The sequence below is a fragment of the Amblyomma maculatum genome, chromosome 5 (genome assembly GCF_055883805.1).
Source record: "Amblyomma maculatum isolate TAMU_Amacu chromosome 5, ASM5588380v1, whole genome shotgun sequence".
Taxonomy (NCBI): domain Eukaryota; kingdom Metazoa; phylum Arthropoda; class Arachnida; order Ixodida; family Ixodidae; genus Amblyomma; species Amblyomma maculatum.
In genome coordinates, this window is record NC_139348.1 from 19,651,199 (window position 1) to 19,723,287 (window position 72,089).

The 72,089-nt window shown below is 48.4% G+C and overlaps 1 pseudogene; it reads right to left on the bottom strand.

Moving 5' to 3' along the window:
• Positions 1-49,934: 49,934 nt before the first annotated feature.
• Positions 49,935-50,568, bottom strand: LOC146187837 (uncharacterized; annotated as a pseudogene).
• Positions 50,569-72,089: the final 21,521 nt, after the last annotated feature.

Below are 72,089 nucleotides of genomic sequence, written 5' to 3' on the forward strand. Positions count from 1 at the left end.
CGTGCACCAATCCGATATCTTGGAGACCGTGGAAAATCGCTTCGTGTTTAATTTTTGCCGAAAGCCTTTGTCAAGTCCAGGCCGAGAATCACTTTGGCGTCTCTAGAACACGAGTCGATTATGTCGTATTTTAGTCGGAGCATCACGTCCTGCGTGCTCAAAACCCGGTCGGAGGCCGACCGTCTCGGGAGGCCGCAGGTTTTTTTCTCCTTAAAGCGCGTCAGTCGTGTCTGTACTACATGTTCGATCAATTTCCCCATGCATAAGGTTAGAGAAATAGGTCTTAAAGTTTCTAGTTTTGGAATTTGCCAGGCTTTGGGATTAGAATTACGTTTGCCGACTTCTACTGACGAGGTAGGTGACCCTTAGTCCAAATTTCTTGTATATACTCATTAACAGCGCTGATGGAGTCATCATCCAGGTGTCTTAAAATTTTATTAGCTATCCCGTCAGCGCCCGGGGCCGATTTCATTTTTAGTCCTAATATTTCTGCCCTGACCTCCGCCTCCGTGATGGGTGCGTCCAGCTCCTCGTTGGAAGCTCCGTCATAATCTGGGAGGGGGGAACTATGAGTATCGCCAGTATACATGTTGATTAGACCATCCATAAATTCCGCGTCTGTACCCTTAAACGCCCCTTCATGGATCTCTGCCTTGTCGTGGCGGAGGGGCTTGCGAAACTCGACGAAGTCGTGAGCTCTGCTGTGTACGGCCACCCAAGATAGACAGGTCACGGCAGAGAGTTCTGACAAATTGTGATTCACTGCAGAAGGTAATGGCAACCCACTTCAGTATTTCCTGCCAAGAAAACCCTATGGCCAGTCACAATAGCATTATTGCTAATGTGCCGGAAGATGAGCCCCCCAGGTTGGAAGGCGTCCCACATGTTACTGGTGATGAACAAAGGGCGATTCCGAGTAGCTCCAGGACGAATGAAGCGGCTGGGCTAAAGCCAAAAGGATGCTCAGTTGTGGATGTGTCAGGAAGCGACCGGGAAGAAGAAAGAAAAAGAAAAGGGAGAGGGAGACGCGCGCCGCCACAGCCATCCGGTGAAATGACGGCCTACAACAGACAAACATTCGGTGGCAGGCTAGCACCTGCCGCAAGCGTCATTGACCTACCAGTCCCAGCCACGTAGGGCCAGGAACAGCCACCCCTCACCAGTCAGTTTATCGCGCTGTGAACAATCCCGTAAATCGACAGACTTGCAGGCCTTGCAAGGGAATGTAGTGTGCAATTCAGCAATATCGGACAACGTGAAAAGCTTGTCGGAATAAGATAAACAGCGCTACAATGACACATTGACGTCGTTGTTCACCCTGACCTATTTGCTAACATTGAGAAGTCCTCCAGACTCATGCGAGCGCTATTCCACCCTTGGGCATGGCAAACGTTGTGGTGTATTTGACTTTGTCCTCCGAGTTGCTTCACTGCAGAAACCGTCCAGGCATACAAGCCCCTCGAGGCATACAATTATTTCAAATCAGGTAGGGGCGCGCAAGCTCATCAGCGGGCACATATGCTAGCTAAATATTTTCATTTCATTTGTTTTCCCCGCGGTGTTGTTATGGATCTCATATATCGTTCAGCGCTTTCTGTGCGGTTTCCTCGTTTTATGTTGCTTCTTTCCGTACGGCGCAGACATTCAGCGTGTGCATTAACGTCAGAATATACAGCCTATCAAAACGTGCGCTTACGACTTTCTCACCACATGCATGTATCGCGACGTAACTACGTATGCATACAATTTAGTACTTACCACCTCTACTTAGCCACGATCGATGATTTCAAACCACAATGACGTCGTGCCCGTTATTTGTTTTATTCCTCTAAATGAACCGCGTCTTGACGGCATCATTTACTGCCTTACGCGGCTCGCGCGCGTCGCAAGCCCTTGCATTGTTTTTTACTTCCGCCATGCAACATGATGTCGGGGCATGGTACAAGACGTTCACCAAAAAGAAAAAGAAAGAAATCCTTTGGACGTCTCTTTGCCTAGACTTGGGTGTTGGTCTGGAAACGCGTCGCATATATTTTATCATAAATATGTTCTACAAAGATGTCAGACGCGAAATGTTGTTTCATACGTATATTCATGGTACTAAAATAGTGCACCAGCACTTAACAAACGACTGCTTTCGGAGAAGCGAAGTCAGCTTCTTTGCGAACCGTAGTTTACATATATTTTGCTTAGGCCGTAGACCCCCAATGCATTAACTCGGATTCTAGACAACGAGGGGTTTTAAAAGTAGATTGCCTCCGCAATAACGCAACAGACTTTGTCACACATTTCGTCAAAACGCTGGCCGATGTTTAACGATCGGCCACCACTACTGGTGCTCTGCGAAACGAGGAAAATGTTGCGGTATGTTTTGTTTGCATATGTCTCGATGTGCCGCCCTCCCAACTCACATCCCCATATGGTTCGGGGTGTTTTAAAATGACTTCGCCTCGGAAATGAGATTTCATGCTTTCACGATCTATTTTAGAATGTTCATGGTTGCTCTGTACCGAATAAAAACATCATAGGCGCCCCATGAAATTAGAAAACTACTTTGAAATGTTTCGGCTCCATGCATTCCTATGGGCGCTAAGCCTAGTTTTCACCCCCAGTCGGCCTAGCCTGGCGACAGCAGCACCACCGCATCGCGCTTACGTCATATATCGGTGTTGGTCTATATTTAGCACCACTGGTCATAGATGGACACATGCGGGTGGTGCCCAAACGATTCGTCTCGACGAGATCCATGCTAAACGAGGCTACAATGGACGATAACTCCATTAGATCAGGGAATGGTGACATCATTGCTCTCATTGTTGGCTCATTATTCGATGCCGAGTGTTGAAAATGACGATTGCAGTGTTTGAATGAAATTGCGCAATGGTATATTTAAGACAATGTAAAAATTTAGAGGGTTTCTTAGGTCATTTTAAGAGGAGAACGGCGAAAGCCCGTCATTATTTTCCTATCATTTGTCTCTCATCGTTTGCCTCTTTCCTTTATTTTCAGTCAGTGGCGGTCATTCATGTTCTCCCTTGACAGATTGGTCATTTCGTAGTCTTGTTCTGTCATGCCTAGTCATTGCAGTCATTAGCATTCATAGCGAAATATATTTACTAATTCTCAGTCAGTTGCGGCCATTACAAGTCGTCGTTTGACATACTGATCATTCCGTATACGTGCTGAGTCATGCCTAGTCACTGTAGGCATTAACACTCATAGATAAGCATATTTACTTATTTCCAGTCTGTTTCGATTTTTACAATTCGTCGTTTGACATATTGGTTGTTCCATAGGCATTCTGGTCATTCTATTAGTGACTTTTGGGGTTTAACATCCCAAAGTGGCTACGGCTATGAGATGCCGTAGTGGAGGACTCCAAAATTTTCGACCATCTAGGGTACTTTAACGTGTACTGACATCGCACATCACACGGGCGCCTTCCTTTCGCCCATCAGCATTATTCAATAACTATATCGATATCTACCGTGGTGCCAATCACCATCAATCGTTTTCATTTCTGATTTTTCGCCCCATGCATCCGTTATTAGCAAGCGACACATAAGCGCATATATATAATGCACAGATCCCGCGCACAACTCTCATGCACATCTCTCGCACACAAGATTTCTTTCCAATAACGAAAAAAGAAATGTCTTGTGTACACAGAGTTATGCTTTAAATCATGCTGTAATCTCTAAAAACCCATGAGCTAACGCTCTTGATTACTCCACCGCGGTGGTGCAATAGGTAAAATGCCCGACTGATGTGCCGAAGGACACGTGTTCGTCGTTGCATAGGCCTATTTCCGGCCAGGTAACATCATGGCAGAACCCTGCACCTGGCTCCCTGACCTTGAAAACGCAGCACGCCCCTATCCTATTCTTATCTTCAGAGATTTCAACGCATAGCACGGAGTCTTATGCTCATCTCAGTCTAATCAACGTGGTAAACACCTATATGACGCCCTCGATCAAACTCTTCTTACCCTATGCAACCAACCTAATACGCCGACCCGTATCGGTCTCCATCCCACTCATGCGCACACTACACTGGGCCTTACATTCTCATCACCGCGTCTTCTTCCGTGCTGGGAAGTCCTTTCTAAATCATGGGGTAGTGATCACTTGCCCATCTGTTTTTCAACTGGGACAAGTTCGGGCCAATACTACGACCCCCTTCCCGGATATTGGCTCCTTCCTGTCTATTCCGAGATTCCCGCACTCAAGCTCTCGAATATATCCCCTGTGACGATTCATTAGTTGGCACGGATGCTTGCTTACCTGGCTAACCTTTGGCGTCGCGCAGATCACCTCACGCAACGTTTTCGGACACGAAAAACGTCACAAAGATCTTGTACTTCTTCGACGACAATTCAAACTTATCCGGGCATGCCAGCTTCACCTAGAAAGTGGGGCTTGGCACTCTACATGCGACCGTCTTGGACAAGTACCGGGCCTATCACAACTTTGGCTCAACTTTAGTGGCCTAAGTGGCAAGGCACGCGGGGCCCCATCTCTCGTCGAGCTGCATCGCAATGGCAAGCCGGTTCGTGTTGAAGTTGAAGATATACGCACCTTTTTCCACACGCCAGCCTAACGCCTCCACCAGGAGTTTCCATTTTCCCAGTCAGAAACCCTGATCGCAACCTGTATCGCCCATCCTTTAAGGGAGAACTGCGAGCTCGTGTCGCATACGGGCAGGACCGAGTCAGTTGACAGGAGCTTCGGACTCGGCAGCCCAGGATGTCCTTTTCGCCATCATTAATTATTACTGGGAGAGCGGTGCGGTACCGGATTATCTCAAGCTTTCTGTTATTCTTCCTACCCTAAACCTGTAAAGAACCCTCGACTTTGTAGTAATCTGTGTTTTATGGCCCTGACGTCACATCTCTGGAAATTCATCGAGCGCCTTCTGCATACCCGAATTAGTCACTACATTGAATACGTCAGTCCTGGATTTCATCCAGCCCAAATTGGCTTCCGCCCTACCCTCGGGACTCATGATAACCTTTGGCTTTTGCGTAGACTTCTGAACAGAGCTCATTTTAAAGCCCTGCCTATCTCATGGCTGTCGATATACACAAAGCCTTTGGCAATGTTCGCCATGAGGTTATCCTGGAGGAACTCGCCAAACTCTTGCCTAGTACTCGTGCCCCAATCTGGATCCACAATGTTTTAACATCTAGACCTATTCAGCTACATGGCAAATCTCCGGGATGGGTGCCCAAAATCAATTACTTAGGGGCGAACCCCAGGGCCGCCTTCTCGGACCCATATAGTTCAACTTGGCCGACACGCGTCGCCGATAATCTGGAACTCTGCACAAGCGCAGAATTCGCAATATATGCCGATAAGATTGTTACGAGTGGAAATCACGCACCGATGGTTAACACCACTCTGAAATCGATGGGCACCGCTTAACCGCGCACCTCAAGACTGGGCGTCGTCTTCGTCCACACACCCAGACACTTCTTTCTTCACTTGCTAAATGCCAGCATGGTACACCCCATAACATTACCACCGCCGCAGAAGCACAGTCCCGGTGCGTTCTAGGTAAACGAGGCAGGGCGTGAATAATACGGCTATGGTCCTGTTATATGCACAATGTCGGAAGCTTGTAATGCAGAAGACTTCGGGTTCAAAGGTTCGATTTTGTATTTCGTATGTGACGTCGGTGACTCGGCGCAAGATAGGGTAGGGGCCTGTGTAGCGTGGTAGACGTTTTTCGCACAAGCCCACCCGGAGTGATGGGAGCCAGAGCAGAACGAGAGAGCCTGGGGCGTAGTGCACACCGCGATGGCGACTGTTATAACGGTATTGCTGGGAGCCTTGGGAGGCAAAGAGCCTGTCGCGAGCAATGTGGCGAGCATCTTTAGCGAGGGATATGTCATCACGAGCGTTAGTATACTAGTGGCGGCATCTGTAATGGGTAGCGATGTATCACAGGGGTGTAATGGGTGTGGGCCAAAGATGAGATAAAAGGGAGATTAGCCAGCGGTATCATGACGAGAAGAGTTATAGGCAAATGTTAAAAAGGCGTAGATTAATGTCCCAATCCCGACGGTCGCCGGAGACATACATTGATAACATATCTGTGAGCGTATGGTTGAGACGTTCTGTCAGGCCATTTGTCTGAGGATGATAGGCGGTGGCACATTTGTAGCGTACGGTGCACACACGAAGTAGCTCGTCAACAACTCTGGAGAGGAAGCAGCGACCACGATCCGTGAGTAGTTCCTAAGGGGCACCGTGTTGTAGTATCACGTCGTGGAGGAGGAAATCCGCGACGTCTGTAACGCAGCTAGTCGGGATCGCGCGGGTAATGGCGTAACGCGTAGCATAGTCGTTCGCTATGGCAATTCATTTGCTACCCGACGCAGAGACCGGGAAGGGTTCAAACAAATCAACACCAACACGGAAAAACGGGTCATGCGGGATGGATATTAGCTGCACGTGTCCTGATGGCAATACGGATGGTTTTTTCCGACGCTGTCACAGCTCACATGCGGCCACATAATGTTGAACTGAGCGATAGAGGCCCGGCCAGTTAAAACGTCGGCGCACGCTGGCATACGTGCGGGACAAGCCGAGATTTCCAGCGGTGGGAGCATCATGAAATTGTTCCAGGATGGTTGAGCGCAGATGTCTCGGAACGACGAGCAAGAGCTCAGCGCCATCAGGTCGCATATTGCGGTGGTATAGTCCGTCCCCTTGGAGTACGAACATGGCGAGGGCAGGAGTAGACTGGCCGGTAGTCAGACGGTCGATGATAGACCACAGCGCGGAGTCCAAGCGCTGTTCGTAGACTATGTGGGGAAAGGCCGATAAAGACAGGGCGCATGCGTTAATGTCACATGTCGTAGAGCTGGGAGGATCAACAGGGTGGCAGGACAAGCAGTCTGCATCTTGGTGAAGCCGACCAGACTTATAGACCACAGAAAAGGTGTATTCTTGTATCCTTAATGCCCAGCGTCCAAAACGTCCAGTAGGGTCTTTAAGGGAAGATAGCCAGCACAATGCATGGTGGTCCGTGATAACAGTAAAGGGTCGTCCAAATAAATAAGGGCGGAATTTCGCAATAGCCCAAACAAGAGCTGACACTCCCTTTAGGTGATAGAGTAATCTTGTTCTGCCCTAGATAGTAGGCGGCTGGCATATGCAATCACTCTAGTGCAGCCGTGGTGTCGCTGAGCGAGAATAGCTCCAATGCCGTGACCACTGGCGTTAGTGCGGAGTTCTGTAGTGGCCGAAGGGCTGAAGTGGGCCAAGACGGGTGGATTGGTGACAGCAGCGATAAGTTCGGAGAAAGCTGCAGCTTCGTCAGGGCCTCACGAGAAAGGTGCATCTTTTTTCAGTAGGGCGGTGAGAAGGCGAGCAAGAGCTGCGAAGTTCTCGACGAAACGACGGAAATAAGAACACAAGCCAAGAAAACTTCGAACATCACCAGATGAACGTGGAGTAGGAAAAGTACGAACGGCACGAATCTTATCGGGGTCAGGCTGGACACCAGCAACATTCACTAAGTGGCTAAGAACTTTGATTTGCCGATGGCTGAAACAACATTTCCTGGAGTTGAGTTGAAGGCCGGCGCGGCGGAATAGCTCGGGAATGGTATAAAGGCGAGAAAGGTGGCGATCAAAAGTGGACGTGAAAACAATGACGTCGTCTAAGTAACAAAGACAAGTCGTCCACTTGAAGCCACGCAGCAACGAGTCCATCATCGTTCTTAGGCCAAAAGGCATGCCTTTAAATTGGTAGAAGCCGTCGGGAGTGATAAATGCTGTTTTTCCGCGGTCTCGTTCATCGACGGAGATTTCTCAGTAGACAAAGCGAAGCTTGATGGAGGAAAAGTAGCTGGCTCCACGTAAGCAATCAAGTGCATCGTCGATGCGCGGAAGAGGGTAGACGTCTTTTCTAGTCAACTTGTTAAGGTGGCCATAGTCGACGCAGAATCTCCAGCTCCCATCGTTTCTCTGGAGTAGCACAACAGGTGACGCCCAGGGACTGTTTGAAGGCTCAATGATGTCGTCGGCAACCATCTTGTCAACTTCACGTTGAATCACTTGGCGCTTGGAAAGAGAGACACGGTATGGTCGCTTGTGAACAGGAGCAGCATCGCCGGTGTCAATGCGGTGGGCTACAACAGATGTTTGGCCAAGAGTTCGGGCCCCAAAATAAAAAATGTCGCTATATGAAAGCGACAGCTTGTAGAGCGTTTCGACCGAATCGGGTTGCAGGTCAGCCGCAATCATGCTGGAAAGAGGATCACAGTGTAAAGGAGACGACATAGGAGTGGTAGGGGCTGTGCAAGGTGCAGAGGGAGGGTCGGTAGTTAGGGCTGAAACTTCACAGTCGGTTACCGGGGACAGTTTTCCTAATGATATTCCATCGGGGAGGACTTGGGTCGACAAACTGAAGTTTATGCCCGGGAGAGTGGTGCGATTCTGAGATACGTGCATGATGAGGTGTGGGAGGATGACGTGACGCTGCAGGACGACGTCTGTAATTGGGCACGCCAGGTAGTCTCTATCGGTCACGGGCGGGAAAAGGCACATAGGAATATAAAAAAACAGCTTCCGGAGGGCGGCGGGAATATTTTGCTGAGCGGATTCGATGTGGCGTGGAGAGGTCTTCAGAGCAAAGGGGAAGGTCCAGGCGTAAAATGCCGGTTGAGCAGTCAATAAGGGCTGAGTGAGCGGTCAAGGATCAGGTCATGGGGCATTCCTGAAGCACGGTGAATAAGACTGGTGTGTGACGACCAGCAATGGTTACACGGGCGGTACACATACCAAGCACGACAGCAGGGCTGCCATTGGCGACACGAACGGTGGGCGAAACTGCTGGTGTCAGGAATTTCTTCAGGCGACGACGAAACGAGGACCTGAGGACAGAGAGTTGGGCACCAGTGTCAATAGGGCAGAGACAAGAACACCATCAACAACGACTTCGATGAGGTTAGATTGTGAGCAAAGGTCAACAGAGGTTTTTCAGTCCGGGTAACGAATGCAGCAATATTACTGTCTGGACTGAGGTAACGGAATACGTAGACAAATTATCTATGCAGACTGAATTTAAGGCTTCCCTTCTTTGTCTTGAAGATTGACTAACAGAAATGCGCCTCGACCTCGCTCCACATAAAACACAACTGATTAGTATCCACGAAAAACATAAAACCAACCCCAGTATACAGATCTATCTTCACTTCGGTGGCAACAGCATTACTTCCTCAAACGGGCAAATCCGCATTTTTGGCCTGCCCATCTCAAGCTGCAACTGTCCCCAGAAATGGGTTCATCAGCTACAGCGCCTTTGGTCAGCAATAGTACACACTATTTGTTGCCTCTCCAACCGGCACGGCGGTGCGCGCCAACATGTCTGCCGTGCGCTGGCCCGAGCAGCCGCGGTCGGAAAAATTCTCTATGGCACACCCGTCCTCCAACTGTCGAAGACGCACTTCGCTAAGTTTACCGGTCTACCTAAGCACATTCCTATAGCTGAATTTGAGCGTTTGGCTGCCATTCCACCGCTCGCTACCATCGTTACCGAGTCAGACACGACATCGAATACTTCTAGAGAGCACTGTCCAAGGGCGCCGCCTACTGGCCTGGGATGAACAGCGCAACGACAAAACACCAGCCACATATGCATCTCTTCCCCCTTGGAAGATGCCAGTGGTCACACGCCTCCATCGCCGACCTATAAATCGCGATTTTGTCATTCCCCGGGAGCGCCTCGCTGCCCATCACCGACAAGAGCGAATCGCTGATACGACTGACATATACACCAACGCCTCAATTACTAGCGAATTTGCATCTATGGGCTGGGTATGCGTAACAACCCTTCTCTTTCAGGCATTTATGTCTGCCACCCACCTCAAGGCACCCCTCTTAAAGCTGGACTCCTCGCAATTTGGGGAGATTTGACAGGAGTGCCTTGCACCGGAAGTGATTCAACACGTATTATTTCTGATTCCTATGAAGCCTACAAGGAAATCGCTACACTGGGTTCGCACGATGCAACTGCTACGTCCATACAGCGCCTTCTTAAATTTGACCAACTCGCGACCAGAATGGTCGTTATTCAGTGGATTCCAGGTCACTCGGACGAATCGGGGGGAAATGCGGTGGCGCACGCAGCGGCTGCCTTGGCACGTGGGATGTCCACATTTACTTCCTCAACCCCCCTTGCTGCATCCTTACTCGATCTTGGGCGGGCACACCCCTTCTCTTGCCCTTATACACTATACACGAACCAGTCTTCACAGCCTCAGTCAGCATCGCATGCAGTTGGCCACAGCAGACCCACCGTTACGCCAAAAACCCACCTCACCCAAAGTCAAGAAGTCTTCTTGAATAAGCTCATCGCCCATGCGGCTCATACGCCACGCCAGTATACAGAGGATATGATTACGTGCCCCCCACTCTACGACTCTAACGCACGGCGGCATATCTCATCTACTCTGGGATTGGCTTGCTTTTTCTATTTTATTGGAATTTATATTGGACGCTCCGAGATCGAACCCTACCGCCTGAACTACCGTTCCCTTGTAGGAGCTGATGTTAACACACAAATGATATTTGCCAAGTATGGCTCCCTTAGTGGCCTGACCAGAGCAATATGATTTGAGGGACGACCTGTACAAAAAATGATGATTCTGCCTACTCCCCTTTACCCCAATCTATGGCCATTAGGCTTCTTATTCAATAAAGGATATTCAATCAATCAATCAATCAACTCAGGCTCTGGGAGACGCCGTAGGGCTCCTGAAATTTCGACCGCTTGGAGTTCGTTAGCATTGACTGTCATCGCGCAACTGACGGTTGCCCTGCGTTTCGCCTACATCGAAAAGTGGCCGCCGCGGTCGAGATTCAATCCTGCATCCTTAGGCACAGTAATCGAGCGCTCTCACCACGGCGACTCTGCGGCGAAGTGATAAAAATAAAATAACTAAAATGATAGTTTATAGCTACTGACAGCATATGGTAATAACATTATGGAGATAGCAATAATGATTGTGGTAGTTAGGGATAGTAATAGTACGTATTGCTAGTTATGGTAACGATAGTGCCGATGGCGATAATACTGATAGTGCTAATGATGATAGTGGTAGATGATGGCGGGGGCGATATTTATAACTACTTTTGATAGCGATATTTGCTATTGATGATAATAGTGATACTTGCAGCCATTTCAGCAGTTAAACTGACATTAGTAAAATCCTGTAATTTTATAGCGCTGCGCGCTCAGGGCGAGATCGGTCTAGCAGATGCATGATGTGCCCGGTATCATCGCTGCAGGATAATTTACAGGTAAATACGAAAGCATAAGCCATTTAGTTGGTTAGCTGAAAGTCCAAAGATAGGGGATACAACCCACCTTTTTTTTTTGCCAAGTAGCCATAATAAACACCTCATACAGAGGAAAGGTCCCTTTGTGACTTCTGGGAAGAACGAGGTAGATTATTGGATCGACTTGGGCCACGCTAAGAAACGGTTACAAATCAATATGCTTAAAAGATAAGAAGGACGGGCACACGAAGAGTCCGTGCAGGGGTCATCTTTCGTCGTAATTGAAGAAGGCGACTCGGAAGAACAACTGCCTAACCTTACAACGGAGCACAGTAAAGGGATTGAAGGCACGCAGATCTCACCTGATCTCGAATACGAGAAGCAGAAAGAAATACGGAGTTTACTTGCAACGTATGATATCTTTTCTGTGATTCCTGGAAAGACTAATCTCGTGGAGTGCCAACTTAGGCTCACCACTTCAAAAGTTGTGGATACCCTATAATACCCTTTGCCGTTTGCCATGAATGACATGGTGGAAAAAGAGATCAGATGATCGAATTAGGGGTCATTGATAGTTAAAAAATCTTCCTACAAGAAAACCCCACATGAACACATATTACATTTTTTCGCAGTAGATGAAACATACAAGCAATATACAGCATTTTGTACTGATGGTTTTAAAACAAAACATGCGTTGGAAGTGCAGTAGTTAATGACAAATGGGAACAAACAGTGCAACTACCTGAATGTTCATAAATTTTCACTGCGGAATGTTATGCAGTCTCTGTTGAGGTTGAAAAAAATATGAAAGAAAACATGAAAAACAGAGTTATTTACTCTGACTCTAAGTGTAATTACAGCACTGCACCACAAAACTACAACGGAGCCCTTAATTAGATATCATCCACAATGTCGCAAAAGCCAATAAAAAAGGACAGATTATAAAAATGTGCTGGGTCCCCAGCCACGTGGGGATCAGGGGGAATGAAAAAGCGGACGAATGTGCATCACGCGCACATAACACTGAAATATATCACGTCAACATACCCCTTAAAGACTGCACTAAAGTTATGACTAAACTAAGAGCTAAATGGCAGGCTTCAGGGGATAATAAAACAAATAAGCTAAGCTTTGTAAAACCTATAGTTCGAGAATGGAAGTCATCGAGTCATAAAGAGCGCTTTTCGAAGTGATTTTGTGTCGCCTCCGCATTGGACATACACATCTCACACACAACTTCATACTACTCAGACAAAAAAACACCAACATATGAGACATGCAAAGAACTGAGATTAAACTACATTTTAATATCATGCACGAAATATCAGAAAATCAGAGGGAAACTTACTATGTGTTTCTATAATAAACACATTCCATCTCCTCCAAGTCTTTTGCTAGGAGAGATTGCCATTGTCAAAATCTCTTCAATTTTTGATTTTTAAAACAAGTAAAGCTAATAAACAAACTTTGAGGGACTTTTAACAAGAACAGCTTTACCCTGAGTTTGGCGCATTTGGCCTTAGTTGCCTAAGTGCCACAAAAAAAAAAAAACAACACAACAACAATTCTCCCCTCGTTTAGATAAAGAAGGAAGACAACGCCTATCGCATTTGTATTGACTTTAGACGTATCAATGATGTTTTTATGTCCGATGCAGAGCCCATTTCAAGAACTGATGAAATATTTACCGACATGGGAAATAAGGTATACTTTTCCAAATTTGACCTTGCTAAAGGCTACCGGCAAGTACCCTTGGAGGAAGATTCAAGACCGAAAACTAAGTTCTCGACCCAATCAAGTCATTATGACATCAGTTAGTCTACATGCCGTTCGACATTAAGGCAGCATCGGCTATCTCCACACGTCGCATGGGCAACCTGTTGCAGGACACAAAAAATGTCGTTCATTACTCGACGATGTCCTCGTAGCGAGCTCTTTCTGGAGAGAACATATTCGGACGTTTACAGGCTGTTGAACAGAGTGCACGAGGCTGGCCTCACAATCAAACCGCAGAAGAGTAAAATTAGGTCGTAAACATCTTTTTTCTTGTGCACTAGCTTGGAGAAGGGACAATCCAGCCGTTGGAAACAGTGGTAGGAAAGCTCGCCAATGTGCCGCTTCCGAAGAAGCAACTGCGTTAATTTTTAAGGCTCGCCCGATACTACCGTGATTTCATCCCTGGCTATGGCGACAAATTCCAACCGCTAGTGGAAATGAGATGCAAAAGATTGCCGACGATTACGTTACTTCCTAATGCGAACATTGAGAGCAGCTCAATAGTTTTTTTCTCAACCTTTTGATAGATTGAGGCAAATTCGAGCAAGACATGTATGCACAATTACAGACAACTATTTTTTTACATATGTTCCTTCTGCATGAAACATTCCACTAACAGTTCCTAATTTTCGTGAAAGATGCTTTGTGGTCGGAGAAATAGATGGGTATATGCTCAACTTCCGGCACCAATGCCTGGTTCTCAAAGACGAGGTGTAAGCAAGTATTTCGCGAGATTGAGGATGTCACTGCAGTAGGAGGTGTTACGAGCGAGAGGAAAGGGATGTTCTCCCGCGTAAGTGATAAGAAATTCCTGTTAGTCTTCGTATCTACATTAAAGTCCACCAGTACTAACATTGGTGTGGATATTTGTAGCCATTGGCTGTCGAAAGATCACGAATGTCACCCTTCCACACAGATTGCATGCACGGAGAACATAGCCTGAATTGACACACGCCCGCTTCAGGAAACGTTCGCTGGAGACTCACGGGATGTATCCGGAAGCGGTTTCACGTCATTTTTCATCCAGAGCCGATCACACACAGAACACACTTTTCCAAACGGATTGTCTCTAAATTGCCGCCGGAAGGCATTTGTTGCACCCTCATTCTTTGCGAGCATTTCTTCGCGTTTTACCTCGGCCTCAGCCGCTAAATGGTAGAGTCTTCCCGGCGGCGCGAACGGCAGGGTCCTCTCGGAGGCAACACCCAGTTTCTGCTTCAGCGTCGCTTACTCCTGTTTTCTCTCGGCCGCGCAAACGGTAGTCTTCTCAGTGCAGCGATGAGCTTCTGCTTCAGCCTCGCTTACTGTTGGTTGCTCTCGGCGCAAACGGCAGGGTCTTCTGGGCGGCGGCACTTAGAATCTGCATCAGCGACGCGCACTCCTTGACCATCTCGATGGCGGTGACAGTAAGCTTCTGCTTCTTGCACCTCTGTATTCTGGCGGCGACAGCGCTGGGCTTCTGTTCTGGCAGCTCGCTTAACAGCAGCGGCAGGCGAAGAACTGCCACCGGTTGCATCGCTATTGGCTAGGAAATAACTTGTAGGAATAACTATTTATATATAGACTAACCGGCCAAGAAGACGCACATAGGAAAAAACAGACAGAAAGAAAGAGGCTGAACTACCAAATGATTTATTTGCACGATAAGGGCTCAAATATATAGAGGCGCTCAGTCACAAGACCTTCTCACAATCGCCATCGGCCATCGCGACTTTCCGGTGTGGTAGCACAATTGTTGTCGCGCTGTCGCTCGCGGGTTTCGTGGTGAGTGCAGCCAGCCCCGAAATGAAAGGACACAGAAGGTAGATGCTGCAGCGGCATGTCGTCAACTACTACATATGTGAACAGAGACTTTATTATATTTACAGTGTCGCTCACTACCGCTACGCCACCGCGTAGCGGTAGAACATCCGCTTCGCATGCAAGAGGACTTGGGTTCAAATCCAGGTGCCGCGCTATTCTCCACCGGATGAAAAAAAAAAAAAAATCCGTGTGTCGATGGAATTGCATAAACAGGTTTGGGGTGCGACCTGATGCCGGTGAACACCTCCGGCAACGCACTCTCTCACCAGAACAGGAGTTGGCCACCCTGGTGCAGTAATTGGCCGCAACCTCCTATGATAAGCTCCATAAAACCCCGGCCCTCAGTCACCAGCGGCTGCGGAACAACTGACCACGGCGGCGGTCAGACCTGTGACGCAGCAGGGGGTGCAAAGAAATCCTGGCTCCGCTGGACAGGCCACCATTGGAAACTGACCCTGGCAACGTTTAATGCTAGAACCCTAGCTAGTGAAGCTAGTTGAGCAGTGCTGTTAGAGGAACTAGAGGGCATGAAATGGGATGTCATAGGGTTTAGTGAGGTTAGGAGGCCGAATGAGGCATATACTGTACTGAAAGATGGGCATGTACTGTGTTATCGAGGTTTACCAGAGAGGCGACAACTAGGAGTAGGTTTCCTTGTCAATAAGTATATAGCGGGTAATATAAATGAGTTCTATAGTATTAATGAGAGGGTTGCAGGCATCGTAATTAGGCTTAATAAGCGGTATAAACTGAAGGTTGTACAGGCCTATGCACCTACATGTAGTTATGATGTCCAGGCAGTTGAAAGCTTCTATGAAGATGTAGAATCGGCAATGCCAAAAGTAAGGACGCAGTATTTTGTACTAATGGGCGACTTCAATGCCAAGGTAGGGAAGAAACAGGCAGCAGACAAGGCAGTAGGTGACTATGGCATTGGTTCTAGGAATAGCAGGGGGGAGATACTAGTTGAGTTTGCAGAGCGCAATAACTTACGAATCATGAATACCTTCTTCAGCAAACGAAAGAGCCGGAAATGGACATGGAAAAGTCCTAACGGAGAGACTAAAAATGAAATGGACTTCATAACGTGTTCAACCCCCGCCATAGTGAAAGATGTAGAGGTAATCGGGAAAGTGCGATGCAGTCACCACAGAATGGTGAGGTCCCGAATTAGCCTAAATCTGAAGAAGGAACGCAACAGATTAGTAAGAAAGAAACCCATCCACGAATTAGTGGTGAGGGGGAGGGCAGAAGAGTTCAGGATCTCGCTACAGAATAGGTATTCAGCTCTAACCGAGGATGGCGACATTACCCTAGAAGCAAGGAACAATAACTTCAAAGATATCATTACTGAGTGCGCGGTAGAAGTAGGCGGTAGGACAGTTAGAGAGGATACCGGTAAGCTGTCTAAGGAGACGAAAGATTTGATTAAGAAACGCCAGAGAATGAAAGCTGCCAATCCAACAGACCAGATCGAATTGGCCGAGATATCAAAGCTAATCAGTAAGCACAAGGTGGCCGATATAAGGAAGTATAACATGGAGAAAATTGACCATACTGTGAAGAACGGGGGAAGCCTTAAAGCGGTAAAGAAGAAATTGGGCATAGGCAAAAACCTGATGTATGCGTTAAGGGACAAGGAGGGCAACGTCATCACGAATATGGACAAGATAGTCAAAGTAGCCGGGGGTTCTATACAGACCTCTACAGTAGCCAAAGTACTCAGGACGGTAATGAGATTGGCGGTAGAGAAAAACAGTCAGACGTTCCACCAGTGACGAAGGACGAGGTCAAGAAAGCACTAGAAACTATGAAAAGGGGGAAATCAGCTGGAGAGGATCAGATAACTACAGATTTGCTGAAGGACGGGGGGGATATCGTGCTAGAAAAACTGGCCACCCTGTATACGCAATGCCTGGTGTCATCGACTGTACCGGAACCATGGAAGAATGCAAACATTATCCTCATTCACAAGAAAGGGGACTCGAAGGACCTTAAAAATTACAGACCAATCAGCTTACTGTCTGTTACGTATAAGGTATTTACTAAGGTAATCGCTAATAGAATCAGGACAACCTTAGACTGCAATCAAGCAAAGAATCAAGCTGGGTTTCGGAAACGGTACTCTACTATCGATCATATCCATACCATCAATCAGGTGATAGAAAAATGCTCGGAATATAACCAGCCCCTATACATAGCATTCATTGATTACGAAAAAGCATTTGACTCAGTTGAAACCTCGGCGGTGATGCAGGCATTGCGAGATCAGGGGGTAGATGAGCCGTACGTGAAAGTGCTGGAAGATATATATAGTGGCTGCACAGCAACCATAGTTCTGCATAAAGAAAGTAAAATTCCCATAAAGAAAGGTGTTAGGCAAGGAGACACAATCTCCCCAGTACTATTCACTGCTTGTTTAGAGGAAGTATTCAGAGACTTGGGATGGGAGCAGTTAGGGATAAGGGTAGATGGAGAATACCTCAGTAATCCGCGATTTGCTGATGACATTGCCTTGCTAAGCAACTCGGGGGTGAACTGCAAATAATGATTGATGACCTAGACAGGAAAAGTAGAAAGGTAGGCTTGAAAATCAATATGCAAAAGACTAAGGTAATGTTCAACAGCCTCGAGAAGGAACAGCAGTTTAGATTTGGTAGCGAAATACTGGAAGTTGTAGGCGAATATGTCTACTTAGGACAGGTAGTAACCGCAGATCCGTACCATGAAAAGGAAATAACAAGAAGAATAAGATTGGGATGGAGCGCATTTGGCAAGCACTCGCAGATTATGACTAGCAGCTTACCGGTATCGCTCAAGAGGAAAGTATACAACAGTTGCATCTTGCCTGTACTCACCTATGGGGCTGAAACGTGGAGGCTAACCAAGAGAGTTCTACGTAAGTTGAGGACAACCCAGAGGGCTATGGAACGAAAAATTGTAGGGGTAACATTAAGAGATAGAAAGCGTGCAGAGTGGGTCAGAGAAATAACTCAAGTTACCGACATTCTAGTAGAAATTAAGAAGAAGAAATGGACATGGGCAGGACATGTAGTGCGAAGAGAGGATAACCGATGGTCGCTGAGGGTAACAAACTGGATTCCAAGGGAAGGAAAGTGTAGCAGGGGACGGCAGAAAGTTAGGTGGGCGGATGAGATTAAGAAGATCGCAGGGGTCATTTGGATGCAGCTAGCACAGAACCGGGTTAAGTGGAGAAATATGGGAGAGGCCTTCGCCCTGCAGTAGGTATAATAAGGCTGATGATGATGATGATGATGATGTCGCTCAGCAAACATTCGACAGGCACATGACATACATTGCGGCATGGTAGCTACTTTTGTCTATTTTAGTACCAATTTTTTCCAAGCCTGTACAAGAATTGGAATAAAATTTAAAAAAAACTGAATAAGCTGTGACCATATCGAAGCTTCTTCAAGGCTAACATGACCGCAACTCGTCTGCAACAGCAAAACCGTCTTTCAATGCTAGATGCGAAATTATCCATGTAGCACTGAAGATGATAATAATTTCATAAAATGTAATGTAATTTGCAAATGATTGCATGATATAAAGTATTAGTATAACATTCAAAGTAAACGTTCTAGAGTTGAGTTTTAAATGTTATTACAAGTCATATATTAGCCATTGTGTTTTAATATAAACATTATTTTAATTTTGCAAATAAACGTTGTTTTAATGAACTTTTTACATGATATTAAGCTTATTAGGAAAACAATCAAAATTGTTTGATATTTATAACACCACTTGTGCTGGAAGTGGCAAAAAGAGGCCAATAAATGATCAAGGTGATTGCAGTGACTTACAAATGAGTTTACCTGCTATATCGAAAGTACGCGGGAAACTTCTCAAGCGTTAAAGAAGGACACTCTCACTGAAGACACATTTCAAGCCCTATATAGCGACCCATTGAGGTTCTCTTCGGGAAAGTATAAGGCTAATGTGTGGAAGGCTACGACATATGCAAGATGCGAGGGCCGTAACACCTAGCGGCACTTGACTACATTGTCAAGGCGGACGTTTCATCTGGGAGCAAAATCACGGCACCTTGCGTCGATGGCAATAAAAAATCATTTGTGCCGTGCCGCAATCAGTAACCGAGGAACTGAAAGAAGTGATGGTATCCATTGCCATCCCATAGTCACATATACCGGTTTAGCTTACGTCGATGGATATATTGTCAATTTAATCAACTTCGGGTGTACGCTTGCGATATTCTTCTTGAAACTAGCGAACAATGCAGCCCCGTGTACTCACACTCTTCCAAGAGGACAATATTTTAGTGAACTGCATTATCCGAAACCAGAGCTTGTTGCCCTATAAGACAAGGTTTTTCTTTTTTTTTTTAAAGCTGCCGTGAACCTACTACACACAAATGTTCTCGAAGTACTTAAGTTTCCTGATCCAATCAGCACTTGAGAATTCAACACTGAGTTGCCCGAAACGAATTGACAACAGCCATGTTATTAGGTCCGCTTCTTTGATATTTGAAAATTTTCTCAGAATTCTTCTTCACAATTAATTATACCAGTAAAGTGACAGAGAAGAACGCGAGGCCAACTCCTGATGTGCACAAGCCGTGCAGGAAGGTTTTGAGACTGAATTTTCTAGACGCAGGTCGCATTTTGATGAATTGACGAATATGTAGTGCAATTGTAACTTTGAAGGATAATGTTATAATTGTTTGCCGCTCTTTCCAATTCTGCTTAACTGTTTATGCCCATTTCCTTTTATTAAAAGTAGTCGCAAGACCACTTATACATCTGCCTCTCAACTTTTGTTTTGAATGAAGCTAGAATAGCCCACTCCACTAGACAAGTGAATTTTACTATATGAGTAAATATTTGTTCTTTACTCTGAATCTGAGACGCGCCAGGAATTTTCGCCGGCACCTCTTTCGATCTAAACTAAAACGGTAGCGGCTGACAGAATCTCCACCGAACAGTTCAGAATGCACTCACGTCAGGTCGCGCTACACCTGCTTGCAACATTCAAAGGCACATTGCGTAACTTGGTAAATATATTTTTGTACAAAACTTAGGGGCAAAAAATGATGAAGTATACCCGAAGCTTCATTCGACCGTGCACGGCCGCACTGACGAAGGCGGGCACGCGCGTGAGCGGATTGTGGACTGTATATTATTCCTCGTATACGATAAATGTTCGATGCTGATCACTGCCTTTGTATAAACCATAAAGGGCGAATTGTCAGGACCTACCGGTTGCAACTGACGCGGGCGGAGCTAGGAGCGAGCGCGCGTTTTCCTTGCGCGTGAACGGCTGTAGCGATGGAGCAGCAGGGTGGCGGTGGCGACCCCACCGAGGCGCTGCGGGCGGTGGAAACAGGCCCCGTTTGAGAGGCCGTAATAGGAGAGAAGCGCGCTCTCCCTCGAGACCGGTCGTGCTACAGCATGCATTCAGAAAGAAGATGCATGGTGTAGTGACTGTTATGTTGCCTTGCGAAGTAAGGAAATCATGTTGATTGAATGTTTTGAGCGTCTCTTTTATTGTCTCTTCTCCATTTTTTTTTCTCGGCGCCTACTCACTATATACGCAGGTAGCCGTTCGTGAAGTACAAGCAAGGGATATGAAAAATAGCGGTTGTGTGGTTTGTGAGGTGTAACGTCCCAAAGCGACTCGGACTATGCGAGACACCGTAGTGGAGGACTCCGGAAATATCGACCACCTAGGGTTCATTAATGCGCACTGACATAGTACAGCACACGGGCGCCTTGCTTTTCGCCTCCATCGAAAAGTGGTCGCCAAGCCAGGGTTCGTATTCTGAGTCTGCGTCGTTATCGAAGTGTCGCTATCTTACGTGATATCGAGTCATCTGATTGGTCGAAACGGCGGAACCGGGTGTTACCACTATGGAACAGGAAGAGGTGGCAACATCACGTTCCGGAATTTCCGCCAATCAGATGACTCGAAGTCACGTGAGATAGCGACACTTTCAATAACGACGTAAACTCGGAATACGGACCCAGGATTCGATCCCGCACCCTTGGGAACAGTAAAGTGCCGTAGCCACCGCGCCACCTTGGCGGGGTATGACGAAGGGGGGGGGGGGGGGGGTGAAACATAGGAAGCCTTCAACACCATGTTTAAGTCAATTTATTTTAAATGCTCTAGATAATTGTGCCTTACGGATCTGGACATTGCAACAGACGTTTGGTTCGGGCGAGTTGGTAGCATTTTCTTGAAACATATTGCAAACATAGACAAGGACGACACAGATGTAGACGGGACAGACGCTACTTTGCACAAAGCGTTTCTGCAAAACACATTCGCTTCGGAAGGGTGGATGCTTGGACTTGGTACGTAACTGCAGGGAACAGAGTGTAGCGCAACAAGAGAAGCAAAGAAGACACGCCAAGCGCATCCGCTTCTCGTGTAGTCTGCAAAATGCCACACGCACTATATTCGCCTGGTAATGGGTTGTGCAAAACCAGAGAGCACTGCATTAAAAAGCTACTTCGAAAATACCATGACAAAGTGAAAACGAAACGCGCACTGCACCAGACAACCGCGCAGCTGGCATTCATCACCATCATCAGTCAGATCATACCATCTAAACCTGACCTGTGCTAGCTGCATCCACTTGACCACTGCGAACTTCTTACCTCATCCACCCTCCTAACTTTCTGACGCCCCCCGTACGCTTTCCTTCCTCTGATTGCCCTTAGCGGCCATAGGTTATCTTCTCTTCGCACTACTTGCACTTCCCATTTCTTGATTTCCACTGGAATACCATTAACTCGAGTCATTTCTGTGACCAATTCTGCACGCTTCCTACCTCGGTTACACCTGCCATTTTCGGTTCTATAGCTCTCTTCGCTGTCTTCAGCTTAAGAACCTTCTTCGTTAGTCTCCAACTGGTAAAGCAGTAGTAGTAAGCTGCTAGTCATAATCTGCTAGTTCTAGCGAAATGCGCTCCATCCTAATATTCTACTGGTGTCACGAAATCGGCGCCCATTTTCATCAAGCCGGTACGGCGCGAGGCCCGCACGGCGTCGCGTGGAAGGCATGGAGAGCAAAGCCCCCTTCCCCGCGCGGGAGAGCGCGTAGCTTTGTACGCGTTGTTGTCACCCTCTTTCCCCTTGCCCGGGGAAGACGGTGGTTCATCGGCCTGGAATGCGCCAGAAAAATCGAGCATCTTCTATGGGACCTAGCCAATGACGACGCGCGGCTCGACGGGAGGAGAAGAGGGAGCTATAACCAGCGAAGCTATGTGTGTGGGCGCGCTAGCTTTGGCGCGTGTTAACCAACAGACGCGGCGCGCCCTATTTAAAGCGACCGCGCCGCTTGTTGAGTCAGTCAGTCAGTTCGTCAGTGTTTTGCGACGTGCTCGCCTGTGATTCGGCTGGACTGCCGGGGATCACCCGCTGCTGGCAAGCCCACGGACTTTCAAGGGAGCGGCGCTCGTCTCGTATGGCGGCCACATCGTGACTCTTGAGGCGTCGGACTGCAACAGTGCCCGGTGAACAATTTGGTGTTTGTTTATGTACTCTCTCGTGTTTCATCTGTTGTAAAGCCTCTACGTTATTGGATACCTGTGTAATTGCATGCTTAGCGTTCGTATTCTGTGAACCTCTCGTCTGTATTTCAAGTGACCTTGTGTATTCCTTTGTATCGTCTCTTGCTGTGCATAAATTGTGTTTTGTTTGTTACGTCTGACTCCGATCCTTACTCTGGTTTGAACCGGCGACCGCTGGGCACCAAACGACCACCCCCTTCTGTCACTGCAAGGTAGTTGAATTCCGGCTGAGCTTGCCACGCAAGTCGAGGGCAACTCCTTTGCGACCGGAACAGCTACCCCCACTCACTCTAAGGGTGTCTGGGAGTGTGCGCACCGTTAAGGGCGCATCGTTAATAATAACCCCCATAATTATTAACGGGTGACAACTGGTTATGTCTCTTTCATGATCCGTATCTATTGTTACTACCTGTCCTAAGTATACATATTCGCCTATCGCTTTCTGTGTTTCGCTACTTATTATATAGTGTTTTTTCTTTCCAAAGCTGTTGAGCATTATCTTAGTCTCCATCATGCCTATTTTCAGGTCTATCTATGCTTTGCCTGCGTAGGTTATCAATGATTGTTTTCTAGTTATCATCTGATTTGCTTAGGTAACGTCATCAGCGAACCGCAGATTACTGAGGATTTAGTATACCGTGATCTGTGATCTGCACCGTGACCCCTCTACCACACGCTGTGAGTGCGCCCGTGTTAAATAGCCTCGACGGGGAAGGTGGCATGCACATATCTATGTTCCGACTTCCAGCTTGCTGCGCCATCTACCGGCGTCAAGGGGATCTGGGCGCGCGAAGTCACGGCCTTACTGAATGCAGCGGTGCGTGCCCGCGCGCGTGAATCGTGAACGGCCGCGGCTCAGTGGAACTCGCGCTGGCTGGTCACGGTAACGGACGGCGGATTGAGGTAGAGTAAAACTCTATTCTTCATCTACCCTTAAGAGGGCTCACCAGTGCCAACGTCCATAGAAAATACATGGTAACTTGCAGAAGCTCTAGCGTGTCCAAATGCGGTTAAATTTGCATGGGGTTTGTGGCAGCGTTTTTGTCTTTAGAGAATAGAGGAAATGTTGCGGGCAGATTTTATTTTTAAGGCTTCATTTTATTTCAAATCAGAGACAAATATTCCTAAAAATTGCGTTTTTAGATATGTCGGTCTTCCTTGTCATCTCATAAAAAAACTAGGCTAAACATCAAAATTTCCTCCGCAACATTTCCTCCCTTTTTTTTTCCTGATTGTTATTCTGCAATTTTTATCCATATCGAACCTATTGTTAGCGTTTTACAGGTTCTGAAAGTTGTGAATGTATTTTCTGCGGGAATTGAAGTTCGCGCCAAATTTAACTATTTTCGTCGTGGCTCCATCTGGTGTCAAACTGTTTAGACAATACTACACTCTACCACCAACCTCTTGCTTGTCAGTGTTAGTGCGCGCATGTTTTTCTCGAAATTTTGACCAACTTGACTTCTTTCTGTCCTTTTTTCTTGCTTGGGCTGTGAAGTGAGATGCCAGGTGCAGTCAAGAAGAACCCCTCCCCCGCTGCCCGAGGATATAACATTTTTTGCACCAAAGCATAAGTGACTTACAGGGCCATTTATGTGGGAGAACAGCATTGTTCCCACCCCAACAAAGGTGTGCAGTGGTTCAGGCGACCTATAGTTGGATACAAGTGAAGGCAGGAGCAAACATCCTTGGCACCTATCCATTGTGCATGTAGAAGAGGCGCGACAGGAAAGCAAGGGAGATGAGCCTTTGTTGGCTTTTGTGCCCATGATGTGGGAAGTGGGCTCTTGAGCTCTAATCACCTCGCATCCTTTCTCCAACCTCCCCCTTCACACCTCCGCATGAAAAGCGAACATCCACTCCCCACAGCAAGGGGACAGAATCCTGTTTCCTTCCTTTTCCTGCCTTGCCTCTGCTGCATTGCCCACGGATCGGTTGGTAGCGCCAGCTAAAAAATCAATCCAGCGAGCCCTATGGTACCTATGGCTTCAATCAGGTTGGAAAGGTGTATACACGCTGACATCTCCCCAAGGCAAGGGGTGAAATAACCATTTCGTTCCTTTTCTTGTCTAGCCTCTGCTGTACTAACTGGTCGAACCGGTCCGTCGTGTAAATAACATGACCTCAAAGGCGTGTAGCCTGGCAGGCAAAATCATTTAGTTCCACTTCTGAACCGGTTTCGCTAAGTCAAGCGTTCGACCACTGCCTTTATTCTCCCATTTAGAGCCGGCTCGGTATGCGCCGCAGCTAGCAGGACCTCCTGCACCACGCTGCAAAATACACAGCGACAAAAAAAAATGCAACTCGAAGTAGGGCGCCTACTAAGCCTTCCTTGTAAATCATATGAGGTAAGGAATTTCAGCTTGCAAACCAGTCGGAATTGGTTGGAAGATTTCCTTTTAGGGTTGCTGCCCCGTTTTTGCGTACAAAAGATCATACGCGGGTGGCGTGGCCACCACCCCTCTTTCCTTCTGTTTAGATCGCATTTTTTTTATTTGAACAAAATAAACCAGTAGCAAGAAACCTGTTCCAATACATGATCGTGACAGTGACAAAAGGAAAGGGGAAAGATGCTCTGTAGTCAGGAAGGGTGTCCTAGACGATTTCTCGGCTGTCTTCATTTTTAGTTTTTGCATTCAAAGGTCGCTTGAGTGAGCGAGTCATCTGTGCTTCGACAATGTAATGAGGTTCGCGAATTGGAAGGCCACGGCTTCTTCTTGGGTCCACGAGTTCTGGCAGCAAACAGTGCATATAAAATTTGTTGAGACGTGGCAACATCTCGTCCTCCCAAAACGATTAATGCCTGGAAATCACCTCAATACTCATGCCATTTTTGGTCCAGACTACAAACAAGCACTTCTGACGGCGAGCAATATTGAGCTGGCCTTGTACTTGGTACCAATAATTGCTGTTAGTCTTCAGCTGCAATCTTCCGTCCTTGTTTTCGACACAGCAGGTTATTTTTTGGCGCGAACTCCTTCTAGTGGAGCAATGTCCCTCGCTGAGTACGGACACTTGACTTCGACGAGGATGTCCTCCCCAATGAGTCCGTCAGGGGAAGCGCCAAGAAAGGGGTTTTCCTGGTCAACAAACAGGCCGCACTCTTTTACCACAACGTTGCATTCCTTCTCGATTTGCTTTAGTGCTAAGCACTCGTGGTCCTTTCCGTGCATTATGGCTTCAGATGTGATTTCTTTGTACAGGATATCGCCAACTGTCCGCCCACATCCCGTCGTTGCTTTCATTTTACACACGATCAAGGATTGAACGAAACACACATGTCTTGTTGGTACGAAAGAGCAGGAGATATATGTGTTCGGCGACATGAACGCTGGCAGGCAACTAGGCAAACTAAACGGTCATACACTCGCGGACACCTCTCTGTGGCTATGTAACCGAGGCAATGCTGGAAAGGGAAGCAGACAAGATTTTGTGCACTAGGAGTTCCTTTCTTTCCTTTTATCGGGGGGCTGAATACTAGGGTCCCCAACACAATGGATTGTTTTCCAGTAACCAAAGGCTAATATGGGGGAAGGTTCCCTTCACGCGTTTTCAACTCTGTCAAAAGATGATTCACACCTTTCTCTCTCCCTAGTCGAAAACAGCCCTGCTTAGTACTGCCTGCAAAGAATCCTCACCCTACCACTGTAAAGAGTAGTAAACCGGTTTCTTTTACGAGTTAACCTCCATGCCTTTCCTCCTCATCTTCCTTCTCTTCCCTCGCACAAAAGATGGGAGGGGGAAAACGCTACAATTGTGCGCTACTGGAGAAAAGGACCATTCTCTGGCCCCCACTCCGGTCCCCCAGGTTTGGCTGCATATCAACTGAAAGTTCTTGGCTGGCTCTACTTTTTGTACGCGGAAGAAGTAACACTTTCGTGTCACGGTGTAATTTACACACATGGACGGGGAATAGAACTTTCCTCCCTTTTGTGGTGCTTAAGTGCTGCCATCTATCGACAAAAAAAGTTCAAATCTGAGTTGCCTTGCAGCTGGTGAGCCCTCTTAACCCTAATTGCTCTCATTCCAAATTCCTGAATACTTCATCTAAGCAAGCAGTGAATAGCACTGGGGAGATCGTGTCTCCTTGCCTAACACCTTTCCATTCTGGAATTTATCTCTTTCTATATGAAGAGCTGTGATTTATGGGCAGCCGCTGTAGGTATGCTCCAGTGCGTTCACACAAGGCTAATATGCATCCTTATTTTGCAATGCCTGCATGACTGCGGATGTTTAGACTGAATTTAATACATTTTCGTAATGAATGAATACTATGTATAGGGGTTGGTTGTAATCCAAACATGTTTCGGTCACCTGGTTGATAGCCTGGATATGGTCGATAGTGAAGTATTCTTTCCGTACACAGGCTTGGACTTTTGGTTGATCGAAGTGTAAGGTTTCCCTGATTCTATTAGTGATTACCGCACTGAAAACCTTGTGCGCTGATTGGTCTCTGATTTTCAAATCTTTGTGTTATCTTTTCTATGAATAAAGAAAATGTCCGCGTTATTCCAATGGTACCGGTACCGTATATGTCACCAGACATTTTATGTACAGGATGGGCAGTTTTTCAGTACCATACCCATTCTCCCTGTCCTTCAAAAACTCTGAAGTGCCCTAATCCTTACCAGCTGCCTTACCCGCTTTTCTCAGCTTGTAAAGTTCTCTTAACCTCGTCCTTAGTTACTGGCGGAGCGTGCGAGTGTTCCTCACTTCAGTTCAGTTCGGTCGTTTAGTCGTTTCCGACTCTTCATGACCCTATGGACCATATCACGCCACGCTTTCCGGTCTCTCACTATCTTCCTAACATCACATACCTTCATCTGCAGTGCCTCGAGGATGCCATCTAACCATCGCGTTCGCTGCCTACCCCTTCTCCGGTGACCCTCAACCTTTCCCAACATCGAATCTTTATCCAGCGACTCCTCTCTCATCAGATGACCAAAGTAGCTGAGCTTTAACTTTAGAATTTGACCCTCCAATGAGCAGTCAGGGTTTATGATCGACAATATCGAGTGATTTGATCTTCTGGCAGTCCAAGGAACTCTCAAGAGTCATCGCCAGCACCACAATTCAAACGCGTCAATTCTTCGGCGGTCAGCCTTCTTCACAGTCCAACTCTCGCATCCATACATCACAACTGGAAAGACAACAGCACGAGTTATACGAATCTTGGTTGGCAGTCGAATGTCTCTGCTCTTTACTAGGCGGGCAAGGCTAGCCTTTGCTCACTTTCCCAGAAGCAGGCGTCTCCTAATTTCATGGCTGCAGTCTCCTTCCGGGGTAATCTTGGAGCCCAAGAAGAGAAAACCTGTCACAGCTTCCACGTCTTTTTCATTGATGGCCCAGCACTTGATAGGGCAAGACGCCATGATCTTCGTCTTTTTAATGTTCAGTTTATGTCCAAACTTCTCATTCTCTTGTAAGCCGACTAAAGTGGTATCATCCGCATATCTGAGGTTGTTGATACGTTTTCCAGCAATCTTCACTCCAGCTGAAGACTCATCCAGATCGGCCTTCCTCATGATGCACTCAGCATACAGGTTAAATAGGCAGGGCAACAGTATGCAACCTTGTCTCACTCCTTTCTCAATCGGAAACCAATCAGTAAGACCATGCCCAGTTCTGACTGTGGCCTCTTGCCCTTCATACAGGTTCCTGAGGAAACAGATGAGGTGAATTGGAACTCTCATCTCTTCGAGAGCTTGCCACAATCTGCTGTGATATACGCAGTCAAACGCTTTCGCATAATCAATAAAGCAGAAGTAGATGGGCTTCTGGAACTCTCTTGCTTTTTCCCTGATCCAGTGTAGGTTGGCAATCTGGTCTCTAGTTCCTCTGCCCTTGCGAAACCCAGCTTGCACGTGCGGAAGCTCCCGATCCACATACTGCTGCAGCCTACATTGAAGCATTTTCAACATCACCTTGCTAGCATGCGAATTAGCCGCGATCGTGCGGTAGTTGGAACAATCTTTGGCACTGCCTTTCGTTGGAATGGGGATGTAAAGTTACCTCCTCCAATCCTATGGCCACTGCAGGGTTGTCCAAATTTGCTGACATAATGTATACAGAACGTTAACAGCGTCATGGTTGAGGTTTTAAAGCAACTGAGCTGGAATGCCATCAATTCCCCTAGCTTTGTTCTTAGCAAGGCTTTCTAAGGCCCATTCAACTTCACTCTTCAGAATGCCTGGCTCGGGATCAGCAATCACAACCGTCTTATGTTGTATTTGCACATCCGGGTCCTTCTTTTACAGTTCTTCTGTGTATTCCTGCTACCTCTTCTTTATCTCTGAGGCTTCAGTGAGGTCCCTGCCTCGTTTGTCATTTATCACGCATATATTTGATTGTCTTATACAGAGCTCTTGTGTTCCTCACTTGGCTGTTGTCCTCAACTGCTTGGCACTGTATGCTCCGGAAGGCATTCTTATCGCTCCTTGCTATTTTCTGAAAATCCGCATTGAGGGCCTTGTTCCTCACTACTGCCATTCTTATTGTCCTGACTACTTCGCCTACGGCACTGGTCATTATAGAGCTCCTCGGATACTTTCACTGTGTTGTTCATGTTAGTGATTGCATTTCCCGCCTTGTCCCTTCCCACACATGACACATGTAGACCGAAATCGCTGCTTGATATACGAATTTTCTGTAGAAAGTAATTTCTTAACGACACATTGATTCGCGTTCAGTGCAGATGACCGCCAGTTCAGTAGGCAAAACTTGCTGCATCTCTTGTGAGAATGGAATAGGAATCCTCACTGATGAATCGTCAGTTGCTACGTTTGCAGCGGCACCGGCGTAGTCATTGCCCGTGATGCTGCAGTAAGCAGGTAACCTCTGTAGCATAACACAGGGACACAGCTCGCAGCCTGAGCGTGTAGCTTAAGTCAACGAGGAGCTGTTCCCGGATCCCTTAAGACTTTCACAATTGCAGTGCAGAGCGACAGTCAGTGAACATAACTCATGATACAGGGGTTGTTGAAAAATACGTAATAGCTTTCCGCAGAGCTGTTACTCAAGAAGCCGCAGCCTAATTGCGGCGAATTGAGTGTGGTCGAAATTGTGGTTTGCGTTGATGGTGTATACACGCCGACGGATGAGGAGACAGGCGTAAAAGAGCCATCAGTGTGGATGTAGCAGTGTTCACTGTAGCATGCAAAGATGAGCTCTAGGACGAAGTATTTAATTGCAGGTTCCAAAATGTGGCTGGAATTAGGATACCAGAATAGTCGTCCAAATAACCTTGAAATAAACTACGAATAAGGAGACTGTGCGCTGGTATTGCCCCGGGAGAAGATGGCAGAGTGCACATACTTTCCTCTACAAATAGAACGCTAGACGCAAACCGCAACTGGATACGAAACAGCTCCTGCGATGACAGCACAGAGAGACTTCTGCTCCTTGCAAGCGTAGCCAGTGTGGAGGTGTTCTCTGTAAGACCAAGGCAGGCTCTAAGCTTTGGCTTGCATGGCTTCGAGAAGCTTTGTGTTTGCTCACGAGAGGCCCTGAACAGGAGGGAGACTATACCGCAGGTCTTCTCAAAGTTCTCGATAAATTCGAATTAGAGAATCTGTACAGCAGCCTCTTCTGATTGTTAAAGGCATACGAGGGTTTGCTTTTTGCTGTTAAACGTGAGGTGACCATGAGAAGAACTTGTAAAAGGTCATGCCGAGTAATTTTAAGTCGAAAGTCTTTCTAGGTTGACAGAATTAAAATCTTCGCGCGGGAGGTGTGCGCGTTATCTGAGCGTCGCATCTCCGCAGTTATAAATAGACATCGGTAGATTTAATAACTTAACGACTAATAGTGATGCATAATGATGACTCAAAATGACTTGTAATCGCCAATATTTCAAACTAAGACTTGTAAGGACCGCAGTTGATTGGAAATGAATAAATATTCTTAGCGGGGAGTGTTTATGACTATAATGACCAACCAGGACTCGTCATGACTGCTAATAACTACTCTAATGACCGCACTTAACTTGAAATGAGAAAATTGCTTAGCTATGAGTAGGATTTACTACTATGACTAGGCAGGACTCGTCATGACCACGAAACATCGCTATATTAAACGACGACTAAATGACCCTGACTGCTAATTGCTACGATACGATCAATATATCAAATGACGACTTGTAATGAGGGGCAACTGATTAGAAATTAGTAAAAATACTTAGCCGGAGCGGTAATGACTGCAATGGCTAGGCACGACACACCATGACTACAAACGACCAGCGTGCCAAACGATGAGAGGCAAATGTTAGGAGAAGGGCAGGCTTTCGCCGTTCTCCTCTGGAGAGACATCTAAGAGACTGTCTAATTTTTAGTTAGTGACATGTGGTATAGACTTCACCGCTAGAATTCGGGCACATGGGCATCCTATATTTCCTGAGATTTGTAGTGACCTTGGGCATCTTTTTCGCTTCACGAGAAGAGGAACACCACGCGCTCGCGTTTGAAATTGACAACGTCGTACAACGGCTGGCTCAGCAAAATAAGGATTGCGGGCTGCGTTCTGGGATGGCGGCTGTCATTGATTGCATTCAGGTATCCATCGTATATTGGAGCCTCCTGCTTCTCTGGGCGCTACTGGCATCTTTGCACAGGGGCGCACCATCAAACGTCTGTGCTGCTGGTGGCGGAGCCCGTCAAGCGGTCATGGCGAACTGCCTACTTTATTGCGAAAGCAATATTAAGCTAGGTTTCGCCTTTTTCGCCGTGCTGGAGCCTACCCTTCACAGTCGATGGTCGGTAATGTGACAACTGACGTCATACCAGAGCGATAGACAGGGCAGCAAGTCGGCTCTTCCGAGCGTCCTAGCTACGCTTCACGCTCGAGCGATGGCGGCGGTCGGTCACGCGACTACTGACGTCATACCAGAGCGAGGGACAGAGTAGCAAGTCGGCTCTTCGGCGCGCCGTAGCCACGCTCCACGGCCGGTCGACCACCTGGGAACGGCGGCAAACGATTGACGTCATACAAGTTGCAAAAGCTTGCAGGCCTTGCTGCAGTGATGGATGTGTGTGTTGCAGCGTGTGGTATGACGTGCGTTATCGGGGTGTAGAGAATAAAAGTAGCGCCTACTCGCCGGTTTCTTCAGTATAGCTATACGGAAGACTTCGGATGTGTTACCGTTTAACCTGATGGAGGCACCAGAAGCGAAACACTTTGCGTAGCCAAGCGGACATTGCTTTCGCAATTTTTAGGCTTAACTAAAGCTAAGCCCCAGCTAATTTTTTTTCGTCACTGTCGCTTTTTGTAAGACTCTACCAGCGCCCGACTCTTGCGGGTGCTCACTAGCTACTTTGACCAAGACAGCGAAAATCCCGCAGTTTTCGTCCAATATATCGAAGCCGGACATGTACACGGCTGGTTTTCGCGCCGACATTTCTTTCAGCGCCTTTATAGCTGTTCTGTGGCTGCGTATACGTTGGTCTCGACTGAGAATAATGCAGACTTTAGCTGACGTCGCATATTCGGTATCAATCAAGTCGGCCGCACACGCGTATGCGTCAAGTATGACCTGTCGATACGTGGCCGGGTTCAGCGCCTACACTAATCATTCGATCAAGACTTTTTCATTGGCTAGTTGGTTCATGGCCGTGTGACGAGAGAACTGAGCGAAACAACGAGGACGAAGGTACACGCAGAAGCAGCGCCTTTCTGGTCTTTAAGTGGATGCCTTCGTCCTAGTTTTCTCGCTTTGTTCTTTAGTCGCTATCCACTGGCTTAAGTCTCGATCGCAGCGCCGCTACATCATCAGGGCGAAACTAATCTCGACGAGCTCTTCGGCAGTTGTAATTTAAGGATGGCGGCACGTGGATTCGGCGCACTTGTTGAGAGCACTGTGCGGGGCATCATGGATATTGCTATAACGTTTTTTAAACTTGTTTTACACATCTAAAAACGGCGCATGTACAACACGAAAAAAAAAACAGAGAAAGCAGGGCGGACAAGAGTGCGCTCGCAACTGATGCGTGGTCGAAGAAACACTTCTCAATCAGTGAGCATGCTGATGTTGATGTATTCTCCCGATATCGCAAATCATCAAATTTTTTAAACTTTCTTGTTAATATATGGCGGCAACGGGCAAACTACCGGTATTACACAGACTCCCTCTGTGTGTGCGTGTGCTGCTGAGAGTAAGAGCAACGTGTGACAGGGGTAAGAGTGAAAGAGCGCGTGCTTACAGGCGCGTTTGTTTGCGTGGGCTGTGCAATAGTAAATCACTATCCAATATTTTTTTGTGATCACCTGTGGCGACACCCCCGTGTCCACCTCCTTAGGGAACTAGCCCGCATAATTATATTTGTAATCATAGTCATCATCATGAACTATCTGCCAACACCGGTTTATATTATGACTTTGTGGCGGCGTGTGTTTCGCCCACCAGTCATGGCCCCGCCGCCCAGGGACCCTATTCTTGACAATTCGCCATTTTGTTCAAATTGTGACGTACGTGTGACGTGGGCAGTAGGACGGTGCCAGATTATGTAAGCACACAATCGGCTTACGCATTTTGAAGAAAAAGAGAAATAAAGTGACAGAAAAAAGCGCGCTGTCGTCTGCTACCATATATTGGCGCCAAGAAGGAAAAACGACGGTGCTCCTGCAGGAACCGATACTGTGCGGTGCATGCCGTGATTCGGAAACCTCGGGGTGCAGTGAGGCGAGGATGTTGTGGCGTTGCGGTATTAGTGTGTCATGACATACTTGCAGTCGAACATTCGGCATCAGCTACGCACGGAAAGGCTGTGCGAGTTTCAGCTGAAGAGCAAGAACGGCAATGGAATATTCGCAGTGGGTTGGTACAAAAAGGGAGCTGGAAGTAGCATTGATGATCATAAGCGCCGATGACCTCTCACATTAAACTTATCAGCGGCTTTTAAATGCAGGTACTAAAACGTTTAAGGACATGGTCGTAAACAGAAGGTTCCAATGTCGCTCCAGCACTGACAAAGAGGCGCCGGCGCAGCCGGTAATGTCCATCTGTGAAGACAAAGCTCGCAGTCTCAAAGTATCAATTACTGTTAGGTACTGGCTGCGCTACCCACCTCTTCCGAAAAGCCGCGTTATGACCAGCTACCGTGACGTCACCAAGTCTGCTTAGGTTTCTAACATATTGTGTCGGCTTGTGTTGTGTAGAGCGCGGAAAGTAGCGCAGAGAGAGAGATGGAGGGAGAGAGAGAGCCTTCCCCCCCCCCACACACACACTAATTTTCATGCGCTTGCGTGCGAAAAGCTCTTGCGAAACGCGGCAGCTTTTCGATGGAGGTGAAAAGCAAGGCGCCCGTGTGCTGTGCGATGTCAGTGCACATTAAAAAACCCCTGGTGGTTGAAATTTCCGGAGTCCTCCACTACGGCGTCTCTCATAGCCTGAGTTGCTTTGGGATGTTAAACCTCACAAACCAAAACCAAAGCAAAAGGTGTCCGAGAAAGAGAACGAAACAGAAGAACAGAATAGCAGTAAGGTTAATTAGGTGATTGTCAGGCTACCGTAGGCGTGCACAGGGGGCTAAACGGACAATTAGGAAAGAAACGAAAGATGATTGAGGAAGTCATGGTATGAATCTAGGGTTGTGCAGCGCGCGCGTATTCCTTACTGTCGAAACGGTAAAATGCAAATCAATAAAATGAGAATATCTTCAGGCTCTATTAACTCAACATCACATGATTAGAGCGTACCCTCATAACGTGCTCCGGAGTACTTATTTGTTTTCTAAAAAATAAGCAAATGGTGAGCCTGCATACATATTAAAAGAAAACTTTATATATGAAACTCATCACAAGTGGCAATCAAACATGTGCCATGTGCATGGAACATACATTCCTTTATTAAAATAGAAGCTGGGAGTATTTTTGCTTGCTTTTCCCACCGTGGAAAGGCTGTTCAATTCATTAACATTGCAGTGAGTGCATAGTGCCGGGCAAAAAAGGCAGAGTTTAGGGCCGACGTTTAAGAAAGTCTTGTGATCCCTCGCTGCCTATCGCGCGAAGTTCCTGCACTATCATCTAATCATATGACCCCTCAGGTTGCACTCACGAACCGATCAGACAGATAATTAAAAAGCATCGCGGTGCTCTCCGAAATTCATGATGGCTTGGTGGGCACTGTTTAACACATTAAACAAAGAGCAGAAAACACCTGACTGGCTCCTTTATTTCTCTTCGTTTCTTTGTCTCTGAGTTAAAGAGCGCCCACGAAACCATCATGAACATACTACAACTCGCTCAACTTCCCCTTCTGAATTGCTCTCTGAGATGCCTCGTCTCGCGCAGATCAACCGCTTGAGTTAGCGGGCCGCATTGCTGCGCCTGGCAACGACATTGCGGACCGATCGTTTCGTTATGAGAGTAAAGCATTTGCAACGGGAGGATAGCTACGACCCTCGTGCGGCTGTAAATCTGCGTCTTCATTATTAATTCTCTAAAAGATGACGCAGCTGAAAAGTTCCCTTATTACGTTGTTTCGGTGCTTTCTCGAATCACACAAGATGTGTCCGCTTACTTCACCACCCACCAAACTCTGTACCAAACTGCGGTGAGCTAACAGCCGCCTACACTGCACGTCGAATTCGCTGTTTTTTTCGCGGCCCCCTCAAGTGGCTCAAAATGCGGCGCCCAACTTTCGCCATTTACCGCAATGGTAGAACATCCTTTGCGTAATAAAAAGTCATTTTGCCGTCATCATTAAATGTTTATGCATGACGTATTTCCCGTCATACAATGTTAGCCAATCAGATTTCGGGAATCGGTTCTTTACAGTGGGCGGTTCATTTCAGCCCACCCGTAGTGCTTCCCTTTCTATCATATATACCTCTGTTTACCCTCCACATATATGAGTAACTGTGGAGGGAAAGCAGAGGTTAATATGATAGAAAGGGAAGCACTACGGGTGGGCTGAAACTGTTTTCCCTCCACAGTTATTTATATATATTGCTACGTTAGGCGATGCATGCGCTGATATGCGCATACGGAAAAAGAAGAATCTGAGTAGTTTTGGAAGAAGACGACGAGGTTCGAGCAGTGTCGGCTGGTGCCTGCAGGAAAGGCCTGATCTCTGAAGCCTTGTCTCCCGTCTCCGCTCTCTGAACCCTCAAGCTGAACTACCCCCGTAACATCTTGGTGGAGGTGCTTTCGATCCCCTTGCCACAGCTCCTCGTATTTCCGCGCCAGAAACCTGGATTTGCGCAGTAGACGCCATTTCCCCGAGCTCACCCCACCGACTGCCACAGTAAGCATGAGATCCCAGGACGCATCACCAGCTACGCGAACTCCACCTGACCCCATGGTCTTGACCAAATTCCGCCATCCGCCTATTTTTAACGGCGAAGACAAGACGGATGTTGAAGATTGGCTCGATGAATATGAAAGGTGCAGCAAGAAGTACTGGTGGGATGCTAGCATGAGTGAGTGAGTGAGTGAAAAACTTTATTAAGTATATTTAAGGGAGGGGGATGTGTAGGTGGGGTCCCTAGTCCGGGACTCCAGCGGCTGCCGCTGCTATCCGCGCACGTGTCACGAGGGCCCGTTGGGCCTCTATAGGTCAGCCTCCCACCCCTCAATTGTTGGCACTGCATTCGGATCATCTGGAGGATTGTGTGGGCAGGTCCACACCATGTGGTGCAGGCCTGCCTTTTCCCCGCAATATTTGCATTTGGGGTCGCAGAACCCGGGGTGTATTGTGTTTAAGCGGGCTGGTGTGTTATATGTACCTGTCTGTAGGCGTCGCCATCTAACTTCCTCCTCTTTGGAGAGCCCCTTGGCTGGGGGTGGATATTTTCTGCGAGAGAGTCTCCAGTGCTGTAACCTCTCCGCATACATCGCCAGAGGGCCGGGATAGGGCGGTGTGGAGGATGGAGGGGTCGAGTCCCGGGGGAGGAGAGCTCGGGAAGCGGCATGGGCGCACTCGTTCCCTTCCACGCCTTGATGTCCCGGTGTCCAGACGAGGCATTTGTCTTGTTCGGGGTGTCCATAATTTTTCAATATTCTGGCAGCCTGGGGACATATTCGCCCTTTGATGTAGTTGCGGTAGGCAGCCATAGAGTCTGTTATTATATAGGCGCAGGTGGTATGCGTGGCGGCTAAAGCAATGGCCGCCTCCTCCGCCATTTCTATATTGTCATCGCAGATGGTGAGGGCATCAACCAGTTGTTGTTGGTGAATCACAACCGCTACTGTGTACCCCGCTTCTGACTTTGCTGCTTCTACGTAGTAGGATTCAGTGTACGTCCCGTACTTTTCCCATAATGCTTGCCAACATCATCTTCTACCTAGCGGGAACGTCGAAGACCTGGTTAACCAACCACGAACAAGAGATGCCTACGTGGGACATCTGCAAACAAAAACTGCAGGACGTATTCGGCAAACCAATTGGGCGAGCTCTGGAAGCCAAAAAAGACCTGGCTACTCGTGCTCAATGAGTCAACCGAGTCATACCTTGCCTACATACTGGACGTTCTCGCCCTCTGTCGAAAGGTGAATACCTCCATGACCCAAGATGATAAAGTGGGCCATATACTTAAGGGTATCGCTGATTACGCATTCAATATACTTCTCTGCAAAGACTGCTCTACAGTGGACTCAGTCCTGCAAGTATGTCGCCGTTTCGAACAGGCGAAGCAGCGCCGCATTGTCCATCAGTTTGAGCGCCTTCCCAACACGGCGACTACATCCTCATGTGACGATCTGCCCACATTGCAGCAGCCTTCAAGTCAGAACAACCTCACTACTAACGTCCGCAGGGAAATCGAGGCCTTGACTCCTGTTACACTTACATCACCTCCTCCAGAGCCAACAATAGCTATGATACAGGCTGTCGTCCGCCAAGATTTCGCGAACGTGGGCCTTGTCTCCAATACTACCACGCCACCCCCTGCACCACAGCCAATACCAGTGGTTGCTGCTGCTGCCACAAGACTGCCCTACACACGGCGCTACCCTACCCGCAATACTGCGGAGTGGCGCACTTCTGACGATAGGCCTATCTGCTTTGTCTGCTGTCGGAGTGGCCGTACGTCCCGCTATTGCCGCAGCCGCCCGGCTCCCCCCTCTCACCCCTATTACAGCCCTGTTCGCCATGACTACTATGCACCACGGCGAGTTCCTGTCACCCCAGCACAGCTTCGTACCGAGAACATTCAGCAAGCCTGTCGTCCCAGCCGTTCGCCATCGCGTCAAGCTCGCCGTTCCCGATCACCAACTTCTCGCCGCAGCTTGTCCCCGACGTACCAAGGCCCTTACTCGGGAAACTAGGCAACGCAGCGCCCTGTGTGACGCTGCGTTACCAACCCGGACAGCCAACTGTGTTTCGACCATCGCACAACGCCGCAACTTGATCAATGTCCTCGTAGATAGAGTCCCTTTGCCCGCTCTAATTGACACTGGGCCTATATTTCAGTCCTTAGTTCTTCGTTCCGCTAGCGCCTCAAAAAAGTTCTTACGCCCGCTAACACCTCCACAGTTCGTGTTGCTGATGGCAACACTGCTACCATCAACGGAATGTGCACTGCGCGCGTTAGCATCGGCGGCCACCATGTCCCTGTGCTCTTCGCCCTCCTTACTACTTGTCCTCAAGATGTTATTTTAGGCCTAGACTTTTCAACAGCCCATTCCGCCCTCATTGACTGTTCGTCCGGACTTCTACGCCTAGCCCTTCCCCATTGTGTTCACGACCCTAGTGCTGACCATTCCCAGCCTCGTCTCCGCTCCAGTACATTTACTCGCCTACCTCCCGAGGCGGCAGTACACGTGCCCATGTCACCCTCTCCTTCCCTGCCTGACGACAACTACGTTGTCAACCCCATCACCGACGTCACTCTACTGCGCAACATCGTCCTACATCATAACATTGTACACGTCGCGAATAACCTCGCCTACATTCCCGTACTCAAGCATGTCTTCGCAAGTTCTCCCGCAGGGCATTTTTTCTTGCCGAGCTGTCACCTTTGTCCAGCTTTACTATATCTGCAGTGCTGTCCGACCGTCACGCCGAGGTACCTGCCCAACCTCTCCCGTCACATAGTCCGGAAGACTGCATCTCAGCCATGGTTGCCTCTGACCTGCGCCCCGAATATGCCAGTGCCCTTTCCGGCCTTTTGCGGTCATACAGCGACAATTTTGATTTCAGTCACGGATCCCTTGGCCAAGCGTCCGTCGTCACACACCGCATCGATACTGGAGATGCCCGCCCTTTCACCGACGGCCTTACAGAGTTGCTCTTTCCGAACGCCGGATCATTCAGGAAGAAGTGGAGAAAATTTTGGCCAGCAACATTATTAAGCCGTCGAGCAGCCCCTGGGCGTCACCGGTGGTACTCGTCAAAAAGAAAGACAACAGCTGAAGGTTCTGCGTAGATTATCGACACCTAAACAAGATAACAAAGAAAGACGTGTACCCTCTTCCAAGGATCGATGACGCCCTCGACTGCCTGTATGGTGCCAAATACTTCGCCTCCATAGATCCCCATTCTGGATATTGGCAGATCTCTGTTGACGAAAGAGATCTTGAAAAGACGGCTTTTGTCAGCCCGGATGGCCTCTACCAATTCGTGATGCCTTTCGGCTTATGTAATGCTGCTGCGACATTCGAGCGCATGATGGACTCCTTACTACCGGGTTCAAATTGACCACATGTGTGTGCTACCTCGATGACGTCATCGTATTTTCATCAACCTTGGAGGGCCACCTCCATCGTGTTTCGGCTATTCTCTGCGTCTTCCGAAAAGCTGGCCTTCAGTTGAACTCCAAGAAATGTAGCTTTGGTTGCCGGGAACTCAAGGTCCTAGGACATTTGGTCAATACCCATGGCATCCAGCCGGACCCCGACAAAATTCGCGCTCTAAGTGGTTTTCCTACACCGAAATCTCGCAGCGACGTGAGTAGCTTCCTCGGACTTTGCACGTATTTCCGGCGATTTGTACCAAACTTCGCGGAGATCGCCCGTCCACTTACGCAGCTTCTGAAAAATGAGGTCTCCTTTTCCTGGGGCCACGAACAATCGGACTCCGTCGCCGCTCTCATGGGCCACCTCACCGGACCGCCAGTGTTGGCTCACTTCGATCCGTCAGCGCCAGACGCAAGTTGTCATGGGATTGGTGCCGTTCTCGCACAACCTCAGCTCGGTTGCTCTCGCGTCATCGCCTATGCCAGCTGACTCCTCTCTGCGGCCGAACAGAATTATTCCATAACTGAACGTAAGTGCTTAGCCCTAGTTTAGGCCATTACGAAGTTCCGCCCTTACTTGTACGGCCGGCCATTCACAGTAGTCACTGACCACCACTCATTGTGTTGGCTTTCTACACTCAAAGATCCTACTGGCCGCCAAGGACGTTGGGCCTTGCGCCTTCAGGAGCACAATTTTTCGGTGGTCTGTAAGTCTGGCCAGTTGCAACGAGATGCGGATTGCCTGTCCCGTTATCCAGTCGACCCGCCAAGCCAACCTGAATGTGACAACGACACTTGCGTGCTTTCTATTTCTGACTTTTCCAACATTCGCAGTGAGCAACGCCAGGACCCTCACCTTCGCGAAATTATCGATCGCCTCAGCGCCGATCCCCATGACCCTTCCCTTAGTTTGTTTGTTCTCCACGATGGTACCTTATACCGGCACAATATGCGACCTGATGGCGCCGACCTTCTACTAGTAGTCCTTCAGCACTTACGCACAGCCGTCCTTGAACAGCTTCACGACGTTCTCACAGCGGGTCATCTAGGCGTCTCTCGCACATACGACAGTGTGCGCCGTCGGTTCTTTTGGCCAGGCCTATACCGCGCAGTCCGCCGCTACGTGGCGGCCTGTGACCGCTGTCAACACCGGAAAAGCCATCCGTTTTACCAGCTGGACTTCTGCAGCCGATCGACATTTCCATAGACACATTTTCTCGAGTGGGTCTGGATCTTTTAGAACCTTTTCCACTGTCCGCATTGGGGAACAAATGGATTGCGGTGGCCACTCATTACACCACACGCTACGCGGTCACACTGGAAATACCAACCAGTTGTGCAACTGATGTCGCTGCTTTCCTCCTCAACGACGTTATACTTGTCCATGGAGCTCCCCGCCAACTGCTCAACTGTTCCTTTCTGCGGGTATAGTCGACGAGATCCTACGGTTGTGCAACGTTCGTCATTCTTTCATGACTGCCTACCACCCACAAACTAACGGGCTTACCAAACGCCTTAACCGGACACTAACTGACATGCTGTCAATGTACGTTTCTGATGACCACCGCGACTGGGATATAACACTGCCGTTTGTGACATTTGCATACAATTCGTCGCGTCATGGCACTATCGGCTGCTCCCCCTTCTATCTTCTATACGGCCGTGAACCTCTGCTTCCTTTTGACAGTCTGCTTCTTTCTGTTGTCACTGCCAGCTCATATGCTCCTGACGCCATAGCACGAGCTGATGCTGCCCGCGTTGTTTCTCGCAACCGACTCGCAGCCTCCCAGCACTCCCAGAAACGTCGCTATGATCTCTGTCATCGCAACACCCAGTATTCTTGCCAGTCTCTCGTGCTGCTTTGGACCCCAACCCGCCGCGTCGGCCTCCCGGAAAAACTTTTGCCCCGTTATACAGGGCCCTACCGCATTTTACGACAAGTGACACACGAAATTGCGCCCTTGCATCCCGCACGCCATACCTCTACACCACGCACCGAGATGGTCCATGTTGCACGCCTAAAGCCGTACTACACGGACCCTGGTTTGGACGCTAGTAACCACAGGGACGGTGCTTTTCAGCCGTCGGGATAGTGCTACGTTAGGCGATGCATGCGCTGATATACGCATAGAAAGGAAAAAGAAGAATCTGAGTAGTTTTGGGAGAAGACGACGACGTTCGAGCAGTGTCTGCTGGTGCCTGCAGGAAAGGCCTGTTCTGTGAAAGCCTTGTCTCCCGTCTGCGCTAACGCTCAAGCTGAACTACCCCTGTAACAATATATATATATATATATATATATATATATATATATATATATTTCTCCTACAATCATCATGAATACCGCTGGTAAAGGTCCGTTTTCACGCTCGCCTCCTTTATACGTCACCGAAAAAGCAATTTTGATACACCGAAATTTCGCTCCACAAATTTGAAACACGTGGCTGTTCTGAAAACCAATCAGCGAAAAAAAAAATGCCCATGCCGGTATTTTTCACTGTCTACGCCGACACCACCTACGCCGCCCTGTTGCCACTGGAGAACCGGGCCGTTAATTTTGAAGCAATTTGCAAACGTTCAATAGTGCTAGCTGGCTTTGGCACAGCGCACATCTTTTTCCGGCATGTGGTATTGTAGTTCGAACCGCATGTTCTACCGCTTCAAGAACAAAATCTGCGTCTGTATTTCACTCCAAGTGGTTATAGATGTGAAACCTGGTATGGCAAACGTTACGGGCTTCCAAAACCGCTTGTTTAAGATTCCCTATCGTGCATGAAGCGCAGGTTATGAAATTTCAGAAACTACGCTCGCGGTGTATTTTCGCGGCCTTAACAGGGCGATTTATCCATGTGCCCTAGAAATATAAATAAAATCAAAACTTGATTGCACCGTTTCAGTTGATGAATCGCCTCTGCGTTGTATTCAATTACGTAAACAAAGTTCACTTCACCTTAGAATCAACCTCCCCAGATTGGACAGAAGCATCTTGTCCGGTTTTGAAACGCCAATCTGTAATGGATATTTGCAAACAGCCGGCATTAAAGCGGTGTTTTATCCGAACTTTCTTATGAGGCAGAAACGTGGAGGCTAACGCAGAGTTGTGATGTATGGATGCCAGAGTTGGACTGTGAAAAAGGCTGACCGCCGAAGAATAGACACGTTTGTATTGTGGTGCTGGCGAAGACTCTTGAGAGTTCCTTGGATTGCCAGAAGATCAAATCAGTCAATATTGTCGACCATAAACCTTGACTGCTCATTAGAGGGTCAAATTCTAAAGTTAAAGCTCAGCTACTTTGGTCATCTGATGAGAAGAGAGGAGTCGCTGGAGAAAGATTTGATGTTGGGAAAGGTTGAGGGTCGCCGGAGAAGGGGTAGGCAGCGAACGCGATGGTTAGATGGCATCCTCGAGGCACTGCAGATGAAGTTATGTGATGTTAAGAAGATAGTGAGAGACCGGAAAGCGTGGCGTGACATGGTCCATAGGGTCACGAAGAGTCGGACACGACTGAGCGACTGAACTGAACTGAACTGAACGCAGAGAGCAATGGAAGCGATTAGTGTAACGTACATGATATGGGTAGAGGGCAGAGTGAGTGGATGAACAAAACGCGAATTGAAGATATTTTTACCCGAAGCATATTGAAGAGGGCGATATCATCGCCTATAGTGGCATATAATGTGAATGCATGTAATCGAAAATATTAAAAGAATTGATTCCAGGAGGAAACCGTAGCAGGTGGTCGCAGAACAGTACTTGATGAGAACAAGATTGCCGGGACGGATCAAAGCGATTCGGCTGGTGCAAGACGGGGTAATCGCAGGGATATGGTAAGGTGTTTACCCTGCTGTCGTCGTAATGGGGTTTCTGACGTTGATCAGAGAACACAAATACGGGGATAACTTCTTCCTGTCAGTATCACACTGTCACAGAACGCATCCTGCCACCTATTCTTCGGGCTAGGTGTGCTGAAGGAGTCTTTTTAAGCCGTGATTTTTAAGGCGATGGCCCTTCTAGGATATGTCGGCAAGGTCGTGTCCGCAAATTGTGTCTGCAGCCGTTGTCTCGTTCTCAGAAAAGTTCAAATCAAACGAATGGTTGTGGTCGATAGAGCGTGCTGCAGAAAAAGCTATTTCGATAGGATCATTAGTTAATAAATTAGAGCCAAATATGAGAAGTAAATTCAAACATACATCGGCATTAGGCATACGACTAACGTCGACGTCTATTGGACGTTGCGACACAACGATCAAAAGTGGATCTGCTTCTTGCCCAATAATCGGTTGTCAGGAAAGGAAAGGCGCAGTACATGTCACACATTCTATGGACTTCTGAACGGCACCGTAAGGGAAGGGAGGAAGGTTGGATACCGTAGTGGAATGCCGAGGCGTAATTTCGACCATCTGGGAGTCTTTAACGTGCTCTGACGTTCCGCGGTGCACGGGCGCCTCTTCCTTTTGACTCCTTTAAAATGCAGCCGCAGACTGCAACCGATAATCGGGACAAGGAGAGAGATTTTGCAGTGCGCAGCACTAGCCCTGGCCTTGCTAGCAAAAGCTACACAAGGGGCGCACGATGTACCGTGCGCAGCAAAGATTTGCCTTTCACATTCCTCCAGAGCAGATTCCGCTGCGCTCTCGAAATTTTATTTTCTTCCTCCATCATTCGTTTTGTTCTCATACTACATCCAAGGCGATGAGCAAGGCAACATTTTGCGCTTAGCCCCAAGAGTTTATCGTGGCTGCTGTTGACGTTGACGCTGATTCGTAATTTAAAATCGCGGGACGGCGACGTGTTCGCGTTGTCATGTGTTCCTGCCCTGTCAAACTATGATGCAATAATCACTCGGTGACTGTGTTTCCCTGCAGCCCGACCCTGACTGGGATGCCTCCCAAACTGGCCCGGCTGCTTCCGTGACCACCCAGAGTCTCTGCGCTTCGTTGACGGGTCCCTTAGCAGTGCCCGACCCTCCTCTGCCTAGAAAACCGGAGGTCGTCCCCTTGATACAGTGAGTGCTTAACTTTTCCCCGCCCTGTCATTGTGGTCAAGGTTGCTCATTTTTCTGAGTGTATCGCGACTGCAGAAATACGTGGTAAATGCAAGGTGCCACAGTTATATATTACGAAATTTTAAAGTGACATACTTTTCCAGGTAGGTAAAACAATTTATATGCCATGCGGATTAGTATAATAAGGTGTAATGCTATTGTTCTGCTAAGTTGATTAGAAAAGACTGCTAAGATAAACTTTTTTTAATAATAGCAATGAAAACTCACAAGCTGATATGTTGTGAGCCATGTTGACCACACAACGTAACGATTTGTAGAGGTAGTAATACTCTTTTGCCTTCCCTTTTTATTATTAAATGAACGGAGCCAGCCAAAGAGTAAACAGTTGCCGCTGTATATTTTTCCAACAATGCAAACGCAAACCTTTGCCGGGGCAGCACTGTAGAGTTTAGCTGGTTTTGTTTTCAGAGCGCTCTTCTTGGGTCGCAGAAGACAATGTTATCACGTAGTAATTTTTTTTTTATTTTCCGGGGTTAGTTTTCAGCCCCGATAATGAATGAATTAAACCTTTATTTGAATAAAGGGATGGCTCTCGGCCGCTGTTTGGGTAATTAGGGAGCTAGGAGAGATGGGAATGTACCTTCGTCTTCACGGTTCTTCAAGCTGCTGCTTCTTGCTTGCCATGCTGCCGATCTTCGCACTGTAAGTCGACCTCTCTCACACTATTCGAAGCAGGCTGCTCTCACTCCCGTATGTACCAATGGAATGTTGTATTGCGGTGCTTGATAGAATCTGGTCTGATAAGCGTGATAGAAAGCGCACGAATATGGTCGGTTCTTCTCACCACTTCAAACTCTGCTTGAACAGGTGCTTCACTTTCGATTGGTCGCATTTGTCGTACAGAAGGCTGAATTGATAAAAACTAGACTCAAGGTGAATAACATGGCAACGATCAGATTGTCGGTAGGCTTTCAAAGGCTGTTTCTAGGAATACTTTCCAGTGTATGCAGTCGTTTTGTTGAAAACTAAGGGCTGAAATGTGTCTTAAGGTTTTGTGTGCTTAACACATGAGCATATGCCTGGGACACAAGGTACGAAGGCTCTCGCAGGAACTTCGGAGCATAAAACGCCATTCTCTTTCTAAACGAAAAACGATATGTGGTCTTCGCGGCAATCTTTGTTATATGTTGTTACAGCGTGAAGTGGATGAAGCGCGGGGCAAGCGCATGGGAGGGAGGGCATGGAGAAGAGAATGATGGAACCGGCGGTGTGCGAGGGACTGTGTCTCTATCTGTGACTGTGTCTGTCTCCGTAGTGTGATCCTACCACGTAACATTTTGGTGGCAGCGGTGGGATGGTGCCAAATACCCGCTCCCGCTGTGTGGCTCCCGACGTGACGGACTACAGTACAAGAGTATTGCTGACTGATGAAGCCGAAGATGCAGCGGCTGGTGCCGCTAGGCCTAGTCACTCGGAGGGGCTTGGTCCTTCCGCACAGTGGGACGCCTGTGCTCACCTCCCCGATTTATTCGGCCAGCGGCTGGACGCATGCGAGGCCGGACTGGCTGCCCAGGTTGCGGCGGTGGACGCTATTCGGCGCGACGTACGTCAGCTCACTCTGGCGGCAGGCCTGAACACAGTAGGTTCGTTGCCTTTGGAAGTCACCGCTGATGCTGTCTCCGACGCCGATGTCGTTGGGCCTGTGGTCGTAGCTGTCAATCGTGAACTTGGCGCGGGCACTTCTTCACAGTGGTATTCATTGGAGCTTGTAGATCTACATACATATGACAGAAATGTATCGTAGGATGCTTATCGCATCAGGCCAGACAGTTTGCGGAGGCAAGAGGCTGTGACGAGAAAGCGAAGTCGAGCAAGCTCATCGCCAAACTGAGAGGACGTGCGGCCGAGCTCCTGCAAAACGTGCTGCCCAACGAGCTAGGCACTTACTCAGTGTTGTCGGGCCTTCTCACCGACCATTATGATACCTTAGGTTACCCCCGGGTGCAGTACGCCCGCAATCAAAAGCCGGGAAGACAAACAATGACCTCGCCGCAGCCGTTAAGAGGCTTCAGCATCTGCCTGTGCAGTCTGTGGTTTTGACAACGCGGCATGCATCCGTTTACCTGGTGATATCGCCTCAAAATCCCGCTGCCATGTTCAGCTACCTGATCTATTCGTGATGGCTTTGGCTTCTGACATCATTCTACGCCCGGCTGTTGTAGCTTGGGAGCGCGGTCGGCTGCACAGCACGTTTATGGAAGGAGGGCGAACACCAAGGCCGCCTGTGACTATTTTTAATCCCCGGCTGTCTACACGATTCTTGTATCCAGACGCCAGACCAGCAGGCACAGGAGGTTTTATTCCGAGATGCAAGCTCGCAGCCTCAAATCAACAACTCTGTACAAAGAGAACGCGCGCCGTCTTATACCTGCGTGAGCTGCCAGTGCATGTGCAGAAATGACGAACGCGATCAGCCAACCCAATACATAGCGAGCGTCCTACTCGCGATAGAACACCACACTCTAACATTCCCTTCCTTTTACAATTGTAAACGATCCGGCGGCCGTCGCTGTCTGGTGCTCCTTCGCAGTTGCACCGGTTGGCCGCCGCTTGTTTGCTGTGCTGCCAATGGTGACGGGGTTGGTTCAATGGATGAATGAAACCCTACGTCTGATGCATGTGGCAGTTCCACCACAGGAACTGATCTTGCCCTCTACATTATGCAGGATCGTCGCGAGTGGTCAGCGTGCACGAACCGCACTTTGTTTCTCATATACATACCAAATATGTTGTCGGCGATTTCACTCGCGTAATTCGTCCAGGCTACCATTTCACCACGTAATCACGCTCCGAGCGAGCCCACACACGATCACCAACAGCAAGCAACATCTGCACACCTCTGCGTTTATCAGCAGACGTTTTTACTTTGTGAGCCTTCGTACTCATTGTATCGATAGTGCTCGGTTTTAGTAACGACAAGCGAGTCCGCAGTTTCCTTCGCAGCAGTAATTCGGCGGGTGTTCTTGCCGTGAAAGTATGTGGTGTAGTTCTATAAGAGAAAACGAAGTTATCAATTCTGTGCTGCAGCGACCTAGAAGTGCCTTTTTCCTCACCTTCCAGCAGCTGCTTAAGCAGTACCTCCTTGACTGCTTGCACTCCACGCTCTGCCTCTCCATTAGATTGTGGGTGGTAGGGTGGCGTGAGCGTATGCTTAACTCCTTTTGCTTTAAGAAGTTCTCGGAATTCAGCTGCTCGAAACTGCGGACCGTTATCGTATACTACTTCTACCGGCAACCCATGTGAAGCAAACCAGGAACCAGCACACTCAACCGTTTTGACAGCGGTTTTCACTGTCATAACGTTCCTTTCTAAGCATTTGGAGTATGCATCAATCGCGACAAGGAACAATTTCCCTTTTTCTTCCGCGAAATTCAAATGTACACGCTCCCATCGGTTTTGACACAGTTGCCAGGAGGCCAAATGTACGGGCGGTGCGGAGGGGAGAACAGAGTGGCATATCTGACGATTCCGCACACATTGCTCGAGGGCATGATCAATGCCAGGCCACCACACCATGGATCTTGCTACAGCTTTCATTCTGGTTATGCCCGGATGTTGTTCATGCAATACATGCAGTACCTTCTTCCGGAGCGACCCGGGAATGACCACTCTGTTTGTCCATGCCAGGCATCCATTGTCTATAGTGAGCTCAAATCGGCAAATGAAAAATGGTTTCTAGTCAGCCATGCCAAAGTGCAGTATCAAGATCAATTATTTCATCTGCCGCTAGTTATTGCAAGAGAAAGGGAGGGCACGAGAATGCCCACGCTGTTAGGTCGAGAATGGCTTTCAAAACTTAAGCTGGCACGAGATAATGCCAGACCAGACACAGTTCTAGGTCAGCCATGCCATATCATGTCCCGAACTGCACTCAGCAGTTTATCTCGCTCAGTTTCGCGTTCCACATGCTTTGCCGGCACAGGCAACTCATTCAGAGACGAAAAATAAAAGATTTCCTCACACTGGTCCCCTGAGTCTGGTAGTGGCAAGCGATACGATGCATCCGCATGACTTATAGCAGATCCCGGCTTATGCTTAATCTGGTAGCGATAGTTCACCAAGGATTCGAGCCACCAATGCACTCTTGCAGTGGCTACCGCGCTGCCCTGCCTTTTCGGATCAAACAGAATAGTGAGTGGCTGATGGTTAGTCAAAATGTTAAACACCCGTCCGTATAAGTACTTGTGAAATTTTTTCACAGCGAACACACTGCTTAGGGCTTCTTTTTCAATTTATCCGTACTTCCTTTCAGATGACGACAATGACCGAGATACAAAAGCTATGGGTTTTTCATTGCCTTTTTCGACATGCGACAATACTGTGCAGAGTCTGTACTCGGGGGCATCACATGTCATCTGAATTTCTTGTTCACATTATAAAGCGTCAAGACACTTTTATCAGACATGTTTTTTGCTAATGTGAAAGCCTTGTCACACTGACGCGACCAGGGCCATTTGCTTTCTTTGCGGAGCAAGTCTTGAAGTGGTTCAAGAACAGGTGCCAAATTTGGCAGAAATTTGTCATAAAAGCTTATCGTGCACAAAAAAGCTTTCAACTGGGTCACGTTGGTCTGTAGGGGGGCTTCTTTATGGCCACCACCTTTTCCGGCGTCGGATGAAGGCCATCCTTATCAATTTCATGTCCCAAGTACGTTATGCGTTGCTGAAACAAAGCACACTTTTTCTCATTCACACGTACACCGTGTTCACTCAGACGCTGTAGGACCCGTTCCACTGTTTCATAAGCCTGCCTATAGTTCTAGCCTGTGATGATTGTGTCATCCAAGTAGCAGGCCGTCCCCGGCATACCATCAAGTATTTCTTCCATGACGGCTTGGAACGTTGCCAGTGAACAAGGTACGACATATGGCAAGCGACGAAACCTAAAAATGCCCACGTGCGCGTTAATAGTCAACAATTCTTGAGCTTGCTCATCTAGCTCGGGTTACAGGTACGCCTTCGACAGGTCAAGAACGGAAAACACTGTTCCGCCTGGCAAGGCTGCAAAAAAGTATTCGGGAAGCGGCAAGGGTTAATATTCAGCCTCAATTACCGGATTTACGATGACCCGGTAATCACCACAAAGACGCAGCTTTCTGCTGTTTTTTTTAGGAACCATGACGAGGGGCGTTGCCTAACTACTATGCCTGACTCAATAGATGACATCAGCGTTCTCTAAATTCGCCAATCCATGCTCGCCTTGCTCGCGTAAAGTGTAGGGAACTGGTCTGGCTTTACCTGGTCTGGCATTATCTCGTGCCAGCTTAAGTTTGGAAAGCCATTCTCGACCTAACCACGTGGGCATTCTCGTGCCTCCCTTTATCTTGCAATAACTAGCGGCAGATTAAATCATTGATCTTGATACTGCACTTTGGCATCCATGACTCCAGCAATAGGCACAAGCGTTCCGTTGTGTTTGTGACCAATTTCCCATTAGCTTGTCTTAAACAGGCATGAGGAAAGTGTTTCGCCCACTCTTTTTCCGACATAATTGATACAGTTGCACCTGTATCTAATTTCACTTGAATCGCTCTGCCATTTATTGTAACCACAATAACAATGGCAGACGCGCTAGCCTTCTGGTTAGTGTGACACAGAGTCAGCAGCTCATTACTGTTATCACCCGACTCTACAGAGCGCACTACTTTAAATCTGCACACTATTGCAACGTGACCTCTTTTTTTACATTGGAAAGAGCATTTGTTTACAAAAGGGCAACACACAAGGTGAGTGTTCGCCTCCACATCGGCGACAGGTGCGCTCGTCCCTTGCGACGCATTCCTACGAACGCTTGATCTGGCTCCTTGCTTGATAGCCATTTCTCCGGTATGCGCGTTCCGTTGTTTCACTGTCGCCTGTGCTGTCGGACGCTGCTTCTTGGTTGCTCGACGATTGAATCGTGTCTTTAGTGTCCTGGCTCGCGGCTTCCATGACTGTGGCCACACTACACGCTCGGTCCCATGTTATTTCATCGTCAGGTAGTGCTAGCAGTCGGCATCGTATTGCTTCGGAACGCAATCCCGCGACAAGCCGGTCCCGCAAAGCCTCGCTCAGAAACGTGCCGAATTCGCAGGCTGTCGCTAGCCTCTTCAATTCGACTATAAAGTTCGCGATCTTCTCATGGGTTTCCTGCCTGCGCTGGTTGAACCGATAGCGTTCGATGACAGGCGAGCGTGTAGTGCTTCTCAAGCGCACTTACTACTTCCTTGAATGAAGACTTCGCTGGCGTCTGTGGCAGCAGTAATCTCCGGAGCGGGACACAGGCCTTCTCGCCTATAGCCGTTAAGAAAACTTGCAGTTTCTTGTCATCGGTAGCGTCCTTGACCGCAGCGAATAACTCGAAGCGTTCCAGGTACACTTCGAAGTCGCCGCTGTCCGGCTGGAACTCTGCTAGCTTTCCGACGGTGTTGGTCATCCTAGTAGCCTGGCCAATCATCCCATCCTCGTCGCCAGGCCAACAGGAACAGGAGGTTTTATTCAGAGGTGCAAGGTCGCAGCCTCAAATCAGCAAATCTGTACATAAATAACGCGCACCGTTTTGTACCTGCGTGAGCTGCCAGCGCATGCGCAGACATGACGAACGCGGTCAGCCAACACAATACATAGCGACCGTCCTACTCGCGATACAACACCATGCTATAACAATTTTCAATGTGCCAACATAGCGCTCTGTCTCTATCGCACCTCTTCTAGTCCGTCAAACCACTTCTTCCTCCTCTTACTTCTGCTTGCTGACTCCAGCGTGAGTCTGCAACACGCTCCGCGTCCTGAGGTGAGATGTATCCCGAAGAGCACCAAAACTGCAGAACAAGATGGATAATAAGGGGCGTGCAGCACAGACTCGAATCACACCGTAGCCTATGTTCTAAGTTCTTTTGAGCATTCTTCTGCTAAGCGCCCTACAACAGACTGTTTTGATTCGTCGGCTGAGTGGCCATAGTACACAACTCAACATCAATCACTTGGTTCGTGTACGAGTATGTACTGTGTCACCACCTGGATTGGTTTGCTGTAGCCTATCGCATCCCTTGCTTCTGGAACCCTGTAACGATGTTCAGGGGTTGAAGTTATATTAACCGTGACCAGAGCACCACCCCTCTTGGTATCAGTTGTGACACCACTTGATTGCATCCAGGTGACGTCGTACTTTCAGTGTAAAGGCAACTCAGCCCTTATTTGCTGGAAGTTCATCGCTCAGCGCGAAGTTTCATACGCACATCCTTGACTTCAGCGCTGCCGCAACTCACAAACACACACACTCTAGCACAACACAGCACAACACTGACACAACTCTTGGTTTCCACCGTGCTTTTTTCCTATGCAGGGGTCTTCCTTTTTTCCTGTGTGTGAAACAAGGGCCGCCAAGTTTCCAGGCTGTTCGATGATTCATTGTCTTTCTTCACAAACCTTTCGCGCTGGAGAAGCGCAGCAGGTCCACGCCGCAGGACAGGCGGCCAAAGCAGGGATGGCCGCCCCCGCGTCGGGCTGGCTCCGCGTGCAGGCCGCAGAAATCCCCGCCGCTGCAGTCGCGGGGAAGAAGAGGAGGCGAAGTCCGCTGACCGGCCACCCGTTCGCGGGCCGCCGGCATGCCCGCAGTGCGCTGATCGCCTACGACCGCGCCGACTCCTCGCAGGTCGTAAATCAGGGATGAAGGTTCCGTCCCTCCATGCACCAGGCGTCTTGCAGAGCTCCGTGTGCAGCAACCACTCCGGCCTGCGTATCTACACGGGCCAGGTTCTTCGCAGCCATTGGGCTGGTAGACTAAACATCACATTCGCCGCTCCCCGCCGCCTGAATGCAGGCAGAGTGGCCCATGCGCCCGGAGTGGCGGTCTCATAAACAAGGCCAGTCGGCGGGCTAGGTCCCTCTGAACGTGCTCAGCACAGGCTTCCCGTACAGGAACTCTGCCGGCTTGTGTATCGACATGTGCCGGATAACTTCACACGAGGCCGCTCGTGCCCTTACGGTTGACATTAGGCGATTGCGCCTACCTTCCGCACTGTATCATCGCGGAAAGGACTGCCTTCCCTTATAGCCAGTCGCGCACGAACCCACGCTTCTGGCGTTTGGGAATTTGTCCGTCGTCAGCTCAAGCTGCACAGACAGCCGCCGGCGCTGCTGTGCCGTGCGCGATCTCCACGCTCGGAGCACTCCTCCTTCTTTCAGTGATCGCGCTGACTGAGGGTGTTGTAGCGATCCCCACGGAGTAGCTGTGCGCATGATCTCACATGCGCAGCATTTGACAATCTTTACAGCGATTTCGCTGGCTGTGGGTGCTACAGAGCCGCTGCTTGAGTGATTGCACTTGCGCGGCATTTTTCCCGTTGTCGCAGCGACTGCGCTGGCTTCGGGTTTTGGCAGCTGTGCCCGTAGAGACCGCTCTCGGGATCACTTGCCTACGCGCTGTTATGTGCATGCAGGGTCCGCTTCTACAGTTACTTTCAAAGGAAGTACTGTTGGCATGGGTCCACCGCTCCGCCCGACCGCGGGCCGCTGAGCTTGCAGCCGCGAAATAATCTCAGCAACCTTTAATGGTCGCAGCTATCTGGGCGCACGACTCGTCGCGATATCGCGTTCACGTCGCTGAGGGCGTAAGTATAGCCAGCCATCGGAATTGCAATGTTCTTACCGCGGCTGCAGCTCGCCTTCCCATTGGCATTGGCCATAATCTTGTGGCGGCAGTAGAACACGAAAAGCGTCACCGTCGACTAGTAGCTGCTGCATTTTTAGATATAAAGGGAGCTTACGACAACGTCCTCCATGAAGCTATTCTTGATGGACTTGACGACGTGGGATTTGGTGGCCGGCTGTACTTGTGGATTGTAAGCTATCTCAGCGGCCGCTCTGTTTACATGACTACGCCTGAAGGAGATACTACCCGCTTTCAGGTCGGTCGTGGAGTTCCACAGGGAGGAGTTCTCAGCCCAACTTTATTTAACGTTGCGCTAATTGACTTGGTGAGTGAACTGCCAACTAGCATCCACATAAGTGCATATGCTGACATCTGCATCTGGGCCTCTGGTTTGACGCGCCCACAACTACGTGCGAGGCTGCAACGAGCTGTGTCATCAGTATCGATGTACTTACGGCGTCAAGGTTTATCTTTAGCGGCAGAAAAGTGTGCAGTGATCGCGTTTACGGGAAAATGTGTCAGCCGCTACCCGATTACCCTTCATGGAGTCGAAATACCATACGTCTCCAGGCACAGATTCTTGGGAGTTATTTTTTGACCACCGACTATCTTGGTCGAAACATATTGCTATGGTGAAGAAAAGGCTAATTAATTTTTGCCATGTACTTCGTTACATAGCTGGCATCAAATGGGGTCCAACTGAGCGCTCCTTAATACGGCTTTACGAGGCTCTGTTTGTTGGCTACATCCGGTACAGTCTCCCAGTACTCTCTAGTATGAGCATTTCCTGCTTGCGGACTTTAGAGAGCGTGCAAGCGCAGGCACTGAAAATATGCCTTGGACTGCCCAGATGCACCTCTAACAAAGGCACAATTGAAGAGGCACACGCTCGCCCAATATCCATATACTTGTCACACGAACCACTTCAAGTATATTTACGAGCACTTACAAGACACCGTTTTCACCCACTCAGCAAGGTTCTGGATGAGAGGCCGGACTGCAGTTTTACAAGTGCACTCCGCTGCCATCAGTCGCAAGTACCGACAGAATATGCCCTCCCATATCGTCCCATCCAACCACCATGGACGATGGATAAACCTTGGTGCACCTTCGTGTTCCCGGAATACTAAAGAAATCAATGGTACCAATTAGTGGACTCAACAACTTACTCTGGCACGCATCTGGTCAGAATATCCCAATTATATTCACGTATACACCGATGGATCTGTGTCAGCACAGGCATCCGCTGCAGCTGTGGTCATACCAGCTCAGGAAACGACTCTGCATTTCCTTTTGGGACATACCTCTACATCAACCGCTGCCGAACTTGTAGCCATTCGAGAATCTATTCGCTATATATGTGGGGAAGCACCTCAAAAATGGTGTATATTCACGGACTCGAAGACTGCATTACAAATTTTGGAAAACTTCTTACGCCACACTGCCTATCAGTCCCTGGCACTAAACATTATGGAGCTCATCACATCTGCCCAGGTGCAAGGCCACATGATAATGTTTCAATGGATCGCTGCCCACTGCTGCCTACATGGGAACGAGCAGGCCGATGTTGAAGCGAAAAGCGCACTCATCAATGGCTTCCAAACAGCTGTGCCTTTTTCAAGAGCGGATACGATGTGTCTTCTAAAGAGTTGTATGAATATTGCTACAGCGGCTTACTGGGCTCAACCAGACGCCCGACACATCCGCCTAAGAAGGCTCGATCGAACATTTAAATTTAATGTACCGCGTGATATTCCGCGTCATCAGGCATGCTTGATACATAGACTTCGTTTAAACGTGGCTTTCACGCGCAAGTACTTACATTTAATTGGAGAGATGGACTCACCGGAATGTTCAACTTGTGGCATCCCAGAGACTGTGGACCATGTGTTATTGGTGTGCCCAGAGTATGCAAATGAAAGAAATGTGCTAGCTGCTTCCTTGAAGCGTGTAGACAAGAGGCCTCTGTCGGAGGAACTGCTGCTAGGCGCTTGGCTGGACAAGGGGAAGGGCGTCCAGGCAGTGCGTGCTCTTTGCCGTTATTTGAACGCCAGCGGACTTGATTCGCGCTTGTAAAGCAAGTTGCTGTGTCTGTGTATATATTTCATATGCCTTCTCCCACATCGTCACTAATCGGGACCTTCGTTCTTCTCTCCTTCCCCTTCCCCAGTGCAGAGTAGCAGGCCAGATTTGAATTATTCGGGCCAACCTCTCTGCCTTTTCCTTTCGATAAGTCCATCTATCTATCTCACGCAATTATTTGCGTAGTCGTTGGCATTGGTCCCGACTTTTGCGTTCATGCACAGAGCTAAGGAAATGGCGTGCCAGTGCACATTCCGGTAGTTATGCGATTGCGCATATTCACCCTAGAGCGGCTCTACATTCCGATATCGGCGCTCGCTCCATTGCGAATAACGGCTTTTCTGCCCACGTTTGAGGCGTCATTGCCCAGCACGTATTGTAGCAAAACTTAATCAAAGACCAGCAGGAAGCCTCCAACTCACTCGTAGCAATACCAGCTACACTAGAGTTAACTAACGCCAACCAGAGTACAAGTGGCTTCACAGCGCAATTTGGCCTGAATTGTCTCTTCAATAAGACTTGCGAGCTTCTTACGACGAAATAAAAAAATATACTAACCCCTGACAGCTCTTAACTGCTGAACGCAAGCTCAAGTGGGTGTCCCCACTCTTACGAGAGGCACGTGCTTTTGAAGTTTCCGCAATAGGGCGCTCCCCGCTGCGACCTCCTTCTGCAAATTTGGTGTACTACGGCTCCTAGTGACATCGCACAGGCGACTATAATTTACGCTCCCTTTCCGAACGGCATCTGGCTGCTCGTGAAGTGAGCTGCCGAATGCGAGTGACCTCACCGCATATTTATGCGATGCCACTCCAGTAAACTTGGCTCTCGACTCTCTTGAGCCGGTGAACTTTGAACCTGTGCTCGGCGCGCTTCGGCAGCGCTCTCACTCGCATTATCCGCCGTACAGACAGCGCGGCTTTGAGCCAACGGGCAAAACGGACTTACGGCATCGGCGGTTCTGGGCGGAGGTAGGCAAATAGGCACTTATGGGCGCACTTCACGAGCGGTTGCAAGGGGGTAGAGTAGGCAACTGGCAGCAGCTTGACGAGTAGAGGATCTTTTGAGAATGACTCGTTCGGCAGACCAGACCTGCGATTTCACTCGAGGCGTATCGCAATAGCGGTTGGAAGCCCCTGCCATCGGGCTAGGCTTCGCATACCGGCTAGGATTGCCCAGCCGACTTCCGACCACTTACTGCGTGGAATTCCACCATTCTTTTTTTTAATAATAATAATAATAATAATGTTTATTTGCATCAAGTAGAATACACAAGATGCAGGAGGCCCCCAGAAAAAGCTGTCAAAGACAGCTTGACGTGGCCGCAGGCCCCCTTGTACACTGGTCATTTCACAGCGTCGCCAAAAACAGAAGGCCACAGAAGAAATCTAAAGTCATATTGATAAGCACTGAAGCATGAATAACATCAAGCATGAAGCATAATAAACTTGAAGCATGAGAAAATAAAACTTATCAAAACAGTGGTAAACTGCATAGCACATCAAGCAATATACAAAATTAAAGCCACGCATCAACAATAACAAAACCACTACGCAAAACTACAGAAGACCTGATACAAAAATGAAATTGACAAGTAAGAAAGAAAACGTTATGCACTGCCATCACTTGAACACGAAGCCAGTAGGAAACAGAAAACACTAAGAAAATAAGTGTGAGATCATAAAATGTCCTTTCAAGTCTTTGAAAGAGATTTTTTCGAGGGATATTTGGTCATGTTATAATTCGTTCAGTATCATAGATAGCTTGTTATGAAATGTCTGCATTCCGTACATTGATCTGTATGTATTTATCTTCCATTCTTCGTCAGCTAGCCTCCCCAACTGGACTGCTAGTGGGGCCCCACGTTGGTGCACCGTTTTGTGGGGTTCTCACGGGGCTCCGGCTCCGCTTTGAGAACCGAGGCCACACCGCTAGCTCTAACCGCACGCGTGGCCTTGAAGAACGTCACACCGAGGCAAACATAGCCAGCGGGCCAAGCTGTTTATTGGGAACGCCCAATGTTCTTCCTCGGTGTCATAGCAGCCTCCGCGCGCTACGGCGACGCGGCGTCGTCTCTCTTTCTGGGTGCTGTCCGCTGAGATGAGAGGGTAGGGGAAGGAGGGGCCGTTCTCTCACCCCCGCCCTCTCCTCCACAGCGCCAGGGCAGGGATGCCAGGAGGGGAATAATGAGGGCTCCCCGAGACAAAGAGAGGGTGTTCGCCGTTTCGTGCGGGCGAGGGAAATATTGAATTCCTACAACGTACATAGTTCACATCGTGAACTACCATGGCATTCGTCTCCACCCTGAAAAGCTGCGTGCGCTCATGACTTACGAAGCCCCAACAACTCAAATGTTTTCTCGGGTTCGGTTCCTACATCTGTCGCTTCATCTCGAACTTTTCTAAGTGAAGTGTACCTTTGACCGCCCTAGAGAGGAAAAATGCTGCTTGAAATTGAACAGCAACCCAAAAGCGAGCTTTTCAGGGCATCAGGAGTGCCCTCCTTCATTCTCCTACCTCGGCTAATTACGATGAATTGGTCCCAACTATTTTACATACGGACGCGAGCCAAGATTGCGTAGGTGTAGTTCATCTACAGGAAGACGAGTCTGGTGACCCGAGGGTTCTCGATTATGCCCGCCACCAACTTTCAATGTTGAACGCCACCGCCACTTTTCGGAACTAGAATGTCTCCCCGTTGTCTGGGTTATCGAGAATTTCCGGCCCTACTTATACCGGCGCCACTTCACTCCTGTAACAGAAAATAAGGCTTTCACTTGGATTCAGTCCACCAAACACATAAATGCAAAGATTGCCCGCTGGTCTATGCAACTTCAGTAGTACGATTTCACTATCGTGCATCGCGCCGCGCAGCTCATCAAGACTCCGATTTTCTTTCTCGCCATCCTAGCTCCATGATGCCCTTGACCGACTAGCGGTCTGCACACACGTCCACGGAGCAGTCATCGCTGCCCCAATCCGCTCCCTCAGTTCAAGTGATGAGCGAAGCAACCGGAAGCTGTGCCGGGTCTACCGAGTGGAGGATGACGTCTTGTACCACATGAAGTGGTTCCGAGTGGGGCCTCTTGTCTGGTTGCTGCTCTGGTTCCTGAATGTTTGCTAACGCAGGTGCTGCGCGGCTTACACGACGCTCCCACATCAGGTCACCTTAGTCGAAGGAAGACATACGCTCGTGTCTTGGAGCTATTTTGGTGGCCTTATATGTATCCCGACGTCAAGCTTCACGTGGTATTGCGCCAGATGTGCCCGTCCAGGAGCCATCTATGAAGGCGCCAAAAGTAACCATGCAGCCTTTTCTGCCCCCCCCCCCCCCTCCTCGCAGTTCATCTTTAGAATTGCTTGGATTAGACCATTTGGACCCGTTTCCGAAGGCGCGCGCTGGAAACATATGTTCTCGTTGCAGTCGACCATTTCTCCAAGTCAGTGGAAGCATTGCCGGCCCCATATACATCGTCTACCTATGTCGTCTTGTTTGTGGAATGTCATCTTGTTCTTCACCATGGAGCAGCACCATGCCGCCTCGTAACGGACCGTGGGAGCTGCTTCGTGTCACATGAGTGTGAGCGAGCTCTCCGCTTTATTGGCTATAATCATTCTTCAATGTCAGTGAACCATCCACAGTGCATCGGACTTACTAGCATCCTACAAAACTCCGTCGTAAACCAACTGGGACCACTTTGTCCTGGCAGCAGCTTTTGCCATTAACACTGCGGCACAGGAAACAATGCACGTGACCCCTTTTTCAGTTGTGTATTGCCGGACACCCTCAATTCCGGTTGACATTCAATTAGTGCTGCCTCGTCTTATTGTATCGGCGTCTGCCTCCGTCTAAAGACTTCGGATCACCCGTGTAGATGCGCAGCGCATTTTCTTGAAACTCGTACGCGTGCACAAATCGCCAGTGAATCAGCCCCACCAGTTCCCTCTTTTCGACCCGGCGGCTTGATCCTCGTTCGTCTCACCATCCTCACGACTGGTCATGCCGCGTAGCATTTTCCGAGATACCGTGGCCATTACCGTGTCATTACTCCCCTTGGTGCCGTGACATGCCGTCTCGAAGACCTGCCTGAGCGTCACTATAGCGGCGTGCACCACCTTTTTTTCTAGAGCATGTTTCCAACATGAAGCCATATGTCGTCGGCGCACGCAGTACTCTCGGCTGACCTGTTGGTACTCCACAAGTCGCAACACGACGACCTCAACAGTCATTGGGTTGTCAAGAGCCCGACAGCTGTTTCCGGAGCTATTTCTCGAGTGAACCAATCTAGTTCGGTGTCGTCGTGTGCATCGAACCATCTCTTCGTTGTTGGACTGGGATTTTTATCGGAAATTTCCAATTAGTGTGGCGGGTGTGTCTGGCAGTCTGTGTTTCCGCGCATGTGTGTGTGGTTGGAGGACACTTTAGCGCGTTTCCCTTCCCCCACCAGTGAAAGAAAGTCGCACGTCAGCCATCATCGAAGCGGCAGCTTTCAGAACGCCGGCGGGATTACGAGACGTGAAGTTAGAGGACTCGGAAAAGCACCTAAATAGGAGCTGGAAGACGTTCGTGCATCGTGGCGGGAACTAGCAAAAGCGCACAAGCACATTAGAGATCTGAAGTCGCAGCACGATAGAGTCACCGAAGAATGGGCTCCGGCTAAACGTGTGCAGCACATCGTTCAACACGAACCCGATGGGCTTCGAGAAGACGTAGCGAACGCTATGCGACAAGTGCCACTTCTCCGCGGAGATACGAAGTTGATGGAAGAGAGTCTGTTCGGATCGAAGAAGGAGCTCGACGTTGAGAGAAAGAAGGCGCGAATACTGGTCAAAACGTTTTACGCGGTGTAAGCCCGACTGGACGACCTCACTATCCAGGTGTTCACAGTACACACTGCCCGTCGGTTGAGCCTGAAGAAGCATCTGAGCAATAATGTCAATGTATAAAGGTTCTAGCGGAGCTGCAAAAAGCGAAGGAAGCTAAAAGATCACACAGCTTTTGTTTGCTACTCAACTGGAAGAGCGCCTCGCGAAGGCAGCCGATTTTCTGCTCAAATTTGAAGAAGGAACTAGGATGGACTTTAACTGGACCCTGGACTTCCCTTCCCCACGGTGGAAAGATGTTACGGCGCGAAGAAGAGGAAGCTTGGGGCAAGCGTGTGGAAGGGAGGGAGTGGAGGAGAGAATGATGGAGGCGTTGGTGTGCGAGGGACTGCGTCTGTCTCTGTGACTGTTTCTGCCTCCTAACTGTAACTCTATCCCAAACGATATTTACCTTTCAGGAAGAAATTACTTCCTCCAGCATGGTCATTTTACTTTAGGTCCCCGGAATGAATATGTCAGAAATTTATTCACTCCCACGTCACCTCTTTAATTTGCGATGAGGTCTGTAAAGCATTGTATATGCTATGAAAGCAGCCATCGCTTTCTAGGTGTGATCCTAGACCAAAATTTTTCGTGGACGCTACATATTTCATTAAACCGTGGCTGACAGCAACTGCTGACATAGTTGCCTTTCTTGAGCGAAAGTCATGGGTAGCATCATTGCGGTCGACACTCGAGCTATAAGTGCATTCTTTATGGGATTCCTTTATCACAGCCTAGTTCCACTTGCAAATATCGAAAAAACCAAGCTTAGAATTCTACACAGCCTTCGATCTCAAGGTCTGCAAACCTGCCTGGGAATGTCAAAATATGCGGCAGCGGTCACTACCGTATTAATTGCCCAGGAACAACCCATCGCTACCTGCCTATTGGTTGATGCCCTGAGGGCACATTTCGGACTCATCTCCCCGGTTTTCTGTCATCATTTGTCCAGTCTTCCCATTGGCAGGCCGCCTGCAGCCTTCACAGAGACCGCTGTTGAACATCGCGGTATTCTTTTGTCCCAGTTTACATCCGCCTCTATACCGTCCTCTAAACTATGGAGCCTGCACTAACCGCGTGTGCTTATTTCAATACCCGGCATTAGGAAGAAGGTCGAGGGCTCGCCGATAAAACTAAAACAAGTCCCTCTTGAATACTTCCATCCGTACCATGCAAACCGTTTGCATGTCTACACCGACGGCTCAGTGAACGCCGAGTTCTTCATGCTCCATGGTCATCCCCGTAAGGACTACAGAAATACAAGTTAGGACACCTCACCAGGATTCTTCGACGGTCGCAGAGCTGACGGCTTTTCGTGTCGCTGTTAGGCACATCAGTGGTCTGTTTTTATAGATTCCAAAGCAGCCCTGCAAGCCTTACAAGCGGAACTTCGCCGTGAAGCCCATGAGCAACTCCTCGTGGAATTACGAGACTTTCATCACTATCCCATCAATCAAGAGCACGATATCATCTATCAATAGCTTCCCGTGCGGACGGTCGCGCTTAGCGCCCACCAAGACAGCGATTGTGTGTTGATCCCTTTTTCCAGACTCAGCGAGTAGACTTCGCGCACTTGCGTCGAGCTCACGCTAGCCTCGTGGAATTATGGCCTGTTTTCGAACATTCGCTTAAAAGCCCTGGACGCTGACCTTAAGCTCCGACTACCATCCGGCCTAACCCGACGTGAACCAAATTTACTGTTCCGCCTTTGGGATGTAGTGTTCACAAACTCTTATTCGTTCGTGATAGGCATGGCTAATAGTCCTGCATGTGCAACCTGCGGGTGCGACGAGACTACATTCTTTGTGATTGCCCCACATACAGTGCGGAAAGACAGTGTCTGTTGTGTGACGGGACATCTAAATGGACGGCCACTGACAGAGGTCAAGATTCTAGGCCACTGGGCGCTGCGATCATCGGCAGCGAAGGCCTATAAAGCACTGCTCCGCTTATGAAAACAACGGGCTGGACCGATAGCTTATGAAAACAACGGGATGGACCGATAGGCTATGATTTTTCTGTGATGTGACGTGTATGACTCTGACTTGAGGTGTCTATACTGACTTCACCCATTTCTCTTTTACCCATCACTTTTATCTCCAGTCGTCCCCTTTCCCCACTGCAGGGTAGCAAACCGTTTCCTTCCTGTAAACCTCCCTGCCTTTCCTCCTCTTCCTTCGTATATCAAACTTCATTTAGGGCCCTGGCTATGGCCTTTATTAGCAGCGAGTTTCAGATGACAAGTTTGATAAAGATGCGTGATTTCTACGCCTTACCAAATTCAATAACATGCCTGGGCAGTCCGAAATTATGTCCCCACTTTGCAAGTTTCATTTTCAATATTATACATAGGTGCGGCAGTTATTGTGCCATTCACGACGGAAAAAGCCAGGACGCAGAAAGGACAAGGACAGGCGCTAACCCGCAACTCTTGCTCGCGGGAGTTGCGAGATAGCGCCTGTCCTTGTCGTTCTTTCGGCATCCTTGTTTCCAGTTCGCGCCTTTTCCCGCCATGACTATCAACCAACTTGACAAACTTTCTGCTCTTTTAAGTTAATCTGCCACTTCGATAGAGCGAGAAAGAAAGCCCTTAATTTGCACCCGTCAGAGAGTATGGATGATCGGGTGAGACGCAGCTCCCCCTTTCACCATCTATATCCCCCCTAGACATCGGCCGGAATAAGTTGGCTTCCGACGGCGGCCTGGACTTGACGGATCACTGGTTTTTGGGATTGTTCTTCCTGGCTGTGAAAAGAGGGTTCCCATGACTATTTCCATGTATCCCGTTTAGCACTGGGCAAGCCCAGAGCATATGACTTAGGGTCGCTATGCCTTCAGTTTTTGCATTTGGAAGAGTGCACCTCAGGATGCCATTTGTGTAGGATATACGGGTTCGGGAAGGTACCCGTCTGTTTTCGCCAGATTACTTCTTCCTTCTTTGTGAGAGATCTATGGGAGAAGGGTTCTCCTGACCATTCTGTAGTGTTAGAATTTCTCTGTATGTGGTTGTCTTGCTTTTTCGACAGGGAGTAGTCTGCACACGCAGGGGCCCGGTGGGTGAGTCCTCGGGCGACCTTGTTGGCGATATCGTTCCCTGAGTCCACTATGGGCGGGTGCCCATATTATTTTAATTAGGTCGTTGGGTACGTTCTCTTTGCTTGCTTGCAGAATTTTGCCGGCCTCTTTGGACACTTTTCCGCTGTCATAGGCTTTGATTGCAGTTTTATGATAGGTGATGATTATTTTGCTTGGTGGATTGTTTACTGCCAGGGCGATCGCCGCTATCTCTGCCTCCTCTGGTGAAGGTGTCTCACGCTACAGCTCGAGATTAGCTCGCCTTTGTCACTGAATACTACAGCAGCGTAGTGCCCTTTTGTGTACTCTGCCACGCAGGTGTACACTACCCCTTGTTTTTGTTTTTGGAGGAGGGAGCTTTGGAGTCTTTGAAATCTGCTTCTCTGGCGTTCCTCGTTGTGTATGGGGTGCATGATTCTTGGTATGGGGGTATTCTTAACTTGATGCCAATTTCTTTGAGGAAGGCATTTATGCCCTCTCGCGATTCTGGGTTTTGGTAGCCAAGCTTAAGTCTGGATCTGCCCGTTTTGCTGCTAGTTATTCCGACAAATTGGGCTGTGAGTTTCACCTCGCGCATTTTCTCTAGGGTATTTGACACTCCTAGGTTGAGGATCGTCGCGGTTGATGTGCACGCTGGTAAATCTAGGGCTGTTTTGGCACCTTTCCTGCTGAGGATGTCCACCTTGTCTCTCTCTGTTTTAGTTTTCTTTAAGTATGGGATAGTGTAGATGATTCGGCTAATGATGAAAGAGTGGACAAGCCTAAGTAGATTCGCCTCCTCCATCCCCGCGTTTTTGTTTTCTATCCCTTTGAGAAGCCTGCAAGTTTGGTGGGTCATAGCTTCTAGGCTGTTTATTGTTTCTGTGTTTCTTCCATTTTGTTGTATCTACATACCCAGTATCCTGATTTTGTCGACCCTTGGGACCGGAATGTTGTTGAGCAGGAGCTGGATATTGATCTGCTGCTTGCTCATGATTAGCATTCCCTATTTTTCCGGCTAGCATCTCAGCCCTATGGGTCTCAGATAGCTTTCCGTTTCCCAGATTGCCCTTTGTAGTGTGCCTTCTATCTCGCCATTGCTCCCCTCCCCTTCCTCTGTCGACCCAAAGGGTGAGGTCGTCAGCGTAGAGAGTGTGGCAGAGGCCTTCCATCTGTCTGAGTCGTTCTGGCAGCCCCGTCATTGCAATGTTAAAAATGGTAAGGGACAGCACCAATCCCCATGGTGTTCCTTTGTTGCCTAGCTTAATGTTATGTCTTGTTGTGTCCCCTATTTTCATATTCACGATTCGGTCAATGAGGAAACTTTTGATAGAGTTGTATAGCTTGCTTCGTACATTTAGATAATTGAGGTGTAACGCTGTCATACGATTTGCTGAAGTCCAGTCCCAATATGGCTCTCAAGTCGTTAGTCTTCCTTTCCAGCACTTGTTATTAGATTTTTAGCATGACGACGTTTGTAGATAGTTGTCTGAATCCAAGCACGATGTCTGGGTAGAGGTCCTTGCTTTCCAAGTATCCGCTGGGCCTATTCTGTATGACGTGCGCCACGAGCTTGCAAACACCGGAAGTTAACGATATTGGTCTGAGGTTCTCTAGTTTAAGCTCTTTTCCTGGTTTGGGGATGAGGACTAGATTTGCTTTCTTCCACTCCCCGGGTATCTCCCCCTGTTCCCAACACTTTTGAATGAATTCTGTTAGTTGCTGGAGGGAATTCTCATCAAGGTTTCTTAACATCTTATTGTTCCGTTAAGCTTGTTTAAGGAAACTTGGATCTCTCTTATGGTTATTGGTTGGTCTAGCTTCCCGCTGTTTTCGCCGCTATAGTCGGGGAATGTTTCGGTGTTTGTTTCCCCTATGCACATCCCTATTATCTGGGTTATCAATTCCTGCTCCGACCCTTAGAAATTGTGTGTTAGTATTTGCATTTTTCTCCTAGTCTCAGCTTTGGTGTTGTCTGGGTCCAGGATGTGTCTCAGTAGTTTCCAGGTGGTGACAGAGCTTGACAGCTTGTCTAGTCTATCGCAGATGTCGTTCCAGTGTTTGGGCATGGCTCTCAATTTCGTTGTTGAGAACTGCTATTCTCTTTCTCAGGTTGCAATTGCCCCTTTTGTGCCCAACCTCTGTTTCTGCTTTTTTTCTTTTCCATGGTTTTATATGTGACTATCAATCCACGTTTGTTCCTCATCTAATTCTATTTCCTCATCAGCCGCTTTGAGCGGCTGCTTGATGTCATTGTTCCATTCAGCTATGTCAGTGATCTCACCGCAACCCCCTCCGTTGTTGCGGAAGGACTCCCAATTGATGAGTTTCAGGAGTCTCTTTTCACTTTTGATTTTGACCCCGTTTTTAACAACGATCTCTATGATTCTGTGATCACTATCTAGGTGCTCGAGTTGTGCCATGTAACCCCAACATCCGCTCCAATCATGGCCAGGTCGGGTGAGATGTGTGACACGCTGTTCCCCTCCCTGGTTGGCGCGAGTGGATCGTTAAGGAGTGTTAAATTACACTGTGTCATGGCATCCCAGAATTCCCTCCCCTTTATTTGGTTTGGTTTAAACCAAACCAAACCTTTATTTGGGAGTGGGTGTATCCCCGTGCTTGGTCACTTGGTGTGGTGCATGAAAGTCTCCTACTATTGCAAGATGCTGGTGCCCTTGTGCGAGTGCTTGCGCTTTGGCAAAGAGCTCCGTGAAGCCATAACCTTTCCTTATTTTAGGAGAGCTGTAGAGGTTTAGGACTAGCAGGCTACATTCTTTCCGCCACTGCGGTATAATATCCGTTAGCACGTAGTCAATCTGCGTGCATGCTGCAGGACTGTGATACTTCTCTTCACCAGGGTAGCAGTCTGAGTGTTTGGCGATCGGCCTGGGTACGTTTTTTATCCGCTCTGATTAGCGTTTTCCCACAGTCTTGCAGCCCGATGATATCGGAACCATCGCACCTCGCAAGGTAGGCTTGAAGAACGTTTCTTTCTTTGTGAAGTCTCTACAGTTACAATTCCATATTGTGTTTGCCCCACTGTTGAGTCTGGTCTTGATTTACCCGCAGACGGATTTGTTTTTGCTGTTATGTCAGTTGGTCCATTCTAGTTCCCATTGGGATGACTAGTTGGCTTAGCTGGGCTGAAAGTTAGTCTATCCTCTCTGCGTTATGCTGGATAGCAATGGCTGTCTGTTGTACTACTTCTTTGAGTTGCTGTATGTCTACCTCCAGTTTGTCTATCCTGCCCTCTGCCTTTCTCAAGGCCTGATTCGGTCTTTTTAACTCTCTTTTTTTGGAGGTGCAGGCGCCTCTGACTCGGTTTCGGGCGAGCTATCATCCATGGCCTCCTGATGCTCTTTCAGTTGTCTGAGTTATGCTTTGAGCTCATTGTTCTCCCTTTGTAGCTCGATAACGTAATTACGGAGCTCCTGCATTTTAGATTGTATTTGCTCCTGGTAAAACTTCCATTGTGCCTGTTGCTGTTTTATCATTTTGTCTAGTGGTTTCATTTGCTCTTTGAACTCCCTCACACTATGTCATGGGAATTCCCGCTTCCCAGCCTAACGTTTTAGTTGGTGGTGCCCATTGCTTCTTGGGCGGAGTGGTGGTGGTCTGCTGCGGTAGCTTCGGGAAGGATGTGGACCACTGTCGCTCCCTGCTCGTGGCCCGCGTCTTGTTCTCGTCCCGCCTGCTTCGATATTCTTGTAGTTTCTCCTCCTCCTCCTCTTGCTGGAGCCTCTCCCATTTTGGGTTCTTAACAATGTATGGAGTTCTGAAGACCTCCTTGCAGGTGTTGTCGCCGGTGTGGTGCGCCTTACCGCACAGCTTGCAGGTGGGGCTGCAATCGTGTCCTTCGGTTGGGCTCGGGATACCACAGCCCCTGCATTTCTCCTCCATGCTCTCGCATACGTCGGTGTGGTATAGCACTCCACACTTATAGCACACGTCACACTTTTTCTTGTACAAGTGACCGTTCAGGATGGCACCTAGGCATTTCATTTTCCTCGGTACCTCCTTTGTGATGAACGTAAGCATGATGGTCTTGCTATGTCCTGGTCGTCTGATCTCTAGCATCTTGGGGTTCTCATGTTCTGCTATCCCCTGCTTGATGTTTTGCAGTGAGGCACTGAGTCCAATTCCGTGGATGACTACTCTCGAGAAATCGTCGGGTACTGGCAGGTGAACTGTCAAGCCGTACGCTTTCCCTTCAATGCGCAGGTGTGTGAGGCATATGAGCTTGTCTTTTGCCTACGTGCTGGTAGTAAAGAAGATAAAAATTCCTTACTTCTCGTTCTTTACCAGCTGGCAGGCCTTGTTCCATTCAATTTTCGCAGTTACCTGTATGGCTTCGGTCAGGGTCGGTCCAATTTACTGTTTGACTACCATTCCTCCCATGGGGCGGAAAATGACTCTCCAGCCATTTTCGCGAAGCTTTATTTGATTCGAGGCGAGCGACTTTTCAGCTTGTTTTTTGGTGTCGCGCTGCGGTGATGCTGATGAGATGGCTATCACTTTTACCTCTTCTGAAGCGAGATTGGCTTTCCGTGCCCATTTCTCCTCGAGGTTGCATTTGTTGAGTATTGTGATCCAATCCGTGGCGTCGAGCTCACCCTCTTTAGCGTGGCGAACTTGCACAGTGATATTCATACTTCCTGTTGGCTGCCGCATGGCTGCCGCGGCGGTACCGGGGACACCGTTAAGCCTTAGCCCTCGTTAGGCCCAGCGGTTAGTGTTCGAGTTAACGCGTCGACATCACGGTTGGCAGCCCTGGCGATAAAATGGCTAAAAATCCATTTGCAGACAAAACAATGATGTCCGCAGAGTCCTCTCAACTTCCCATTGACGATTTTATTCAGCTCTTGTCGATCCGGTAACATTTGCCGCTAGAATTCACTGTAGAAAGGCAGAGCCGACGTGGCAAAAGTCCGCTCGCCACGGCCCCTAGTGTAGAATCCGCCACTTTGATAGCTTTGATTAGCCATTTATGGCGACCCGTTATAAGTAAATATTTAAGAAAAATATACAGATATGGTTTTCCTGCCACAGTGGCTTCACATTCTCCTATGAAAAAACCACGTAGAAATCTGCCTTATCTCAAGGGAAGTGGATCGTCGACTTCTATAAGGAAGCTCTAAATGTTCTCTCGCCATGACGTTGCGACATCTTATCGCATGGCATCTATGCACAATTGCAGCTGAGCTGGGCACTCAGGCTAGACCTAGCGGCTCGTCTTCCGCGCTGGAGGTGGACGCTTTGCCGGCGTTTCTTGGACCATCAGATCTGCTACCGACGCCTGAACCTCGGCCCCTCGTGCACCTTCATCGGCAGCAGTGCCCATCCGTCTTCCCGAAATATCCAATAGCTCATGGTGATCTGCACCCTGGACAGATCACGCCAATGGACACCAAGTCTACACTCCTATGTAGGCCTCCAATCATAGATCGGGAGGAGTCAATATCACCAATGGACGTATAAACACCATCAACCATGATAGAAAGCCCGCTGCCTTCACACCAGGGTCGTTCGGAAGACAATCAACCGAATCCATTTCGACAAGTGATGGCTCACAGGGCAAGCATTCCTGACTTGAAACAAGTACCCATTTGCCCATACTCCAGAATGAGCATGGTATAAAGTAATCATTAAAGGCTAACTTGCACACGTGTCTCGGAACCAGAGGTTTTTGGGACTTCATTACCAGAAATACGTCGATGTCACCCAAGATGCACCACTGTTGTTGCTCACACCCCCAGACATCCTTTGAGCGGGAGAAGCTGTCCCGATCTCAAAGAAGATACCCTCGACTTGGGCTGCAAGCTCAGCCAGAAGTCAACTACCTGTAGTTACAGAAGAGGGTGGCGTTTGATACCCAGGTTTCGCCGGTTCAAGCCAAAGTGAGGGTCGGCGTCAGAAGTGACAAACAAAAACAAACTTTATGCACAGCAAGAGACGATACAGAGGAATACACACTAACACTGAAAATACACAGGCACGAGTTTCACAGAAAGGGAACGCCAAGCATGGAACTCAAAAGGCTTTCATTGTGCAGAGGCTTTACAACACTAAACAATACACGAGAGGGTCCAATAAACAAACACCAAATTGTTCACCGGGCGCTGTCGCAGACCGACGTCTAGAGAGTAACGATGTGGGCGCCGTACGAGTGCCGCTCCTTCGCGGATAAATGGGCTTGCCGAGCCGCGATTTGACCCCAGGAGCCAAGCAGTCCCACTTGCTAACCCGTAGCAACACTAGCTCAAGCACTGCCTGGCTGCTTCAGGAGCGAACCCAAAAAATACGGCACGCCGCGTCTCTGTCCGTTATGACGCGCAAGACAGGTGCGCACATACACGTACCTTCGCACTTTTAGGCGTCCCCTCGTCCTCCCGCCGAGCCGCGCGCCATCATTGGTGTGGACCATTCCTCTTCTCGAGGGGCACATGAGCCGAATCGAGGCGGGTCGTGAAAATACGGGGGTTTATTCCTGACATGTCCGGAGATCATACAATCGGGAGCCAGCAGCAGGAGCACCCGAACTGAAGACGATGCCGGCGAGGAAGAGAGAGAGGCGACGGCGTGCGCTTCCCTTTATATCCTCCGCGCCAGGACCGGGTATCCCGGTACGAGCGGGGTGAGAAAATAATGAAGGAGCGGCGCATCGGTAGCCGCGTGAAACACGTTCTCTTCAAATGTGGCTGGCGCGGTCCCCACCTTGGTTAAGCGCGGACGAAACTTCTGGAGAAGATGAGTACCTTCCGGCAGGGTGAATCACCATCCCCGTCGAGTGATGTGAGGGTGTTGACGATGCGTTCCAGGTTACGCGCTCCCCTCACGAGGAAAAGAAGACGTTTCTTTACGAGGCCATAATGGTCTAAGCAGACACCGCGCGGGCTTCCTTCGCGCCGCGCTGACCTTATAAAACTGTGCGCCGACGTCGTAACACTGCCCCTCCCTTAAATTTAGTATATTGTCCTACAATATTATCAATTTGCATGAATATCGCGCGCACATGCATGTGCCAACTACACGGTGAAAATGCAAACGTAAAGCTCACTAATTGCCCAAGTTTCACAAATTGCAAATGACAAATGTCAAAATTCACATATTTCCAAATTGAACTGACTGTTGTCGATATACTCTTAAAACATATCGCAAACCGTGAACACACAATTTCCTAAACTTCCACCTAATAAATTCAAGGCATACTTTCGCCGATACTTCAATACGCAACTAGCGCATCTCACTTGGAACACATTGGTTTCTCTCAACCATTGAGGCACGCAAGCTTTTTCTGAGAAAACACTTGCTTTTCTTTCTCCCGCGTGTCCCGCTATTTTTCCTCCTCCTACGTGGAGTTTTCACTCGCAATTTGATCTCGCTATTCTTTCTTCTCGTACTCAGTTCTGATTTCTTATCGGAAGACAGAGAGAAAAACAACTTTATTTGCCCCATGTGCCCGATCGGAAGATAGGCCTCGTCTCTGGCACTGCTAGCTGGGAGCTTGCAGACCGAACTAGCGATAGCATGCCTAGCACTGCTTCGTGTAGGCCCTTATTTCTTCTCGGCCTGTGCTGCTCTTTTTGCGCTTGCGCTTCCAGTCCTTCATCCAGTTCTAGCTTGTCTTCCTTCGGGAGCTTTCTTGATCGACTTCACCTACCTTGGCACGTTTGTGTTCTTTCATTTTCGCCGTTTTTCTTGCGGTTTGCAAAGGCACTTCTGCTTTGATTCCACTCGCATCACTAAAACACTGTTCCCCTTATGGAGCACCTCGTTGAGAATCCCTTCTTTCTCTCTCAGAGCTTTTAATTTCCTTGTTTCGCTTTACGACGTTCAGTCGTATCTCTTTAACGCAGGGGACATCATTTCATCATTCATTCTATACTTTTTCTCCTCACATTAATTGAAAGCTCTATTCTCAAAATTTTCATTCCATGCTTGAGCATTTGTGCAACCGTCAATCTGAGTGCTTCGGTTCATGATCTGCACTGTCATTTTTCTAAGAGGAAAAACTTTTATCCTCTTCATCACTGAGTGGTGCCTCCTCGGTAGTCAAGCCGTCCCTCGAAACCGGTTCTTGAATACCTGGGAAAGTGCTGTCCTTTCTTACAGCTCTATCCGTTCAGTCGTTACTCTTTAACGCAGGGGTCATCATTTGATCATTCATTCTATACTTTTTCTCCTCACATTAATTGAAAGCTCTATTCTCAAAATTTTCATTCCATGCTTCAGCATTTGTGCAACCGTCAATCTGACTGCATCGGTTCATGATCTGCACTGTCATTTTTCTAAGAGGAAAAAATTTTCTCCTCTTCATCACTGAGTGGTGCCTCCTCGGTAGTCAAGCCGTCCCTCGAAACCGGTTCTTGAATACCTGGGAAAGTGCTGTCCTTTCTTACAGCTCTATCCCTTCAGTCGTATCTCTTTAACGCAGTGGTCATCATTTCATCATTCATTCTATACTTTTTCTCCTCACAATAATTGAAAGCTCTATTCTCAAAATTTTCATTCCATGCTTCAGCATTTGTGCAACCGTCAATCTGACTGCTTCGGTTCATGATCTGCACTGTCATTTTTCTAAGAGGAAAAAATTTTCTCCTCTTCATCACTGAGTGGTGCCTCCTCGGTAGTCAAGCCGTCCCTCGAAACCGGTTCTTGAATACCTGGGAAAGTGCTGTCCTTTCTTACAGCTCTATCCCTTCAGTCGTATCTCTTTAACGCAGGGGTCATCATTTCATCATTCATTCTATACTTTTTCTCCTCACTTTAATTGAAAGCTCTATTCTCAAAATTTTCATTCCATGCTTCAGCATTTGTGCAACCGTCAATCTGACTGCTTCGGTTCATGATCTGCACTGTCATTTTTCTAAGAGGAAAAAATTTTCTCCTCTTCATCACTGAGTGGTGCCTCCTCGGTAGTCAAGCCGTCCCTCGAAACCGGTTCTTGAATACCTGGGAAAGTGCTGTCCTTTCTTACAGCTCTATCCGTTCAGTCGTATCTCTTTAACGCAGGGTTCATCATTTCATCATTCATTCCATACTTTTTCTCCTCACATTAATCGAAAGCTCTATTCTCAAAATTTTCATTCCATGCTTCAGCATTTGTGCAACCGTCAATCTGACTGCTTCGGTTCATGATCTGCACTGTCATTTTTCTAAGAGGAAAAAATTTTCTCCTCTTCATCACTGAGTGGTGCCTCCTCGGTAGTCAAGCCGTCCCTCGAAACCGGTTCTTGAATACCTGGGAAAGTGCTGTCCTTTCTTACAGCTCTATCCCTTCAGTCGTATCTCTTTAACGCA